The sequence below is a fragment of the Teleopsis dalmanni genome, chromosome X, assembly GCF_002237135.1.
Source record: "Teleopsis dalmanni isolate 2A chromosome X, ASM223713v2, whole genome shotgun sequence".
Classification (NCBI taxonomy): Eukaryota; Metazoa; Arthropoda; class Insecta; order Diptera; family Diopsidae; genus Teleopsis; species Teleopsis dalmanni.
In genome coordinates this window covers 22,239,393-22,311,481 of record NC_051848.1, presented here as the reverse complement: position 1 = coordinate 22,311,481, position 72,089 = coordinate 22,239,393, and positions in this window count along the sequence as shown.

Sequence of the window (72,089 nt, the reverse complement as noted above, 5' to 3'; positions counted from 1 at the left end):
ATAACTACACTGTTATTTAGACTCTATAACCTGTAATTATAACAAACATATAATTTAGTTTTTCCGCTATAATAAACATCATCCATTTTTTAAAAGTAAAGCTGGAATACTGTTAAGTACAGTGAAAATTTTCACAAATATTTTATTAAAGGCTGTTTTAGGTATGTGACTTTTCACACGATGGTTTTTGATGATTTCACCTATTCGGAAAAAAGAAGAAAATTTGATAGTCTTTATGCGTTCTGATATTATCATCATTATGTTTTTAAGTCCCAATAAGAATAATATTTTTTTCTGACTACTGTGAAGAGTTTCCTTTAATAATAATTAAAACTTTATAAAAATAATGAACTCGGTTTTAAATAAAAAAAAATCAAATACCAGATATTATAATTCAAATACAGAATGTACCCTGTATCAGTGTTATTATTTCAATCTATTTTAACCTTGAACCTGAACTAACCTCAAACCATTACTTTGTGTAGCACACAGAATTGCGTCCCCCAAACAAACAATCTACACAATCTACATATAAGTGTATCTATATATGTATATATATATATATAAATTTTGGATAAAAAATATATATCAGAGGTTCTGTTTTAAATATGTAAAATTTCGATTTAAAATATGTACGCGAAAAATGTGCTGCATATAAAAAACAATGATCTCACACGTTTCGGGATTTTAGTAGGAAAAAACTTAAGAATTAGCAAAAATTCTTAAATATTGCACATGCAGAATGTTTTATTTGGAATCGTACTACAGAATATATAATATGGATAATATAGTATTCCTACGATAATTTATGTGTCAACAGATGGCGTTGTTGGATTTACATTAAAATTGCGCCAAAAACATTTAATAAGTTTTTAGGATGAGCAGTAAAAAAAATTCAATGAATTTTATTATCATTATCGATTAAATAATTATACAAATTAAGAACTTAATTAAATTTAATAACTATATTACTTTATAATATATAAAAAAAAACTATTTATATTAGGGAGCAGTCTTTCAAAATTATTTGATTGTATGGCTAATCTACTAGAAGCATATAAGAAAATATATGATCGGTATATGCTATATATCAGTAAACATTTCTAGTCAATCATTCCAAAGTTTTATGTGCTTTGGTAACTAAATTTTTGCTGTGGATAAAAGTCAGAGAAAAAATAAAGGACCTCAACTTTTGTAATATATTCCAACTCAGAATGCAAACATGCTTCCTAGGTTTTTTTTTTAAATAATTTATCTAGAGTCTGTTCATTATGTTATTTCAAGAATTGAAGGCTCTGCTATACTATCCGGAAAGATATATTATTTTTGAGTTCTGTTACTGATATTTTAAAAACGTCATGTACCAGTTTAAAGTGATTGGTATGGTAGAATGTAGTAAATGATTTAAAACGAGAAAAATGTTTATATACTCGTATATATACAAAAAAAAGAATATTTATGTATAGCTGTAAGGCTCAACATCTATCAGTTGATTTATTTGTTAAATATATCAAAAAAACATTGTGAATGATAGCACCATAGAACTCATAGGTCATAGTATGTCTAGGTCAATGAATGAAAAAATGGACTTATTAGTACTAGACTATTACTCTGATGTTTTTCTGTGTATTCAATAAATCTTATAAGGAAACAATTGAAAGAGAGCTACAGTTCCAGTTCTAAATCTTTTTTACTTCAATTCAGCAAATATTGACTTCACTTTCCCTATTTTTCGTATGAAATTACATTTAAAGCCACTTGGCTATCGGGCAGTTCCTGATTAAAAGGATTGAACCATAATATTTGACTTATTGCTCTTAAATATATAACAGAGTAGGTGATATAATAAGTAGGTGAAAATGTTTCAATATTGCAGGCGTCTTTCTTGATCACCTCAGCATCTTTCAGGATATGATATATAAATACTATAATATAGTCAAGCTACTTGAAAGCCCAATTATGATTTAGGATTGCTGTACATCTTTAAATGAGCCATTCAACTTTCTCTCCTTCAGTTAACTGTTCACAAAGATATAAAAAACAATTGCAAATATCTTTCAGAATATCTGAAAGACCTGATAAAATATTCTGATTTCAAAAAGTCCTGCTTACTTTGGTGTTCCTTGTACAAATGCATGCTTCCTCTCTTGGTAGACAAACACTTAGATTGTGGGATCTAATCTTTAAAGCAAAATATAGAAAATAATTCGAAATTTCTAAAAAAGGACATCGAAAAAGGCTAAATCATAGGACTTCGCTAATCTTAGAGAATTAATTCATATATCATTTTTTTTGGTTTTTAAATTTAAAAAGGTGCCAGAAAGTCGTTTATTTTTTTTTAGACGTATGCTTAGGTGACCAGTTACTGGATCTGCTTGTAAGGACTTCATTTACGTTTATCTAAGCACTTACTATGAAATCTCAATAATTTTTGAATAATTTAGCTAAAATTATTTATAAATAAAAATACGAATTTAATTTAAATGCAAATTCTTATTATTTTCATACAATGTTTTCGATAGGCTTATACGATTATTTAGACACCACATGAGTTAAATATTTTGTGTTGTTATTAGTTCCACGCATTTTTCGCTTTTCCGACTTTTAGTTCCCACTATCTTCTCACATTAAATTTCGAATTTGACCTTATGCAGTCAATGTAGTCTTAACCTTTTTTATGTGTATATAAAACAAATTGTTTACCTATCTTTGAAACTAACATAGGCTGCCATGAAATTCGTCCTTTGTCCAGACTCGATTGAAGAACACACGTGCTGGTCATATGTACAAATATGCCGAAGACTATTATTTAATGCTGGGCATTTACAGTGAGGTGTGATTTTGCATCTTTAATGCAATAAGGATTTATGTTTATTTAAGCCATTTGGTCATATTTACCCAAATCAATCTTATTTAATTTAAGTTATATGTTATATAGTAAAAATATATCAAAAACAATGCCTCAATTATCTATCAATTATATTGGTGTAAAATTAAAATTTCTAATTTTATCTTATGAGAAATAAGATAAAATAGATAACTTAGATTGGAAACTATGCTTACTCTCCGAAAACAATAGATTAATCGAGCGATTATCATAAAATGATCATAAGATGACTCAAAACTGAAGCGATCTCGCCAAAGTTGTTCAAAAATCAAAGTCGTATGTACAGGTTTCTTCGTCTATTGATTGATTTAATGTTCATTATTGTGTTTATTCTACAAACAAATTATCATTTGTTTCATTATGTTATATATAATATATTTTTCACAATTTCTGCGTATACATCGCTTTATTGTGAAATGAGTATCACTTCTCCGATTAACTACAATCCGGTCCTACTGCGTACATTTCCAAACCATAAAACTTAGTTAAGTTTCCAAAGCATACTTGTGGCCATCTATAAAACGTTAGAGTGCTGATTGCTTATTTCGTAATTCGCATGGACATGTTATACGCGTGATATTTTGTACTCTATTGAATACCTATTGTTATTGTTGTAACCCGTTAAACCCAATAAACAGCAATTGGTCGTCGTGGTTGACAAGTGGCTTCGGGACGTAGACGCGGAACCTGAATACCTCTTCATTGATGATACTGACAATAGCACTACATTACAAAGCTTTCTAGCTTATTCGTAGCTAACATTAAATATATCTTAAATTAGTTTCAGATATGAATATTTATAAATGGTTCTGTAATATATGATATGAATTAATTGACCATAGAGAATTTCAGTAATGAATTATATTAATAGTAATAAGTAATTGCGGTTATGTAAAGAATTATATATATTTTTTTTGTGTTGAACCTGGAGGAAAAATCTTCTAAGGATACAAATGCGCCGTACCATTTACATGTCATGATTCATGCACAACTTAAAGAGTCATACATGGCTACGGAGTCAAAAGTCCACACATTCATAACTCAAAATTCGGAGTTAATGCTGAAGAAATACTGAGTTTTTTTTTATTGTAAGATTGTATCTTAGTTTTAAGATACAATTTCAATTTACACATATATAATATACAATATTTAATGTTAGTTTTTTTTTTGTTTGCTGAAAGTAACGACTTCTAAATCTGTCACTTTTAGTCCAAACAAATTATATACGGACTATAAACTAATTAAAAAATTCGAACATTATCTATGATCACTGATAATGAGAACTTACCAATACTTGGTACACCATTGTTATGGTCAACAAAAATGTAATAAATTAACTAAAATTTTTGTTGTTGTCTTTTCATTTTTATTTGAATGCTTCTAACTTTTATACATCTACATGGCTATTGTTATTATATTATATGGTATATGTATATATAAATTGCATATAATAATTTCATATAAGAAAGCATGTGTTAACTTTTTTTAGCAATTCTTTGGAGCAATGTCATCTTATATTAGCTGATCATACTTTTCTTATTTTATGAAAAGCAAACAAATAATTTGCTTAAGTCCATCAAATGCAAACTTGGACCAAGTGCTCATGCCAATAAAAGGAAAAACACCTTAAAGCATTTGTTGGGGAAAACATTTTTAATTCTGTTAAAAGTAACTGCTCAAAATTTGTTACGAATTCGTGAGAAAAAGTATACGCGCTGCTCTTAGGTATTGATAACAAAAACTTCAACTGTAAATGTTATATGATGCGGCGGGTACATGACTACCAGCCGCCACACTGTCAGTAGTAAGCACTACACCTCGAAGTCGTGACATCCCATCAAAAGTTTGTCATTAAAAATTTCGAGAATAATTTGTTTGCAGTATTTGTCGTAATCTGAGACTGTGAACCAAACCGTACTCATGCCATACCGACGTTCACCCTGTTAACTTGCTACCTTCGCATTCAACCTTCCTGCCTCGCTTTTTGTCCGTATGTCCGTATGCCCGTATGTCCGTATGTCTGTCTATTTGTCTCTAACTAGTCTTCTGCTTTGTTTCGTTCAACGGATCTGCATAATTTAGTCAAAGAAACAAAAAAGCAATACAAAAATAAAGTCAAATAAAAGAAATTAAAAAATATTACTATTATTATTATAATAATATTTTTAACAATTGTCTACTTTTTTCGAAAAAGTATATTTTTTTCCAATTTTTTATTGTTGAAAATCTTATCCGTGTTGGGATCATAACAATAACGTTTCACTGACTTCATTGTGAATAAGTTCATTTCTGCTGCGATGTTTTTGTCATGATTTTCTTTTTTTCTGCATCTTTTCTTTAAAATTGGAGGTTTCGACTTCCTAAAAGTATTAAAAATGAACAAAACGAAAAAGATATAAAACACTGAAATACTTAAAGGGAACAATGAGCTACTTGTTGCCTTTGTGCTTTTGTTGGCGTATCAACAAAGTCAACATGCTCAGGTTGTATGAATATTTTGAATAATAAACAAAAACAGTTCACTGAACTATTATGAGAAATATCGAATCATATTCGACGCATTTTTCTCTACAACAGAGAAATGCACAAGTGGTGCTAGCGATAATTTATGTACTTCAGGCCCCCCTTTCAGATGATCTCAGGATCATAAAAACAATTTTTATATTTAAAACTTTCATAACGCATGAATAATGATGAATATATATATATGTACAAATGGAGGTTTTCGATTTCTTTCGGGAAGGATTTTAGTCTCACAAATAATCCTAAACCCTATAGTGACCCCCTTTCCCCCTTATTGATGACGTACTTTCTAGCAATCTTTAATTAATATATATAAATATCCTGATTTCCACTTTATATCGTATTTAAGAGATAATAATTCAAGGGCATTCTGTATTCTGAAGATACATTCGGTCATAAAAATAAGCTATAATCACATACTTATTGAATTGATCTGATAATTTTATTAGAAACATTTTAGCTCATATGGTGAATCTACATGATGCGTCGGGAAAAAATATTTTGACCACAGATTTACCATAGTTGAAATCTGGTTTAGTCAACCAAATTATTTTTCTGAGTGTAGTAGACAAGTTTGCGAGTTCGACAAAACCCTTTATTTGGTAACCGATAAATTTAGATGAGTTTGGTCAGAAGCCTTTATAGTTGAACAATTTTGTTAATGTAACAAATTATAAAATGTGAGTACAGAAAAACTGACAACATATGAAATAATATTCAATATTCAACTTTTTTTCTTAAGTACTAAACAGGAGCAGATAAAGCCATTAATATTTTCTTTTCTCTTTCAAAGGCTATAGCCTATGCAGTTCTTATTAGATATAGCTGCCACATATATTAGACGTGTCAAACTATAAGACGTTGTCGGTTGATGATATCCAAAACGATTAAGGTAAAATAAACGAGTTTTAAACGCCATTCAAAAGTGTTTTACAGTAAACAACGGTAATGATTCTTTTTTAGAATCATTTGAAGACATATTTCTCAAAACAAGTCATTGATAATAATGACCTACAAGATTATCTAAAGAATTCCAAATAACATTAAAAATTTGGCAAGAAGACTTACTCCATTTAGTTCCGATATATAGAAATATAAGTGCATTTGGCTGGCTTAATGGAGCATGTTAATTTATGTTAAATTATTACCATACAATTTATTGATAATTTATTTAAAAAAAATTTCAAATAAAATATTAGCAAAATAAAAAAATATATGTAAGTAAATGTGTAGGAAATCGTGTATTGAAGTAAAAATCTATATCCGATGGAAATCTAATATCATTAAGTGACATATTGGGTTCTTATAACTGAGATTCACTACTATACAAACATAAAAATTAGAATACTTAGTTTATTTGTTAAACAAAGATTAATTTTATAATTCACAAACTATTACAGAATTTATTTTTGTTAAATAAATGAGGTGCTTGTAGGTCCAAATAAGTGTAAATAAGTTCAGTGTACTTGGAAGTAATCGATTTGTGGTCAAAGCTTTCAAACAACAAAGATAAATTCAACTGCTTGAAGTTATTGGATGATCAGGAAGAGAACTTAAATTTCTATTGTTATTAGATTCCGAAATGCATTGAGATCAAAATAGATCTATTCTGCAAACATTTTTAAATATTATTCTTAAGATATGTAAACTAGACTATGTAGTTGTGAATAACCTCCGGATTTCAAAGAAAGATGTAAATGAAGTTAATAGGAGATACCAACTTTTTTACATATAAATTAAAGTGAGTTAGCTTAAATGGTAAACATTATTGTAGTCTCATGATGGGAATAATATGTCACCCTAAATTATATGCAGAACCGCTGTGGTCTCATTTATAATAACAGTGCCATCTGTTGCTCCAAACCTAAGCTCAATTTTATCAAAAATTATTGTTAAAAGTATCGTACTAAAAATATATCAGAACCCTTTTTTATTTTTGGTCAGTTATTAAGTTACTGGGGTTATGTTGTAACATATATATGTTTTTGAATATTCTACATGTAGTATTTACAAACTCATTACACACCTCATAATACATCAATTTGTGGACTTATGACAAAATCTTTTGCGACATCCTACAATATGATGTTAATTGATATTATTTCTCTACAGATCTAGAGATTTATGCATAACACTCAGTGTTAACTAATTCAATTTATCTTGTAGGTATGGAGGTATGTTATGAATATATACTAACCTATTTATGTTAATGTTTTAATAACCAATGGTTAAAATAATCCTTTTGAATCCGATAATGCCGCATTTCAACATAATATCATCACACTCAAGTCAAACACCAACACTTTTTACTCAATCAAATAAACCAAATCGATTTTGGCGTTAATCGCAAAACTAATAAAATTCATCACTGCAATATTTGCATCAGAGCCGATTGAAACAATTTCATTTTCAGTTCTTATCACACACAAAATATCTTAAAACAATAAAATTAAATAATTCGTTTCATTTACTAAACGGCATAGAGTTGGCTTGAATTGTTTGCTTGAAAACTAGCCATGACCTCCTTCGTTTGGCCACAACGCAATCAATCGATCCGTCCAAACCATAGCGGTTGATATTCAAATTTGCTAATGAAGAAAACTCACAATTGATGGATTTGACCTCAAGCGAAATAGAAAATACAAATATAGAAAAATATGCCAAATGCAATAAAAAAAATATATTAAAAATTTAAATAAAATAAAATAAACTTGAAATAAAATACGGGCTTATAAAATTTAAACCAGGTACAAGAAATAGCTTAGGAGAGCCTTATCAGCACATCACAATGATACTTCAGCGAATTAAAGAAATGCAATTGTCTGCAAGACAAACGGAATGGAACGGCACATTTTCTGCACAGTTTCACGAGATCATCTGTTAAATGGAAGCAGCCTTAAGCCAGAAGCTCATTTAGTGTTTTATTACGATTATTACCATGAACTGACAGTGAATAATTCAAATCTTAGCCCAATTTTAAGCAAAATATGGGGGCAACTATGAATTTCAGAATTTTGCGCTTAATTTCACATGACTTTTTCTTCTTATCGAATGGCAATTATACATGCAAAGCACTTCGTATATATAAATGAAAATATTTATATATACATATATACATAGGTATGCTATATAGGTTATGCTGGCAGACCCAAAAGGCCATGCGTAGACCATTAAGGTCCATTGCGATACCAGATCAGAGTCTTATTTTAGCGATTGTATGCATCACTTAGGATGCACGTTTCATTAGCAAAATTTATTAGGATTTAAACAGAAACCTCAGGTATGTGCTCCAGTCCGGTAAAACTGACAACCCCTAGGTATTTTTGTCAAGTTCTCGAGAGAACCGGGCAGTTCCTATACATTTATATATATATATATATATAGTAAAACATACACACAAATGCAGGATATAAAAAAATAAGTAAATCAGAATCATACAAAAGTCTCTATTCACGCATTTTAACTCAAGTTTAGATTTTTTCAAACCAGCAGTAGACGTGGATATCCATAAAAGGACAACATAACAATATTAAAAACAAAACATGAAACCATATCTACATTTTTAAAATCGACATCACCAAAATAAAATTAATATTTTAATAAAAGTTGTTTCTGGTACCTGATACTTGCTGTCTCAAAAAACTATTTATGATTAATTAAATACGAGAAATATTTCCAAGCTCACTAAGGATGAGTATTTGGCAATACTGTATGGTCAGCTAAAAATTTAATTAATTGAAATAATATAAAAGAAATTTTATTGTTGTAGTTCACAAAATCTCTTTACTAAAAATTGTTTATGTAATTTCTTAGTGCTTGTCGATGAACAATGTTCTTGACATCACATATTGTCGCTATGACAATAAAAGTCGCTTAAGTTGATATACAATAGAATCCTAAATAAGGATTGCCAGTTGGCGTTGTTATTGATGTTGATTTAGTGGCCCATGCATAGCATTAGATTTAAGATTTTCTAACAAATTAGGAACTGATCCAATTGATTTTATAAAACCCAAGTCAATAGGGATGTCACGCATTCTAAAAATAATTTTATTGTTTTCGTAAATCCTAGTAGTAATCCACTAATAATAATAACAATAATACCCATGTACAGATCAATAAACTATAAAAAAACCTGCAAAACTACAATTAGAAAAGCAATATTGACACACAACCGGTTTTTGAATCATCAGGACCTTTTCTGATTTTATAAAACCCATGTTTATAGGGATGTCACGCATTCTAAAAATAATTTGTTTGTTTTAGTAAATCGAAGTAATAATTAATATTATTCTGTGAGCTATAAGTTTACTATATTTTATAAACCAATTAATGTTTGTATGCTTAAACTTAAATACGTTTTATTAGATTAATGACTGCAAGTGTAACACAAATGAACTCAATAAGATCAACTATTCTAATAATATTCAATACAATATTCTAGAACTATGCAATATGACTCATTTGACCAGATAATTTTGGTAAATAAGATCTTTCAGACCATGAACCATGTCCATAGTATGGTATTTTCAACCATTTCACATAATTTTAAAAATACCTTAATAATAATAGATAAATACATAAGTACATTCATCTTCCTCTTCTGTAATTTTATTTTTTTTACTGTTATTCTCTATTTGTATCAAATCTATTCAGTTCTCACTTTCTTTTAAAATTAGAAGATATCTAATAACTTCTTTCCTCATCGAGAATGTTGAAACAGAATAACTAAAAACTAGAAGAATTTGGCAAAGCTATTGGAACGCTCACACAGTAATATGTATAACTAATTCCAATTATAAATAATAAATATGATAAACTGATATTTGAAAAAAATTTATGAGATCCAGAAATTAATTGCTTATTGATTGATTGGGTTTAATTAAGTGCAACATATATCCGGCATTAATAAAATGCAATAACTTTCTTATATACTCTAAATGGGTTGTGAACTATAAAAAACGGGGTTTCATATAATCTGGATTTCATATTCATTTATTTAGTTAGTACATGTCATATATTTTAAAACAATAGAAACTTCGATCATTGAATTTCGCAGAAAATACATATATATGTACATAAATATATATGTTTGCATTAGCATCGTAAGCGCCGCACTCAACATATAACATACGACATCAACATAAACGCTTTTAATCCTTCAAGATATCTAACCAGTTACTTATATTTTATTGTATTAAAAACTGCGATGACATACTCCCGTAAAAAGTATTAAATTTTCAAAAAAGTCAAAATCGTAACTATTCTTTGATATGCATACACATATACATACATATATAAAGAAATTGATTTTAATGTATTGTATGGAATGTAATTCTCATTAACTTTTAAAGTTAAGTGCAATATAAGGACAAACAAAATGTGCGAATCATAGGCGCTATCGCCAGCTGTCTTTGAACAGTGTATACTTTTTTTATGTACTATTGGTTTTTGCTAATGTAGAGCAGCTGCACCTAAAATCCTGCTTTATTTCAAATATATAAATTGTATTAAACTTGAAAAAAAATGGAAATCATAACTTCGCATATGTATATGTAAAACTTGGTTTTAATGCATTGTATGAAATATAATTCTCATCAACTTTTAAATTTAAGTGCAATATAAGTATAAAGAAAATGTGTGAATCGTAGGCATTATCGCCAGCTGTCTTAGAACAGCGTACATTTGGTATGTACCTTAAGTTGGTAGTAATTTAGAGCCTTCGTATCTAATATAATGAATTCTGCTTAATTTCAAATTTATAAATTGTATTAAACTTTAAAAAAAAATGGAAATCGTAACTATTCAAAAATAACTATATGAAAAATTGATTTCAATGTGTTTAACACATTAGGCTTAACGTCAGCTGTCTATGAGACAGCTTGTATTTTGTATGTACGGGTATTCTAGGTCTTAGTTTAAAGATGTAATATCTGGGGAAGATACATTATCTGACCAACGTAAACATTTTTATTACTGACTGTTATCCGCACTGTTCCATATTTTTTTGTTGTATTAAATACTGGTAGGATATATTACTGTAAAAGTATTGCATTGCTGGAAAAATTATTGACTATACTGCTTCACAAGTATACTAGTTTATATCACAGAAAAAGTGTTTAATGAATTTAGCATTCATTTTTAAAATATTTATCGTATTGTAGTAATGAAAGTTTTTAAAAGAAGTATGGTCTATGTGGGGCTTAAAATTTGGTGCACAAACATTGGCAAAAAGCTTCTCCTCTTTGAAGTCTATTGTTAAATTTTACATGAATTCATGCGTTGCAATACCAGCATTTAATATATAGTGGCAAGTTCATGCTAAATTTATAAGCTAACCAATGGCATGTTTAGCTGGAGATTACTGGATAGATTCCACCTCCGACAAAATATAACCTACATGTAATGTACTGCAAAAAAAATTTTTTTCTTAACAATCGTGACTACGCCTCTGCTACTAAGAAAATGGACCATCATGAATCAAATGATACTTTTAAAATGCATACCTATTTAAATTAATAATTTTTTGAAAATTTTCATAATAATAAGTCGGCTATAAATTTTTAATCTTGGTATTAAATAAGAATAGTGTGATCCACTAAGAGTGCACAAAAATTAAAAAGAATGACTTTGAAGTACAACAAGCTAGAATAGCATCTACTAAAGCAATCTGTCTTACTTACAGTAAAGTTTTTTAATAAATGAAAACTTGAATTTTCTTATGCTTATATGCATACCAATAATTGACTTTCTAAGAAGATATGTATGTATATTCTATCCACATCGTTTTAATCCGTTCAACCATGGAACCCTAATATTGGACACTGCCTTATTTAATCTTTCGAAAAGTTTTAGCTGAATTGTGGTAAATATGATATTAGATATTCATATGTAGATACATTTAATTTCATGAGCTCTTGTTTTATTGCGAAATATCTAACACAAGTATTTTTAGTATACCGAATATCTATTACGAAATGTGTTCTTATCAATCGCTTATAAAGAAAATTTTATTGATTATTTTGTAAAAAAAAAGAACGAAACAGTGTACAAAAACCAAAACAAAAATAGGTTAAACCCTGGTACAGCTTCCCTACAATTCTGTTGGCCTGAACCGCTTGGCATGCTTATCACTTTTAAAAGATATGAGCAGAAATGCGCTACAAAGCGCTTATTATGAAATTGTCACATATTTATATATGTTGGCTTTATATCTGATAACTGATTCACATATACACTGTGTCGAAGTACTTTAAGTCTGAAATTAATCAACACCCAAGAATTTCTCACATGTGACCGCAAAACGTAAGAATTTGTGCTGCATGAACTTCAAAAGAATCTGTGATAAGCTTGTGAGGAATAGACTTGAATAAGAAAACATACAACTTCTCGTAAGAGTTTAATCAGTTTGGTATCTAATTTGATATATACTCCGTTTAATATCCATGAAAAAACATTTTATCTCAAAAAACAACATTTTCATGTAGTATTTGCATCATCACATTTACCATAAAGCATACATACATTTGATAGATACACGACACTCATATACCTATTTATTCTTATCAATTTCTTATAAAGAAAATTTCATTGATTATTTCAAGCAGCACAAAAAATTGCTTCAGTGGAAAGAAAAAAATCAATCGGGAATAACTAGGAGCCGCTTCCCTAGAATTATGCTTGCCTGTAACTTTGGGCATTCTTATCATATTCCAACTTCCTAAATAAAATGGAACCTAACTGTACTAAAAATTGGGACTAAATGCTCAGCTTGAAAGTTGCATGATATTCTTAATAAAAGCCCCCCAATTGCACTGATAAAATGTGTGACGTAAGCATAAGGTAACCTATACCCTACCGCAAGGAGAAATAGCAGAAGAATTTAATGGAATATTTTATAATACTTCTTTTATTCCTTGGACTCCTTTTTTGACCTAAATTTTCCGAAGCATAAATTGGAAAAGGCGAAAATGGAACAGGAAATGCGAAATATGAAAAGTGTGGTCAAGTTGTGAAAATTTTTGAGTTCCTGGTAGCAAAAGTCACATAGAAAAGTGATAACTGCAAAAATATACGTGCATATGCACGCCTACATGAGTAAAATTCGAATAAGCGTCACATGTGTGATAAGGGAAAATTGTGATGTATTTGAGGAAAATGCATACAGACTTTCCAGCACGTGCTTGAACCGGCTAGTATACCCCGCAACTTGTCCTATGTGGATTTTGTTTTGCTTCGTCGCAATTGGGTATTTTCAAATGGTACATCAATGGGTGGTCCCAATGCTGTACGAACATAATGTGACTCGCAGGATAATAAAAGCAGCGAATATATTTAATATTCTCGCCATTGTTGTAAATTCGTTGTTGATGCTTTGTTCAAAGTGGTACCTATTTTGGCGCCCACACTGCTACTCATACTGCTCGCCTGTTACATTTGAGAAGTAAAATCTACTCTCTGGATTGCCAGTGACATATAAATGTATATTAAGAATCACTCATAAAATATTACTTTCAAGGATTATCCTCACCTACTTCATAAGCAGATAACAATCTCAAACATTTTTTATATTGCAGAAGTGCTACTTAATGCTATTAACATTTAAATCCTTTGTACAAGGACTTAAAACATCTAATTACACACAAATCACATCCTTAACAATGAAACAAATAAATATGTTACAGTGGCGTATTCAAATATTGCAGGTTACGTTGAATCAGGGGCGACAAAAGTATTCACTCATTTGAATAAATATTGGATATGAGAATGTTTAAAACAAATGAATGTAGAAATAAGACAATAAAATTGTGCACTAAAATAAGAAATATAGAATGAAGTGAAATTTAAGTTAATAAAGTTAACCTTGAAGTTAAAAATAGTTTCCTACACTCTGTGCCTCTAAGTCTCCTTAAAATATGTCTATATAGAAACAAAATGTAAGCTGAAAAAAAAAACAAAAGATAGTCTGAGCACGGTTGCCACTTGAAAATTTTTTTCTGTACCAAAATTGGTTTAAAAAGGTACCATTTCTATAAAAAAAGGTCCAAAATTTTTTTGGACATTGTTGTTTTCTCGTTCTGTGTTTTTTATAGTGTTATAAATGAACAAAATATAAAATAGTGCAAAGTTGCATTTATAAAAAAAATTAATTGGAAATATCCACAATAAAATTGGGTCATCAAAAATGTACCAGTTCTTGAAAATGAGTACCAAACGAAAAAAAAAAAAAAAAAAAGTACCAATTTTGGTACTAAAGTACCATAAGTGGCAACCGTGAGTCTGAGGTTAAAGATAGTTTTCTTCGCTATGCGCCTATAAGTCTCCATAGGTTATAGATATAGAAATAAAATATAATTTAAATAATCATTAATAATACTAAAGAAGATATACTCGAAACAGCTGTATTGTCAGCCAAAAAATTAATTAATAAAAAATAATACAAAAAATTTTTGTTGTTGCAATTCACTACTGTTCGATAAAAACCTCTCTATTGAAGACAATAGTTTGTATAAAGAATATAGTTTCTTTTATCAAAATGGATGTTAAAAATCAATTTACCAAAGAAAATATATTATGTGGTTAATATGTTTATACTAGACTGTTCCGGTCTTTTTTTTTTTACGACTTAAAGTAAAAAAAAAAATTTTTTATTAATTTAACATTTCATTGGTTTTTGCGAAATTTTTATTTTATTTAATCCGTCTTTTATAAGACGGATTTTAGAAAATCCGTCCCTTACCGTTTAAATTTTGTATGCAAAGCCACACTTGACACCTTAACAATTTCACACATAAGCGTATGTAGTCCTTGTCATCCTTTTTTCGCCACTATTTGCACTTACTTTAATTCAGCGACAAATGATAATATTAACTTTTGGCGCCTTTCATTACCAGGCGCACAAATCCAACGATTAGCGTGTGTGGACCAAGCGGAATACCAAGAGAGCAACAATATAAATGCGGCATATAAATAATTTTAGTCAAAACTACAACAACAACAACAACAACAAAGGCAAAAATTGAAAACCGAATAAGTTCCACATTTTGAAAGTAGCATATCCTTTTCCCAGTAGTACAAGTATCAGTGCCAAAACGGCAAACCTATGCTTTGGGATACACAGGGGAAGTTGAAAATACTGTAACTGCGCAAAAAGATGTTTCAATTTTCTTATGTTCCATCATTTTAAACTGTTGCTCCATTTTGCTCGCCCACCCGTTTTGTGCATTTCTGTATCTGTTTTTCCAGTATCCTCCATAAATAACTCGGTATAGAGACGAAATTTTCTCTATCACGATTTGATAAACTGCTTACGTAGTTGTGTATGTATTCTGTGTATCCTTGGTATACTTGTATATCCTTGCTCTACATGCTTTTGATATACAGAAATAGGTTGTAAAAAGTTTGCCAACTTTATGGCTATTTAGAGTTGCCAGCTATTTTTTTCGAGTTCAACAGATATATCATACGATACATGACGTCACGTACATTTGAATACTTCAAGCCATATAATACGGGGGGTTGATATTTATAGCTAACAGTAGCAAACTGTGGTATCGTAATGAATTATGTACATAAATGGTAAAAATACTTCAGATAAATAGATTCTTACATATAAAGAGTAAATATTTTTGATATATAATATATATATATATATTTATATATATGATATATAAATGAAAGTTATTATTACTATGCTGAACATACTCAGTTCTATATTTAATCAAATTTATTGAACTTTATTTGTTTTATAAAATATATATAAGCTAGACATAATAACAGACATAACCGAAGCACATAACATAATAAGCCTAGACATAATATCTAGGACCACTTCAACGCTAACTGCAGTTCTTTCTGGGCACTGGTATATAGAAACTCATGCAGAAAAACTGCGTATTCCTTTTATTACTCACTGTAGAAGTTGCGGTAACTTATAGGAATAATAAGACAATTTTATATACTCTGAAAATATATAAAATACTTTTCGAATGTCCAGCTTTGGCCTCCAGAAGAAACGGATTTTTATGGAAGTACTTTTTTGACAATATGTCAGAGTGTTAATCGATAAGTATGAAATGTCTGTTAACTTGCCTAAATTCAAAGGGATTGACTTATTTTTTGTGGTATTAAAATGGCAAAAAATTGCTATTCATAAACAGAGGAAAGATATACGCAGAACCACATACTAGCTAAATTTTCCTGATTATTTTGTTGGTGAAATTTTAGCTGATGTGGTACTGAAGATATGAAAACCATATGGTATGGTTGAACCAACATAATGTGTCGAGTAAGAATATTTTGACCTTAGATGTAGTTAAACTATGGTTAAATCAACTAAAATATTTTTGGATATCAATGTATCTGCTGACCTATCACTACAACCAAGCAACATATTATGTCTTATATTATGACATCTATTATCTGTATATGAATAGCTAAGATTTCAATAATGTCATTTTCTTGGAAACGATGTATAATATATTTTAAAAAATAATTTCTTTGCAAAGCTTTCACAAGCAACAGACCCAATTTTTAAAAAGAACCTTAGAATTTCTATAGCTTATGACACTTTTGACTAAGAATATGTTCTACGAAATATTTCTATCTTTAAAACGTTATTTGTAAAAAAGTCTGTTAAGTTTGCAAAAAGAAATGATAATCCTTTATAATCCTTTATTTAATTGTACACTTAGTAGAGATATTCCAAACACAATTAGAAGAATTCTGTAGGTATCCTACCATAAAAGTTGCAACACCATCGATGATGGTATTAAAAAAATGTGAAGGACTGTTGAATATATTTACTTCTTCAAAGTAAATGATATAACAATCATATATATTCACATAAAAGTATTTTACTTGAGTTCTTGAGGTTGGCAACTCTTTAATGATGCAATATTTTGTTCACCTCCTCTTTTGTGCGCTGAAATATGTGTCATGAGTCACAGATATGTGCATTCTGAAAACTTTTCCGTATACATAAAATCATAGAACAGTTGCTATTTTTGCTGATATCCTAGACCAAAGGACGCTAACTATTCATGATTTCAGGGACATGTGCTGTGATAAATGATTTATTTCTGTATCTATCATCCATGCAATTTCATGCTTATCATTGTGTGATGCTTCGAAAGGCATTAAAAGCTCAATTTAAGGAAGAATTAAGGAATTAAATGAAATATTTTAATTAAAAAAAAATAAAATTAAAATTTTTTATTATTTATAAGAATTACTTTGTTACCATTGCATCGTATTTATACAAATATTAAAAAAAAAATATATATATATGCATAATAATAAAGTTATTAAAATTTATTATTATTAAAATAAAGTCTCATACATAGTTATTCCGGAGATAACTTTTCAAGTGGCCTTCGCATAGAGTACGCATAAGTGATATGTCACCTCAACAGTCATCTCTAGAACAATCTACAAAAATTTGGTTTGTAGTTTGCAACTAAAAACACTCGACAGAATTTATTTTGGCATTGTTTTTACAGTGTGCTAAATAACCTATGGCTAGAGCTAGAAGATTTTGTCAAGAATGAATAGCTCTTTTATTTGTATTCCATATAATATTTGTATTTAATTTTACAATTCCTTCTGTATGTAAATATGTAAAAAATTATATTATTATTAGCGTTATTTTCAAAATCATTATTAGATCCACTTTTTGCTCAAAAACTAAATCTAACCCTTATATCATTTAATTTTCTATAATTTATAAGTTTCTTTAGTATTTCTAAAGTCTTCTTCAAAAAATACTAATAAAGTTCTTCTCCATCAAATATATAACAAAATTGTATAGTTTTTATTATCTGCAGATTGTATTTTCTGGGAAAGAGATCGATCTGCTAAGCCCATAGCCCTCTATACGCCGCTGCCAATAATTGATTCAAGTTTGTAATAAAGTCATATTTCACATAGAAATGACAAATCAAGTAGTGCTTAGTAATAATAAAATTAGTCTTGGCGAATTTTTTTTTTAAATTTTTACATATTTATGCTTTTTTATAAATATTTAATATTATAGCATTTTATAAATTAAATCGCTATTCTGAAGCTAAACATATAGTACTCGTATGCTTAAAGGAATTTTTTCGCATGCTTCAATTTTGCAATAAATATTTTAGTGGGTGAGCTTATGGCTCGCTTTAATTATCACAGATAAGAAAGTTAGTAGTGCTAATGTTGATATATAAATATATATATACTTTGTATATTTTTTCTTAATTTCCACAATGTTTTCCTCTTAATTGACCTTCAATGTATCGTATATTTAATTTATTCATTCACCCAATTTACTGCCAAATGTTTGAATGTAATTTTGCAATTACACCCGAATTAAAGCACAGCCACAAGACACCACACAATATCAGAAACAATAAAACATTTACCGAAATTTTAATCGCGTTCTCGTAATCAAAACATATTTTTGCTTTACCAAGTTTAGTGGGTCTTTCGCGGGCTCAGCGATTGAGAGTAGAAATCATAACCACACCAACTACTGGCAGTGATAATGTGGCGTGGCTGGTGTGGAGTTTAGATATGGTGGCCATGATGGCAATGGCGCTGGCGTTGGCACTGGTACTGGTACTGGTACTGCAACTGGATCCAATGCTTAGACTGATGGTAGTACTGGTCTTGGTCTTGTTGCTTGCTGCTTGGTGCTTGAGTACGCTGCGCATATGTGTGCAATTTTAATAATTTTTCTCAATAAAAAATTTAAATCAAATATACAATATATAAGGAAAAAAAATTTATGCATAATTTGTTACTTTTTTCTTTAACAAATTTATTATAAATTATTTTTTATTTAAATTTATTCTTTTTATACATAGTAAGATATGCTGCAGTAAAAAGTTCCTTATACAATATATTAGTAAAATATTTATAAAATATTAACGATTTTTATTTCATATAATATTTTGATCTGTAATGTATCTGTAACTGACCAAGAGGAAAACGCCTTGAATGAATAGAAATTATTGAGTGCTAATCACAATTTTAACATCGCAGCAGAATTGAGAAAAAAATCATGAAAAAAATTATTGCACTAGTTATTGTTTTGATATTGATAGGGGGACGGGATATGGTAGTTAAAAATAGTTCTAAAGCCATAGCAGTGCATGAGCACGAGAACAACAGCAACTGTAGTCGCCTTTAAGTTATAGAAAAGGTTAAAGGTTCCCATGGTATACGTAAGTCGAGTATCTGCAGCAGCGCAAGTATGAATTTCCATAGAGCAGCAACCGCAACTGCTGCTATGGCATCTGCAGTTGCTGATAAAGTGGCAATAATAGTGCAAGCACTAAACAGTGAACATATCAAGGTTGAGCTAGTTATGTCCAGAATTGGGTGTAGTTGACGCTGTTATAGTAGTTGCCACATATTTTGTATCGGCAACACCTTTATATTAGTTATGCTATTGTAAGAGAATTGTGCTGGCTGCTGTTGTTGTGGTAGCAACGTTTTACTAATTTTACTCCTTTTTTATGCAGAAAATTATTTATATCTTTTTTTATTATTTTATTTTGGTGCTATGCACGTTTCCTTAATTTTGCTAACGTGATAATAAAGTGCAAATAATACACCTCAATGATATGTCTAAACAACAGACGGACTTCTAAGCATATAATCTCTGCGATATACTCTGCTGCATTATGTTGAAGCGGGTGGTTGACGTCGTAATCCGTACAGCTACTAATGTAACCAAGTAATGTGTACATGCAGACAGACAGACAGACAGACAGACAGACGGACAAATCGACATACAAGCTAGCAACTGGACAGACAAATAGACAATTTAAACTTTATTCCGACAATTGTGTAAAAGATCGCATTGAGGTGATATCGGTAGTGGCGGTATGATATGCCTCTTGCTGCATTATTATCTTGATGAAAATGCACCTGACTCTTGTGGTATTTGCACGAATTGTATGTACTCGTATAATTTCATTTGTTGTTGTTATTGTTGTAGCAGTTATTTTCGTTTAGTTTTTATTATTACTATTTTGCCATTGAACCAAATTTTCAACAGTGTTACCAACAACTTTGGAAAGAACAGGAAATTTTAAAAAGAACATAAAATGATTTTTCGTTAAAAGCTCATTTAAAAAAACAGATTCTTTACAAGGTAAATTTTTTAGATACTTACTTCTCAAATTGATTCTTAACCCCGGTTTTGACAAAAAAAAATTAAATTCTTTATATAAGCTATTGCTTTCAATACGAACAGTAGTGAACTACAACAACAAAAATTCATTTTATATTATTTTAATTAATTGAATATTTGGCTGACCATACAGCTGTTTCGAGAATTGCGAAATACCCATCATCAGTGGTCTTGAAATTATTTCTTATACCATATTTAACTATTCATCAATAATTTTTTGAGAGTGCAAGTACTAAGAATTGAACTTGTGTTTTGCCTCTTTATAAATATCGCCAACGTATATCCAAATTTATTTGACTTCTTCCTAAGTCAAATATAATTCATATTACACAATATAAATCATACAATCAGGATTGTGTCTACTGCTATCTCTCATAAGTCTTTTTTAAAAACAAAAATATTCAGATTATTATTAAAGGGCGGAATGCTTCAAAAATTTTAGGCAACGATTATTTTATTTCATGGTTTATTTTAAACAACACAAATATATAGTTTGTAATTGATTTAGATCAATTACTGCCGATGATAATCATATATAACATAATTCTATAGGGCTAAGTATATACCTTTTTGTTTTAGCGTTTTCTTCGGCGACTAGCCTTCATCGTGTCTGGCTATTGTCCTTAGCGCTACAACGTGGGCATGTGTTGATAACCATGTGAGTGGTTATGGAGCCATGACAGTGACAAAGCTTCGGTTAGCAGATAACTGAAGGTTTGGACACTAAATTATACAAATTCATGTTTGGTATTGGCTGATGTTTACTTCTTCACTTCAGCTTTCAACTATTGCACTTTCTGAGCTTTCTGTAATGTTATCGTATCGTCTGCATAACTCCAAATATTCATCCATCAGATTATCTTTAATAATATTCTATTTAATCTTTAATATAATTATTCTTTGCTATTATCTTTCTCATTCCTGTTAGTAGGTAAAATGTCTTTAATCTTCGTCAGATATCGTATGACATATTGTTAACAATTATTCATTGCTATTATCTTTCTCATTCCTGTTAATATGTAAAATGTCTTTAATCTTCCTCAGATATCGTATGACATATTGTTAAGTCTCTTATTACAAGATTGATGTCTACCAAATATTGCTCCATCAGATTATCTTTAATAATATTCTATTTAATATTTAATATAATTATTCATTGCTATTATCTTTCTCATTCCTGTTAATATGTAAAATGTCTTTAATCTTCCTCAGATATCGTATGACATATTGTTAAGTCTCTTATTACAAGATTGATGTCTACCAAATATTGCTCCATCAGATTATCTTTAATAATATTCTATTTAATATTTAATATAATTATTCATTGCTATTGTCTTTCTCATTCCAGTTAGTTGGTAAAAAGTCCTTAATCTTCCTCAGATATCGTATGATATATTGTTAAATCTCTTGTCACAAGATTGTCCGATATCTTCATTCCTCCAGAGTTAGATTCTAAGATATTGTTAAATCTTTTCATATATAAGTCTTCATGGTGATTTTGTGAAATCTTAAATTCTATATGATGGCAACTCTGGTAATTATTTTGCACATACAACTTCTTACAAGTCTTTATAATCAATGGAAGTGCTCTTCTATTTTTTTTTAAATATTTGCACTTTTGGTCGATTTTGTTTTATTTAATTTTGCAACAAGCTAAAGTGGTGTAATTTGGCTGTTGGCTGCGATTTACAACTGATGCAGCAAGCAAAATGCACTTTTGTTGCAACAGCAACATTTGTTGCATATAACAAAACTGTTACATTGTTTTGCAGCCAATTTGGTTGTTCTTTACTGACTTTTTGAATTCTTTTTCTATTTTTCTGTGTTTGTGGCAATTACTACTCAAACAATTTTTACCTTTAGCCTCAAGTTCAAATTCAGTTAGAAAATAAAATTACACAAAAATTATAAAAACTGATTAGAATCCCGAATAACTCCAACAACAAACATAATTGCAATAAAATGTTGCTTTTCGCATTGAGTATTTCCCATGCCACATGGTCTGTCCGAATTCTGCGGTGCTGCCGACAATTGATTGTTGCTTATAACCTGTTGCATCAAGAATCAGTCAACTGGTTTTCTGATTCTGCTCACTGTTCCATATCACACCTACCTTGTTATGGCCATAATCATGCACTTGAGTTTGCCGGGTTTGCTTGATAAGATCTCATTTCCAAAGAGGACATGAAACTTGGATTAAAATACTTTAAGCTTTCCCTACTTGTTCCTTTTTGCAGATGCGGTTTTCTAGTTTATTGCCATTATTACACTTGTAACAAGTAGCAAAATTACAATATAAGCCTAATGTACTCTTAAATGCTGTAATAAATTGATAAATATCAAATAGACAATAGAGACTTTTAAATATTTACTTTGATAGCTTAAACTAAAACTATCAGTGGAGCAACATCCCACCCATTTCGCTTGCCAGAAGTGTTACAAGATGTTAGGAAAACATACAGCCAATTCTCTATTAATAACTCGAAACTCAGAATATTAAATTAATATTATAATATTATATTATATATTATCATCAGAACAGTCTTAATATGTAACCCAACCTTTACTGTTCCAAAACATCAAAGATAAACTGCTTAAACGTAGTTTACTGCTTAATATTTACTATTAATTTCTATATACTTTACTATATAGTATATTACTGTATAGAACGTTATTTTTTTTTGTGGTGAGGAGATGGAATGTTTTATTCACCATATCCCTAATATTAATAAATATTTTACGGATTAAAAGACCCCTCTGCGAAAATACTTATTTCCCCTCGAGACTTCTTTCGCTATACATCAAAGAGGGTCTCTTTTATGTTGGCATTTCAAGCCATGCTCTTGTGATTTCGACCTGTGTCTAGACCTCAACTTTTTTACCGGATTTTTTTTGGTGTTTGCACTATTTATTAGCCTTTGAGAACTTGAACCACATATGAATATAAACCACATTCGTCAGTTCTCTGTGTTCGGTCTTATTTTTTTCACTATATTTTCGGAATGAATTGATCCAATCTGGACTTTTATCTCTTTTCTAAATGTAAATTATCTATCACAGTAAAATAAGGTGTGCTCTACGGCGCCACAGTCTCCATCGCCATAAATGCAGTCGGACAGATTCTTACCGTCTGGCGCACACTCCGTTCTCCGGCATCACACAGATAACATAAATATTTCGATTAGTTTCGAAATTAATGATCTCAATTGAGTAGCAGAAATTTTTTCATTTAAACTTAAATATATGATGCAGAATCTTTACAATATTTAATACATTCGTAAATCTTTCAGCTGTTCAAAAAGCTTCTAGTTGTACGAAAATATCCTAGTTGTTCGAAAGTCTTCGATCTGTGTGAGAACCTTCTAACTACTTAAAAATCTCCGATCTGTTCGAAAATCTCTAAGCTTTTCAATAATCTTCGAGCTGTTCGAAAATTCTATAATTGTACAAAAACCTTCTAGCTATTCAGAGACCTTAGAGATGTACGAAAACATTCCAGCTATTCAAAGATATAAAAATATTCCAGCTCTTTAAAAATCTATGATCTGTTCAAAAATTTTCGATCTATTCGAAAATCTTCAAACTATTTGAAAATTTCGAATCTGACGTTTTATTTATGATAAAATCAGTTAATACAATATATGATATTAAATAAATAGAATGATTAGTATTAAATGATTTCTTAAGTGGTTGGAGTAAGATTTTTTAGATACAATGATATCTGCGTAAATGAAATATATAAGGCAAGACTCGTAACATCTGTATGACCAGTCAAAAATTTAATTAATAAAAAATAATAAAAAATCTTGTTGTTGCAATTCACTACTGTTCGATATAAACCTCTCTATTGAATACAATACTTTATATTAACAAAGTTAACCAAGCAATTGAAAAAAAGCAACTTCATAAAAAAAATCTACAATTCAAAAGAAAAAAATTGTAACTAAAATCGAGTAATAAATATTTATTTTTTATTTTTGCTGAAGTATCAAACATATTACAATATGTCTGATAGTGACCTGATGAGTATTCCTGGAGAACGTACTTTCGCCGAAAAAGTTGATATCTTGAAAATTTATCTTGATGTAAGCATAATTGCTCAAGACTTTAAGTTCTCGATTTTTGCCGCTGCTGCGTTTAATCCCGACTTTGAGTTTTTTCTTCATCCATTACCGACAGACTTCATATATATCAACTATGATGACGATTCTTTTAATGAGGATGAACTCTTTGATATAGAAGGTCTTAAGAAGGTTATTAAGAAGGTACCAAAGTTGCGTGTATTACAAGAATACATTAAGAGTAAACAGTACAATTTATTAGATCCACAAGTAGTAAACTTGCTGTTTTGGGTTCTGGTTTTAAACGATATTGGGGACATATTTGAGGTACCTGTGGAGAACTTCCTGAAGTGCATGAAAGTTTCAATAGGAAATAGAAATATGGAAAAACCGCAATATGTGCTGAGAGTTGTGACTGATCATGAACGTTTTGCTAATATCGATCCCAATAATAATTTTATGTCTTGTTTTGGTTTTTATGGGCTTAACATTCACAATTGTTACAATGTTCTCTCTGTTGGCTTCAATTCAACAGTGAAATCGCCGGTTGCACTAAAAAATTACTCAGACCCCAATATGTGCCGGTGGGGATTTGGTTGGAAGAAATCTGAATGTGGATATTTATTGCAATGTGTAGGAGTTGTTTTTTACATTCCCAATTTAACATTTACTAGACGTATAACATTTGGGAATGGTTACTATACTGAAGTGTTTGATAAGAACTCAACGTTTTTGACATATTTGATGCTGTATAATCGAAGTTCTACAATTACTGGATGTATTTATACGTATTTGGTATGGTCAGCTGAGAATCCAGGTTCAAGTTTTTTAAACACTGTGGCGACATTGATGTCGTTAGCTGTAACTGTTAAAGTCATACACTCTGTAATCAAAAAAAATGGTAAGCAATTCTTAGTCAATGGGGCTAAAACAATATTGAATTTCCTTACTTATATCTCTGACTCAATTCCTGAACGGTATAAATTTGCTTTCGCTTAATTGAAAGAAGTAAAAATCGTTACTATTGTTGTTATTTATTATAATAAAGAGTATATATCATGTATTATAATTATTAGTGTCTTAATAATTAGTTTATATATAAAAACTGCTAATAAACTTAAACAGATCTTACTACTTCAAGAATTTATCAAAATAAATAATGTATACGGTAATATACTTAACAAAGAATGCTATGGGTTAAGCATAACATTGGAATCAGGATAACGTACTCATTTTGGGATGTAACGAAGCGGTGGTTACTTATTGAAGGGAAAATAATCATTAATTAATCGACATTGTTAAGATGTCAACATATCCAAAACAAAAGTTTGGATAGTTGTTAGAAAATGTTAATCCATTAAATATTTTGGACAGCTTATAACCAACCATTACAAGACTTTGGGAATTAATACTAAATATATGTACTAATAATAAACTGTAATAAATATTTTATATTTATGTATTTTATCGGTAAAAGACTGAAAAAAAAGAAAATAATTATATTCTATGAATATAATTACAGATCATATGAGTAGATCATATGAGTAGAATATAAAATATTTAATTCTCGCTTGAAGATGACTTATCCGATGATTTCATACACGAGCTCAGAAAGTTATGCACGTTCCGTAGTAGAAGCAGAAAAGTCTTTCGTAACATATCTCTGATATTAATAGCGTATACGATCGTGATCAGGAAATAATACAAAGCTTCCTATTAAGACTCTGGCAATTATATCTTATAAGGCAAGGTACTAAAAATACTTTACGTTTGAGTTTCGGGTATCGTATACTATATAGATATGTTTGATACGATTTTTCGTATTTAGTAATTTGGGTTCAGAATTTTATAGAGTACTCAAAAGGTTATAGTATTACTATATACCGAAGGGTGTCATAAACCGGTATGGATAATATTACTGTTATTCTGAACACATTTCTAGTCCGCTAGTTATGAATTTGAAATAGGCAATTAATTAGTTTTGGAAAAGGATTTTATATTATGTTGAGGCTAGTTGAGTCAGTGTACCAGAGCACTTTTACTCTCTATTAACTGCGAGGTTTCTTCAAGACCCCCCTTTGCGCCTTGACTAGATTATTGTTTATCACTTCATCAGACTAAGCATGACCCCGAGGATCCTGTAACCATTCTGAGATTTGATAACACGGTGTTGGTAAGTCTGTCAGATTTCGCAAATAATTTCAGGGCTCTATCCTTTATATATTTTTTGATGGGATCAATCTTGATGTCCCTGAGGATGTCATTCGTCCTAATGTACCATGGAACTTTGAAAAGTCTTCTCAGAGCCTGGCTTTGTGAAATTTCTAGCTGGAGAATAGTAGTGTTTGAAGCTCTGCTAAACGCTACACAACCATATAGAAGTGACGGACGAGTTATTTGGTTATATATCAGTTTCCTGTTCTTAGCATTGAGGTTTTCATTTCTAAATAGCGGTTGGAGGTAATGAATAATTTTGGATTCGATAATTAATTTTTGAAGTTTTTAATTTCATGTTGTATTGCTTTTATGGCAATATCATGAAGAAGTACCGGCAAATTCTCAAAGAATGATTCATTTACAAAATACCAATTGTGCTGTGGTATTCTCTTTCTCGTAAGAATTTTTCATGCCATAATTTCATAGTAAAACAAAAATTCTTTTGTACATCAAATAAATGAAAAGATAGGTCTAAAAAACAACCTATGTTTTTTTACTTCAATAAGTATTTCCTGAAATAGGAGCACTTGCATTGAGCCTCACTATTTACCACTTGAAATCGTAAAGCAATAGTTTATTATAACATAAAAAGTCACTTTCAAAAACATTTCCTCAACACGTATCGTCCATAGACTGTTAGACTGATGGTCGGTCAGTAGTGGGGACGTAACTAACAAACAACATAGTGCATAACATATTAGCGACAACCACAAATCTGCACATGCTGACGATAGCAGCAGCCATGTAAATCAGGTGGCAATACTACTAAAAATAGCTGAACCACTACCCAATGCAGTGTCGTTGCAGTGATGCCAAACCAACAGCTGTGGATTGGGTGCTCTTTTTAGGTGCGAATGTAGCTTCAAAGCAATTAAACCTGTGCCAAAACGTAAAAAGTATCAATTTGAATTTGTAAAACGAAAATGCCTATTCCATTTTGCTGCACTATATCGACCTCTCGATATACGCAAAAACGCACAAACGCACATACGCTCACACCGCAAATACACTCGCATCTGTGCTATTTGATCTGCTAGCTTTTTTTTAATCGTACTGGAGCAGTTGCTGATGCTGTTACTGATGCTGTTACTGGTGCTACTAATGTTGCTGAAGTGCATTGCTAACTTTTTTACACTCCTAATGTAAATGTTGTTGTTGTATAAAATCGATTATTGAAACATTAATCGATCGTAATGTTTATCAATTTGGCTTCATTTTACCTACCACCGTTGTACTCATACGATAATTTATACCTCATCAGTTTTGTTATTTTTATCTCAAACATGTGGCCAAGTAAAGCTTGGCTCTTTTTGGATCTTTTTGGATCTTTTTGGCTTGTTTGTCTTAATTGTGTGCTGATAGTCTTGCAGATACATTTTTTGTTGTTGTTTTAGTCGATGATCTTATGCGTTGATTTTATGACTTCTCGATAATTGAAGTTTTATGTTTAGAAAATAACTACAATAGTTTTATTTATTTTGCTGTACATCCTCAACTTTTGCACATATATAAAAAATGGTTTGGTTATTGTTTTTTTCATATGTTTATAATTTCCTATGGAATAAGTAAATAAGCAATTAAAAAATAAGTAAAGTACAAACACGGACTTGTACTCGATCTCCATATTATCTGCAGATTAAGTTGGAATAAAAATTGTATATCTTAAATGAATATCAATCAGTTTTTTGTATGATATGAGTAACACTTTATGTCAAGGCGCTTTCACGGACAAGACATATTACCCTTACTTTGTTTGTGCCAACCTATACAGATTAGTCCAACCAAAGCCTTCGGAACGTGACTTCATTATTGTAATATATTCACCACATACTCATTTGATGTTACCCTTAAGAACTTAATAAACATCGATCCTTTAATACAAAAGGTAACACATGAAATTGTAACCTATAGCAAACTAAGATCCATTAATTATACTATGTGAATGATTACCTGTCTTAAGAGGTACCTGTCACGCCAGAAAAAAATCAACAATATTTTATATAATTTACTGAATTTAAACGTGATAGTACGAGTGTTTTCCTGATCGTCCGAAGAGGTCACAACTCAAAAAAAAAACTTTAAAAAATCCACGATATTCTGTTGGAGTTGAATGATCCAAAAATCAAAATGCGTGAGACAGCAGAGATGACAAACATATCATATGAACATGTATCGAATATTTTACATAAATATTTGTATGTGAAAAATCTTTCGGCAAACCTGAGGTAAACAGCCAGCCCGGGGTAGAGAGAATGGGTTGAGTCCGGTGATAGTGCTCCCAAACGACCATAAGCTCAACAATCGGCTGGAAAAGTTTTAGCTTCCGTATTTTGGGATTCAAGTGGAATAATTTTCGTAGAATATTTAAAAAAAAGGAAAATCAATAAAATCAGTTTAATATGCAACATATTATTGAATCGATTGTATGAGGAAATCAAAAAAAAAAGACCACATTTATCGCAGTAAAAAAATGTGTTTTAGAATGATAACGCACCCGCTCACACGTCAATGAAAACCATGGGCAAATTAAATGAATTATAGTACGAATTGCTTCCTCATCCAACATATTCTCCAGATTAGGGTCCCAGTGATTGTTACCTGTTTCTAAACTTAAAAAGATGGCTCCAAGGAAAGAGATTTGCATCAAATGATGAAGTGGAATGGGAAACTGAGGTACATTTTGGAGGACTTGATAAATCAAATTATTTCAAAGGTATCCAAATTTTGAAATATCGTTGGACTCGCTGTGTCGAGCAAAAAAGAGGACTATATTTAAGCACAAAATATAATTTTCCAAATAAATGCATTCTTATTACCTAGATCGGGTATTTACACCTGAAATGTGAACCAACAAAAGCTCTCCTAGAACTTTCACAGAACGTTCTGACGCATAAAAGCTCTATAGCATGCATAAATTAACTTATGACAAAGGAAACGACCAAATTCTGTTTAATTAGTATAAATTGATTTAGTTGTAGTGGGAAAATGGTGTTAATTTTGAAATTGTTTTAACTATTATTTTAAGGGAAAAGATTTAATTAGTAATAGTACTAGCGATTTAGTAACCTTCAAGGGTTAATTAATGATAAGTGAAAAGCTTTAATTAAGGAAATACGTTCATGATGATGATTACTTAAACCGTGGCAGAATAGTACTCGGTATTTAGAAAAATTCAAGTGGTAATTAATGATAAGGGAAAAGCTTCAATTAGGGGAATAAGTTCATGATGATGAGTGCTACCGTGGCAGAATAGTACTCGCGATTTAGAAACGTTCTAAGCACCTGATTCTCAACTGAAACTTCTGTGATAGAACATAGAAATTTTACTGCTTTAAGATAGCAGTAAAGCATAACAAATGATGTTATGAAAAAGATATTATTTTCAATTTTGAAGTGTTAAATATCTACAGTCATTATTAGCTTTTATGATTTTACTACATTGTAATAAATGAAAACAAATTTACCATATATTTAATATAGTTATTATTAGCGCATGCTCATATTAATTATGCAATTTTCTAACTAAATAACTCAATCCATAGCAATTAAAATAAATTAAATTGATTTCGCAAAAATCAATTAAAGTCAAGCTAAACAAATATGAACAACAACAAAAACAAGCACAAATGTCTTTATGCCGTGCAAGTGTAAAACGCCCGGGAGGTCTGATCTCTCTGCGAATGACATAAAATGTGACCCAAACTAATAATGTCGTTATTCATATTAACAATAAAAGAAATGAACAAGCCATAAACAATTACAACAATTACAACAATTACAACAAAAGCAACAATCACAACAAATAACAACAAATAACAAGAGCAATAACACGAAATTCATATAAAAATTGCACATGAAAAACAAATGACAACAATTGTCATAACTTCAACCATTGAAATAATTCAATATTCTCATTCATTGATAATTGCAACAAAAACTAATAAAACTAATAAAAAAAAACAAAAAGTTTTAAATAAATCAAAAAAAAAAAATGAAAAAAAAAGATTTAAATTTAACAGAATTATCCGCGGTTCATTTGAAACTGGCTTTTAGCTGATTAAGATTCAGTATCTTAAATGACGGCCCTGGTGTCCCAATCGCACTGCTAACAGTCATAAGGCAACATTTTTGGCGCCGAGTCAATGCGAACACTTGAGAAATGCAGTTCAATCTGAGCATTTAAATAAACGATATATATCAGCAATATATGCGCATATTATAGATACAAATTAGTCAAATATCGAACAGGAACGCCTGTGCGCAGCACTTGAACTGCTGGAACCACGATTTGGCACTGTTTCTGTTGTCCAAAGTTCACTAAAGACTGATTACCTCTATGAGGCTATGAGTCATGTGAGTCAAAAACAAGACAAACCAAACAGAAACCAACCAAAGAGCCATAAGAGCCACAAGAGCCGGCGCAGAACTCTTTAAGTTATTTCAGTCTAAATTCTGACACCTACACCCTGGCAGCACTACGAGCACTATGGGCGTCTTGTATGCTTTTGTATAACGAGACGTGCACACATAAATTTTATAATGAAATTATTTAAATTCGTTTTATTAATTTACATGCTGTAAAGTGCAGAAACTATGCATTATCCGCAATATGCAAAATAAATGCATTTGTTTCTCTAAATACTTAACTGTGCAACATACAGAAAGAAGTTAGGCAAGCTTATCTCAATAACACTTCACAGCTCTATGACTCCGATCTTAGAATGTGCGATCTTAGAAACTAACAATTAACCCTATAAGCAAAGTGACTGGTTATTTCTTTAATTAAATGACAAAGAGTGAACCACGAGCTATACAAGCTTTATCACGACATTGATATAATTCAGGTCATGACGCTACCTGGGTCATGTCATGAGAATAAATGAAGAAGCTCCAGCGAAAAAGTTATGTGAAGCGGTAGTTGAAGAAAAAAGGCGTAAAGGTAGACCTTGTCTCAAGTTAAGAGAGCACTAACCGGCCTTGACACACGAAACTGAAAAAGATGCAGACGTAGTTAAAGCGCCTGGAGAGACATGCTGCACTAGGCCGAAACACGGTAACGGGTTGTTATGGTCAAATAAGTAAGTAAGTAAGGATAATAAAGATAATATCTTAAAGTACAGATGATACACAATATGCAATATAATCAGAACAGAACATGATTATAGCAATGTCAGGATTGTACACTGAGAGGACATTTGTGCGAGGAATTATTTATGAGAAAATAAACCATGTTTCTTTATAGAAGCTATTGTTTTAATAGGGAGGTGGTTTTAGTAGAGAGGTAACAATTAAAAATAACTATAATTAATTCAATTAGTCTACAACTGGTTTATGGTTTCGTCTGTAAGTCAACAAAACTTCAAGTTAGAACATATAAGTCAAGTACGGCTTTGAGTTAGTTGGCTAATGAACACTGTCTTTGAGCTTCAAATTTAGTAGAGTAAGAGTTCAACTCTTAGTACTTGCAGTCTAAAGAGAAAATTGTATTGCAGTCTAAAGGATAAATCTATCCTCTAAATTCATTGGATTGAATACAATTAAGTTAATGCGTAGCCCATAAACCTATTCCCTATATAAAACTGAGCATTCACTAGTAAGAATAACAATAAAAGCTAGGTTAGGTTACTGTTGGAGTGACGGTGTAATATGCCAAAACCTACTGGACAACAAATAAAGACCCATTTTGATGCCACGGATAAAACGTTGTTCGAACGTCGGACCAAGCAGTCCGACAACCTTCAAGTGAATCTGAGAAGTCTATATACTTGGCTATATCTCTAATTTTGAAGGATGAAAGCACTGTCAAGACGGTAGAGAAAATGTGCTACTGGGCAAAGATTCTATTCTACTGAAGCTTAAGATAAAACACAATTTCCATCTTCATATATTCACAACCACGGCATCGTATCTTCCACATTTAAATCTTTAATTTTACATTAAACAAAATGTGACCATGTGGCTATGGCAATCTGAAGGATAGTTTTGTCCAAGGCTTTGATTTCATAAATGATCTCAATCCGTCAACAAACGAATGATACTCAATGCGAACTTATGAAATCTTTATTTATTCATGACGAATTCCTCTCATGAGCTAATCAATACTTTAGTGTTTTTAAGTACTGACCTTGACCTTATTTACGCATACTCTATTCCAAGAAGTTAAATGGATTTACATCTGGAAAGCATGAAGGTCACTACCTTTACTGATTTTTAGTCAATACTGTATACTCTATTTCAAGAACTCAAATAGATTTCCAACTGGTAAACACGAAGGTCACGAATACGGAACGTTTTTGTCTCAGTGTTTGGTATAAACATTTACTGGCGTTTGGAAGCACCTTTCTATAACGGAATAGAATCTTATTGTTCAAACGTCTATTCTCGCTCACCAGAATGTTCGATTGCCCACAATTCCAGACTACATAAATTATTACAAAAAAATTACTTATGGCAAATAAATAGCGTAAGCATTGACATGATCCAAAAGCAGTAAGGATAGACGTCCAGGTTTTTCTACTGCCTTTTCTTAAGTAGGTTTTTCTCTATTTTATATAGGCTTTTCTATGTTTTAGGTTGAAGTTTTTTATTTCAGGTAAACTTTTCTTTGCAACCCAGAATCTCAGTAATTATTGAAAAATCATACACGTACAACATCTTCCTTTCTTTGGTGAAAGTATTACGTTCCCAACTTATTGCATTTGAAGTGAAGCACCCTGTATTATTGCGTTTATATTTTTACATCGTCTTCTAAAATTCTGTACCACACCGGATTCAATGATATGTACTGCTGCCTGAAAATGTATAGAAAAAATTTATAGTGGAATGTTTAGATTTAGGGCTTATAGGCGACGACTACAGTTTGACTATTTTGTAAGTTCACATCTGGAATTTTGAAGTTCCTTGTGTATGAAGAAAAGTTACCTTTAGGTAAAGTATCCGAAAAATTAAAGTCAGCGTTATTGCAAATGCTGACGTATTAAATTAAACGTATTAAATTATACGTACCTGCATAAGAGAAAATGGTTAAAAGTCGGAGAGCACGATTCATTGGTTACCACCTAGTTATACGGTGTGTGGAAATATAAATTACAGAAGTGCTTCAATGAGTTATTATTTACTAACTATTATTTATTAAAATTCTTATGTTTTTAAATGTCCTCATAACTATAAGCAATATTAATATTGCTCGGAGAAGTTTTTATATCGGGGGACAGGATCTCAAGTTGCTACTTAACGAATAGTTGTTTACGATGAAGTGCCAAAATATAAAAATTTAGGAATACTTAACCTATAGTAGCAAAGCGAGAGAGAGCATATATATTAACATAGCATGTAGGTATATTAATAATTAATAATTGAACAAAAATTATTATTAAAAATATGTTTGAATATCCGTGACTTATACACAGGTTTCTCACTCACTGAACATGGAAACCAAAATTGTAGCTTATCTCGTTCGTATGAGTAATTTGTAATCCAATTAGCTTGAGTTGCAACCAATACTCTGGACTGCAAGCTCTAAGCAGTGCACCATGGTGAGGTGTGGTGCGGATTTTTCTAATATTAAATTTTCATATTTATAGAATTCTTATTGCACATTAACACATTAAATGGAATATAAATTTAAGCTTGTGCGAGCTGCAGAACTTGTCAATGAATTCCGATTTTTTGCACCTTCTTAATCGCATTTGTAATTGCATTTAATGACTATTTTTGCAATTCGTCTCGATTTTCTGCAAAACGTATTTATTAATTGAATAAATTAAAAGCTTTACAATTAATAAATTTATTTACTCAGACGTAATGACATATTAATTTGTAATGAATGAAACTAATCCTCTTAATTTGATTCATAGACTTTATTCATATATACAGTTTTTTTTTTTCATTTAACATCGGATCAACTATTATAAAGGCTCTTTATATTGTATTTTGCAGAAAAAAATGAATATTAAGAGTGGGTATTATTACTAGATAACGTTAAAATTGCTTAAAGTTAAAGAGTTTCCATACCAAACTGCAAGAAGAAAATTTTGAAAAAAGCGATCCATTATTACAATATATCATGATCCTAAGTTATCTTGCTTACTTGAAAGAAATCAATCTTTATTGATCCTAAAGGAAAGAAAAGATACGGAGAATAGTGTCTATGTGACTACCTGATCAAATTGATCTCCCACATTTCTTAAATAAAAATAATTCCTAATATTTCTTACAACGAGTTCGGGATTATTGGCATCGTATAGAAACATCTGACCAAAACTGATGCTTGGAAAAATAATTCTGTTGAAAAGCATTATAAGCATTCTGCATAATTTGAATTCTATAAAAAAGTTTATTTTAAAATATTCCAATCTATTTTCATAAAGAAATATCACAATATTATTTTTTCTTCTGACAATATTATTTTTTGTACAACCAGATAATACTAAAAGCACTTAAAAACCACACGTTTAATCAAAAGCCAAGGTTAATATGCCGCAGTAATCTTAACAAAAAGACACAAAGGATCAAAGTGAACAGAGTATGGGCGCCAGAATATGGGTGGAGTGATGTCAATGCAGAAGTAGATGGACAAGTTATATAAATAATCAATGAGACCCATATCCATCCGTGACTTTGAGACAATAGTTCCAATTGATCAGAATGTAGGTGCCAAAATATGTGTAGCGTTGTGTCAATACGGAAGTGTATAAACAAGCTAAATAAAAAATACCTTTATAAACCCTATTCCTATCCGTGATTTTTGAGTAATAGTCCCAATTGACATGATAGCTAAATGAATGATTTATTATTGTTAAAAAAAAAAATTTAAAAAAAAACAATTATTTATTTTATAATAATTTTAATTGAATTAATATTTCGATTATAGTCTAATAAAGTTAAAGTTAAAATATTTAACTTCTATAAAAATTTAACCAATTAAAAAACACTATATTAAAAATCTTTTATTCATAAAAAAATAAATAGTTCAATTAATAATAGATTATTCAATTTACTCCTTTTAAGATCCCATAGCTGTTGAGCAGTAGATCATTCTGAACTTACATCATTGTTAAATTCATTATGGAACAAATCAACTCTTTTTTATCTGGGAAACATGGGTAAATACATGTATACGTGCGAGTTCCTATTCCTACAGATTGAGAAAGACACTGTGACTTAACTTACTATTAAGAACTTATAGTTCTTATATTAATAACTTATCATTCTTATATTAAGAATGATATATTCTTATATTATATTAATCATTATTATATTAAGAACTTATCATTCATATATTTAGAACTTATTGTTTTTATATTAAGAACTCATAGTTCTTATTTTAAGAACTTATTCTTATATTAACAACTATCATTCTTATATTAAGAACTTATCATTCTTATATTAAGAACTTATAGTTATAGAGTTCTTATATTAAGAACTTATAGTTCTTCTATTAAGTTCCATTATAGTTCTTAAATTAAGAACTTATAATTCTTATATTAAGAAGTTATAGTTATTATATTAAGAACTCCTCATTCATATATTAGGAACTTATGGTTCTTATATGAAAAACTAATAGTTATATAGTTCTTAAATTAAGAACTTATAGTTCTTATATTAAGAACTAATAGTTCTTAAATTAAGAACTTATAATTCTTATATTAAGAACTTATAGTTCTTATATTAAGGACTTTTAGTTCTTATATTAAGAACATATCATTCGTCTATTAAGAACTTATAGTTCTTACTCAAGTGAGATTAACTTCCCTTGAACTAGAGAGAAACGAAACAATTTCTCTCCAGCTCAAGGGGGGTGAAAATTTTTAAGTAGAGATTTTTTTGAGATTAATTTTTGAAAGAAGTCAATGAAGAACACTATAAGTTCTTCATTGACTTCTTTCTACCTTCTGAACTGTTTTTTCCAAGGAGTTTCTAACATTTGTCGTTACCACTGTTAACTACTAACGCCAACCAAAAGTTCTAAAGTCAATTGCTTAGTTTAACTCATAACAAGACAAAAACGTTGTTTTCATTATTCTTTTTTTTCTAATTATAAATTTTATTTATTTTTTTTTTGTATTAAAAAAAAAACTTTTTACTTAAAACATTAAAAATTACAAAATTTGTTGCTGATTTGCTGTTCTGCCAAATTGCAGTTGTCAACTAATGATCCGGCGCAAGAGTGGCGCAGAACCAATCCCAAAGCTTTTCGCAACAAGTGTCGACTAAGATTTTCTGTTATTATTTTTTATTTGAATTAAATGCAAATGTGTATGGTAACTTATATAAAAAAATATATATAAAATATAAAAAATATTTAACTGAATATGTAAAAATGTCAATTCGTTCCCTTCAATTCAAAATTCAATTTGACAAAAGCGGCTTAAGGTTAACCCAAAATCGAAGCGCATTCGAGTTGCAACAAAGCGGCAAGAATAAAAAAAAATAAATAAATATTTAAAAAAATTATTAACAATAACAACAACAATAAAAAATAAAAAATAAAATATTGTAAAATTGTAAAATTGCAAAATTGCAAAATTGATTTCCGTTGCATATAAAATCCGAACAGCCTAATGCATTGTTTACCCCATAAAAGCGTTGCGGTAGCCCTTTTTACACCTTCATTAGTCTCCCGAAACAATAATTGTGGTGAGCCCAGAGGAGCGCAGACACCAAACCAAACCTCAAATTTTGTATTCTTCGAATATTTTTTATTTTTATTTTTCATTTTTCATTTTTATTTTATTTTTATTTTTATTTTTAATTTGGTTGACGACGTCTTGCAAAATAAAATTGCCAACACTTGCCTTTGCAGCAATTTATTTGTCTTTACGAGTTTTGCAATTTATCGCTGCCTCATGAACTCGGTGCTTATTGCACGCCCTTTCCGATGATACCACGAAATGATCACTGCGATCGCATCTCGAATTTTGTCAACCTCAGCGTAGCGTTTTATTGCCAAAATATAGTTTTTTGCCTTTCGGTACGTATAACTGTCGCAGTACATAACCCACAAAATCAGAAGATTTGTAAGTTTTAAAGGTTGCCATCCATGTTATTATAACCTGTACTTGAACTTCTCTGAAGTACAGATAATTTTGATTAATAAAACTGCAAGACAACAGGCAGATGTGTTGACTTATATTTAGAAGGTTGCCTGCCAATAAGTCCAAAATATTTATGAAGTACAATTTATACTTAAATGCAGTGAAGATTTAAGATAGAAGAGAAGAGATTGTCCGTATATCACTTAATAAGTTCGTAGGACAAAAAATAAAGCAATGAATAAAGTTTTATTTATTATTTATAAAATAATAGAGTATGAATGCACCCCGATCTAAAAGATCTATTGTGCGCTTAAACGCACAACTAAAACAATTCTAGACTATTTATAAATCCCGACCAATATTCCGTTAGGTATATTCCAAGGTAGTCGAGTCTACTTCTTGCCAACGCTGGGCAGTTGCATAGAACGTATTCTGATATTTCCTTCTCCTCATAACAGACTCTACAGGAATGACTTTCTACCGCACCTATGTTCTTCATGTGGTACTTGAGTCTACAGTGTCCTGTAAGAAGTTCAGTGTAGATTTTAAAATCGTTTCTGTTAAGGTAAAGAATAGCGTCAACTTTGATGTGTTCAGGATCAATAAATCTTCTGGACTGCCGCATGCCTATTTGAGCTCTCCAGTGTTCAAGTAAATTTCGCTTCTCCCGTTCACATATTATTTGTGAAGCTATTTGTTACCCCGCAAAAGAGCTCTAGACCAATGAAAGGAGACATGTACTATTCTTTGTTGGGGAGCCTGTTATTTTATTGCCCTAATGCCTTTCATGTCCCTTAAAATATGTACTTTGTTGTTTTTGTTGTGATTTGAGTTAGTGCTATTGCGCACTTTTACTCTTTTGTGGCTGAGGGGTTTATCCCTGCCCCACACTAAGCTTTATTAATATTAGCTATATTAGAATTTTTATCATTTATTTACCTTCTTATTGATAACGGACCCTAGATCAGCATATCTTTCTGAGCTTCCTGAGATGGACTTAAGGTTTGTTAGGGCGGGGTTGAGCAACGTATCAAGTTTTGTGAATAATTTTAGGGCTCTGTCCTTGATATATTTTTTATACTGAGCCGATTCCTAGATCTCTCTGCATGTCTGTTGTTCTAATATACCAAGGCATCTTTATAAGTCTTCTTAAAGCCAGATTTTGTGCTACCTGTAATTGCTTTATGGCAGTATTTGAGGCTTTGCTGTAAGTTAGACATCCTTATAGTAGTAATATGTACTTTATTATACTTTTGAGTTAACCACTTCGTACACTGTTTTATATATATCATTTAACCTTACCTAACACACTATTAGAAGCTGCGCATAGCCATCAAAATTGTTAGCCATACAGTAATCAAGGTAATCAACTCTTGTCAAGCAACATCAAAACTCCTACTACTAACTAACACACTCAGACCGCTCTTTGTTGAAATCTGACATACTGAAGCTGTATCTTAGTAGTGGAAAGAAAGTCTGATAATCAAAATTACTAAAAAGAGTGATAAGAATCACAGCCACAATTGGCGAGGGATCTCGCTTATCCCTGTCGCTTGCAAAATATTCAACAAAATTTTAGGCCTAATAACATAGATCAGGCGTTGATCACATCAACAGCCTGCACCTTATTGTAGAGCAGTGTAATGAATTAAACACCCCGCTGTTTCTTGTGTTCATCGATTTCGAAAAAGCCTTCAACTCTATGAAACGAAGTGTCATATGGTCCACGCTTGAAAGCGTAGGTGTGCAGTACAGCGAGTCAAGTGCTAGAGTGCTACATTGCGGCAGCATTAGTGACAGACCTTTAAAACGGTCTGTCGCAGACCGGAGTTAAGAAATGTTAAATAGTCTATGTTCCCGATGACATACGGCTTATATGGTATATAGTAATTAGTAATTAAAAATAATGAAGTATTTACTCTCTAATTGCTGGGAATTTACTCTCTAATTACACTTTAAGGTACTATTGAAGAAGCTAGACACTTGCTAACACTACTTCTCAAGCATAAACTGATGAAGTACCACTAAATAAATCTTATATTCATTGAAGGCACATATGAGACTCAATCACGAAGATATGTAGGTTCGATTTATTGCAAAAATTGAATTCAGTGGAAAACATTGAATCTCTGTTCTATATGTGGTAACTATTAATTAAAATGATGATAGATTATAATAATAACAAATAATAACAAAGTGTCTTAGCATATAAAATCATTCAGTCAAATAGTCACTTACTTCTTGTCCATTACTTCGGCCAATCTCTTTAGCATTTTCATTCCTCGATATCTGAGGTCGACGTGATGACGTGACGACGTGACGACGTGACGATCTCACGCATTTGACAAAAACAACTTGTTGGAGTTTGGCTTTAATTGAGTTTAATAAATAATGGAAATTATGCAGGAACCGAGCAACACGCACGCAGAGGACACGGAATACGCAAATTTTAATTGAATTCTAATTTCGAATTAAAATAAAATAAATCAAATCAAAACAAAATCAAAACAGTTTTGTTTTTCTTCGGCTGAGAAGTTCATTGAATTTTTCAAAGTGCCTGCCTCGTCGCATTAGGCATGCGTAAAAATATTTGTAATTACCATCGACGTGTACCATAACGTGTTCTCCTTATGGGCTTTTTCCTCATACACTTTGGAATTCCAGCAAGAGCAATGACACTTTCCGAGTGAATTCAAAATTTCCGCGTTCACCTTGAAAAAGCGCGAAATATTTTAAAGTTTAAAAAGTAGAAAGCATAAAACACTAAAATTAAAATAAAAAAAAAATTAAAATAAAAAAAAGGATTTCAAGAACAAAAACTCACTGAACTGCGCAAGTTTTCTATTTTCAGCTTCAATTTTTTGCAATAAAAGTCTTTTATTGCATGCGATAAGTTTTGTAGCTGAGAGAATTTCTGAATGCGACAGATGACGAAATGATAAAACTTCAATAACCGCTGTCTTTAGGTTTGTGTCTATGGTTATCCAAAGTAATTGAAAGTCATTGCAGAAACTGCAAAACAGACTGTACACATTTTCTTAAGAGCTAGAAAAACGCTACAAAGCCTGCAAAATGGTCAGAACAAAACATATGAGCATGTCAAAAGTTTGAAAGTCATTGTATTTACTGCACAATAGTCTGTGTAATTCCATTAAGAGCTAGACAAACGCTACAAAGCCTGCAAAATGGTCAGAACAAAACATATGACCATGTCAAAAGTTTGAAAGTCATTGCACTAACTGCACAACAGTCCCTGCAGATTCCATTAAGAGCTTAAAAATCGCTGCAACGCCTGCAAAATAGTGCCTACAAAATATATGTGCATATCAAAAGTTTAAATATTATTGTAGTCTGTACAACAACCATAGAATTCAATATAACTGTCTTTACAAATACGTGCTTAACGACTGTATTATTATGAAGTCCTTAAAATTCATTTGTATTTTATGGAATGTTACGGTCTTTGACTTGTACGTTGAGTGTTTGAATGTGACTGCAGTGGCTACGAAATAGCCTACGCACATTGCATGTGGTTTGAAAGTCAGTCTGTCATTTTTATGAGGTGGTCTTAGTGGGGTAAAGGTTAAAAATGCTATAAATTAAAACGAGAATAATTTAAAATTATGTAAATATATTATATTAAAAATTATAATTCTTACTTTTTCAAAAAAGACAAAAAAGAATACTTCATATCGAAAACGATAAAATAATTTTTATTTACACAATAAGATATTATTATTTGCATATACTTTATATTCTGCTTTACCATCCAAAAATTGGTTATAAGATGTTATAGATGTTTGCAGAATAATGAATTCTTTATAAATATATAGATAAATGAAGGCTTTCGGAATTTTTTTCATTCCGGTTTTCGTTTCGGTTCAAAAAAAAAAATTTTATCGGTTCCGATTTTCGTTCCTGCAAAAATATCGGTTTTTTACGGTTTTTGGTTCGGTTCCGGCTCGAAATCCTAATCGAACCGGTTTTCGTTCCGGTTCAAAAAAAAAATAGTATCGGTTCCGATTTTCGTTCCTGCAAAAATATCGGTTTTTTACGGTTTTTGGTTCGGTTCCAGTTCGAAATCCCAATCGAACCGGTTTTCGTTCCGGTTCAAAAAAAAAAAAAAATAGTATCGGTTCCGATTTTCGCTCCTGCAAAAATATCGGTTTTTGGTTCGGTTCCGGTTCGAAATCCTAATCGAATCGGAATTACTTTCCATTCGCTTTACTAATTCATTTATTCATAATTGATTCATAATTTAAGTTTTGTATTGCATAAACTTAATTATGATATTATAATTACATTATTGCTAAACCAATATTAACCAATATTAACCAATATTAAGAAATAATGTATTTGTTCTAATTTCAAATGGTGCTAAAGAATTAAGAAATCAATAGATTTGTATATAAACGATTGAATGAAAAGTTTCAATTTAATTGTCATACTTAATATATTTTTATAGACGCCTTCTTTTTTTAAAGCTCTATTTGTTCATACGTTAAGGTAAAGTAGATTAGGTTAGGGAGGCGGCCTTGTGTCTGAAGTCCACTTGAACTAAAATAATGACCCGTTGTGATATCACGGATAAGTATTGTTCATACTAATCAATGATTCTCCAATTTAAGTGAAAGTGAACTAGCTTCACAAGTCTATAAACTTGGTCAAGTCCTCAATTTTGCAGTATGACAACTCTGTGAGGTCGATGAGATAAGGGTCAATGCTAGACGCCAATGATACTAGCCAATGATAGACGCTCACACCTAAGGTTTTGTACAGTTTTCTTATTACCCGCAGAGCCCCAGTTATGACAATTGTCATTACAGGCTAATCTGATAGCTAATCTGATAGCTGGTCTTTCTATTATGCTATGACTCTTTAGCAATGTTATTGTAGTGCTGAGTAGGTTGTTAAGGCAAATATGGCTCCTTAAATTTTTCCGTAATTAGTACAACCTTGTTCGTAAGCTTGCCACCTGTTACTATATCGACATATCCTACAGAAACAGATACTGAGATCAAAAATAATTTATTACAACTTATGACCAACTAACAATTAGTGATTCAATATTGGTGACATTTTATATTTGTATACGAATATATAATAATAATGTCATATTTTTGTTGCCTTATGAGATAGTTAGGTGATCCAATGTTGAACACACTCGTGAGGAGCTATGTAAAGTCCCCGTTCTTGCATGTACTTTTTACGGGAAAACTCGATTTGAAGGTACAAGAAGACAAGTTGTACATATAGTTGTTAGATTAATTTCGAGTGGAGCTTCAACACCTCACCCCTTTTGCCTTGGCTAGGTGCTTCAATATACCATAAAGTGTAACTGGGGGTCTGTCTAACAAAGAAATATGCGATGTTTAATCAAAATCCGACAATGAAGTAGAAGGACTATACGGCAATAAAGTACATATGAAACAAGACTGATCTGTTTGGGTTCCTGATTATTTACCAGGAATTTAATTTTAAGCATACATAATTATATAAACATAAAAATATTATATATATTTATTTTTTTACATAATTTTGTTGCATTATTTTTAATCCATATTACTTTTAATTTATTTAACACATTTTTCTTTAACTCTCTTTGGCTTTGGGGTGCATAAGAACTGACCTTTAAAGTACATTTTAAGCGTAAACCACGCTTGAAGCCTCTTTGACGCTGCAATCACAAACTGCACTGCATCTACAAATCTACTAAAAAGACGAGAATAATATAAATGACTGCAGAAGGGCATAAATAACGAATATTTCATGTACCATCCAAGCCTTGTAGGTAGAGAATTGTCCTCAGTCTTCTTGAGCGTTCTCGTTTTTTTGAAATACTCGTACTTAGATAGTCCAAAACCGGTTTCTTCAAGTTTGCTTTTGGGTATTTGAATTTAGGTATGAGAATATTAAACTAATATTACTTGGATTTTATCGATGATGTCCAGCCAGTAGGACTTACAGACAGCCAGCAATAGAACTGAAGCAACAAACAAACTCATGTTACGTCATTGTGCTGGTATATCTATATGAGGTATGGATGAATGGAAGAATGGGGTGGAATGCAAAAGAACAAAGTGGAATGTTTGCGTGCGATGAGGTATTAAAAACAAGGACTTCAAAGCCTGAGTGCAATTTGCATGTTTTGTCTAAATGAGTTATATAGTATGTGTATTCTAGTAAATAATACCTATACATATATATATGTATAGTACAATTATTTAATTATTTTAATAATATTAATAAAGTTCATAAGATGATTTTGATTCTATCTTTTATATTAAATTAGCTTTTTTTAGAAAGAGAAATTATTAAATAGTATTGATTTTTACTCGTTCTACAAAAACACGATAAAGAGGTAGGAATGTGGAATGATGTTATAAAACAATAGATCTGAAAGACATCAATGGAATTATTTTATCTGAATAAATTAAAGTAGTTATTTGTTTGAAATTAAAAATTTTTTAGAAAGATGTTTTTCGAACATAAGTTAACTACAACAACAAAAAATCATTTTATATTATTTTAATTAATTGAATATATGGCTGACCATACAACTGTTTCGAGTATTGCCAAATACCCATCATCAGTGGTCTCGTAAATAATTTTTTGAGATTACAAATTAGAAGGGTTGAACTCGTGCCCTGCCAAATTTGAAGCTTAGAGTTAGCGCTGCTTAACCATTTTTTATATTATTTACAATACATTATCTATTCCACGAAATGGTACAGTAGTCATGGTAATGTGTATGCATATAAAAAAATATTTGAAAAGACTAATGAATTGTTTCTACTAAGAATTCAAAAAAGTTTCTAATTATATTTCGTATGTGAACAATACAAATACAATATATAAATATGTATACATATATAATATTATATGTCTACATAAAATAATATGTGCGTATACATACCTACATAGTAAGCATTCATCCGACTAGTTTGACTTCACTTCGTCATGATTGCAGCGCAAAGTAAGTTAAGCTTTTATATCAAAATACCTCAAATATTTAAATAAATATTTCAATGTCTATATACATACGTACATATATCTATATTAAAAGCAATAACAATACAAATATTTTAATATATTATAAATATATGTATGTTGTTATATATAAATATATTGAAAACAATACAGAGCGGTAGCACTTGAAAGCTTCAATTGTTCCGGTTGTATCTATAGTACATATCTGTAGATTCATTTGTATCTAAATGTATGTATGTATGTATGTATGTATATCTATAGATGTACATACAAATGCAGATCAGTGATGTACACCCAGTAACTTTGCGTTAATTATTTGTTTTTGTAGTGTGACTTGTTGATATCTGACTGCCGCTACTGCGTGCTCGCCTATGCGTACTCTTAAGACTTGGTGAGCATAGGCTTTTGTATTCTTCTGGTTGTATTCTTCTGGTCAAATTAAAGGAACTTTTTATTTGCACACAAACAGTGTTTGAAAACACATGTCAACTTTAAAGTATCCAGTCTTCTCCAGTCAGTTGCACTACCTAGACGGTTGAAAAGGAAAGCAATAGCAGACCTAGAAGACAGCGAGTAGCAAAATAGCTTCATTTTCACCTTAAATATTCCAATCAAATTGCTTATTAGTACCCCTTATTTATTTTTTGTACTGTGCAATATTTAAACGATTTGTATCTATACCTTAAGAATTGTTAATAAAATATAAAAAAATTTGGACTCAATTATCATTCATTATAATGTTACTAAAGTTGCCAAAAGGAGATGAACTATACTAATTATTATTTTCATTATAACTCATTTATTATTATTGTTTAATCAAATATCGGGACTTTTGTAGATGGCACGGTAATAATAGTTATAGATCCAAACAATAATGTGTCTACCACCAAACTCCTACCACAAACCGCCATTGAAGAAGTTGAACGATGGACTATTAAATGGAAACTGATAATAAATAGTTCAAAATCTAACCACGTCGACGTTACAAACAAAAGAGAAACTCAAATTCCATTGTTTCTAAACAGCGTAAAAATTCCAATGACTAATTCTGCAAAATATCTCGGTATGAACCTAGATGCCAAACTGAGATAGAAGGTACACGTCAAGAAAAGACTAACTGAGCTGAATATTAGATCCAAAAAATTAACTTGACTTATTCGAAGGAGATCCAAAGTATCTCCAAACAAATTTGTGATATACAAATAAGTCTTCAAACCTATATGGCTCTATGACGTCAACATTTGGGATTATGCAAAATATCATATAATTGATATGATGCAAAAGTTTCAAAACAAAGCACTCAGGGATGAAGTTAAAGTTCCGTTGAATGTGCGAAATGCGGACCTACATCGTGACTTTGAAATACCTATTGTCGGGCGAGAAATACAGAAGGCTACCAATACATATTATGATAGCACTATTCTGGCGTTACTCTGCGATGTTACCACTAGACGGTTAAATCGTTTCAAACCAAAGGACCTCATGAGAGGTTTCAACCAGCATAGGTTGGCCTAGCTCAGATCTGTATGCTCACTTTAGAGTGGTAACATTACCTGTAATATTAAATTAAAAGAACATCTTGTTAGTCAATGTGACTAGTTGTTATTTATTTAAACTTTGCTCTTTGTTTAAATATAATAAAAAAAAAAAATAATAAATAAATGTGACTCCTTTTTTATTAAAGTTTAACCAAACATAAAAAAGAATAAGTTATACTGAATATTTCTAGTACTGTGGCTTAATAAGAATCTATTAGAAGGCATATTTTACGCCTTCTAAAGTAGAATGTAAATTATCAAAAATAAATAAAATAATACCGCAAAACTCATATCAAACTATATAATTTATTATTACCATAAATTTAAACATTTTTAAAAAAATAAGACAAAACGAATTTAAAAAAATTTTAGGTTTACATATTTAAAAATAATAATTCTCATTTACTTGATATATATATTTGCTTAAATAAATAATATATCACCGACGTTAATTATTTTTTAAGTGTAATATGAAATTGAAAACTACTTGATTCATTCATATTCTATAAATTCATATCCTTAGTCATTACAGATTTTTTATTATAGTTAATTATAATTAATTACAATTAATTAATTGATTTTTCATCTCAAAACACTACTGTTTTGCAACAAAAAAGGAAGATAAATATTTTGTAACGAAAATAAATTACATATTACGAAAATTTACATATTAAAAAAATATAATTCTTATTCACTTCATATTTACGTTAACTAAAATTTTTTAATTTTTTTTTCTTTTTTTTTTATTATTTTTTTTATTAATTTTATTATTATTTTATTATATATTATTATATTTTATTATTTTTAAATGTACATATATAACTTTAAGCTTAGAAACCAGAATTCAGATTGTTATGATTATAAAATGACTTTAGTTCCATTTTGAATATCATCAAATACTATTTATTGAGTATTTAAAGTCCTCAAGGTGCTTTGAAGATATAACATATTGTAATGAAAATAATATATAGAGAATTAGTTAAATTTGTTAAAAATGTTTTTTTTACGCTAATTCAACCTTAAAAAATAAAAGCCTGGCACTTGCAGTCCAAACAAATTATATACAGACTTTAAACTAATTAAAAAATTCAAATATTTCCTAAGACCACTGATAATGAGTACTTAGCAATATTCGAAACAGCGTTGTATGGTCAACTAAATTTCAATAAATTAACTAAAATTTTTGTTGTTGTTTTTTCATTTCTATACCAATCCTTCGAACTTTTAAATAGTTTCTTTTTGTCATAAGACGCGTCACTTTCGACAAAATAAAATTAACACTGAAATTATATAAACTAGATATAAATATAGTATCTAGTTTTATGTCGAGAAGTATACAACAAGGCATTTATATAATCAATTAATTACCACAGATTCGGTATTTGATTCAGTACCAGCAGGTGGAAAACGTGATAGAGGACGTCCACATCTTCGGTGGAAGGACCAGGTGACCAACGATCACTAACGCTCGGTACTACCAACTAGCGTCAGAAAGCAACTAATCGGGCTGACTGGCGGAGGCTACTCGACGCGGCCAAGGACGACCCACGTCTGTAATGGCCAACCAAGTAAGTAAGTAAGTAATTACCACAGAAGACTCAAAGATGAGAACTCTTAGTTTTACTTATACAGTTAAGCCAAGTAAACCTTTCAGGCAGAAAAGAATTTGTGTGGAATTTTAAGACTTGTTTAAAACAGAAATAGGTTGAATGGAATATAACATAATTATAAAATAGAAGCCCACAGGTTCAAAAGAATAAGGTAACTATGTTATATGATACTGAAAGATTTTGGAATAATAACTCCTCGACAAGAATCATAGACAAATGTTGACGAAACTCTGTGTTGGAATGCTAAAAAAAAAATATAACATGTCTAAAATCTCTAATCGTTTTATAAAGAAAAATATATAAATAGCTCGCTAACCCAGGCGATCTTGCATATACATACATATGTATATATGTTTGTATGTATGCTTAAAATAATTAACGACAGAACAAAGGGAAATTTTTTTAAAAAAATTAATTAAAAATTGTGGTTAGCTTATTATAAAAACTAACCATAGATAGATATAAACTATCAATATGGTTTGTATAAAATTTCTACATACGAACAGCTATACGGTCTTCTGTTGCCTTTCTCATGAGTCACGTACATATTTCAAAAATAAAATTAAGATAGAACCAGAGACAAGCATGCACATGTTCATAACTGAAAAAAGAATTAATAATCAAAGTTAAATGAATTAGAACGACGTGGTATGTACCTTATCTATATAATCTAATCAAATATTGTTTAATAATGTTAACGTAACGTAGATTTACTACAAGGTTTATAACAAAATAGTTCTTTTTTTGTTTTCGCAGCTAAGCTTATAAAAAACAGATCAATATTTTTATCTCATTTTTCAGTTATTAAAAACTGTAGCAGAATTAACATATATACATATATGTATGTATGTATGCTTATATATTTTTTTTTTGTTTATTTAAGCTATTCGAGCTAAGGATGTGGAATCTTCAAAAGATATTGATAGCGCGTGCTTTCAGTATGCACGATTCGCAACCAAGACTTACTCTTTGGCTTGGTATTTGCGCCTTCATACTAAACCTCATCCTAACACCATGCCTCTTCTAACCATACATTCCTCCGGAATCACATTTTAGCATTACTTCGGAGGGTGGTGATTCAACGATTACTACCACATATTTCTGCAGTTCTAGCTCTCTCTGCTACCCTTTGTCTTTATATGATTTCTGTTGCAAATACACATACCAGGTTCCAGTTTTCTATTGACATCAACATCAGGTGAATAATGTTATCAGGTGTGACCTGTTCTCTGGTTACTCTTGCCAAGGAGCTGCGATGGTTCTCATATCTCGGATTTTAGAAGAACACATGTTCCACGGTTTATTTATATATAAATATATATATACATGGTATATATAATATGTACATGTATTTTTAAACAAAAAAGTCGACCTAATATATAACAATACTGCCACCAGTACAGTGGTTTGGAGAAGAGTTTGGACATCATACAAACTATATTTTACTTAAGATTAGTCATTATTTTACGCACATATGTATATGTATGTACGTACATATGTAGGTATATTATTTAATACTGAATTCACACGAGAGTTTTGATTATAATTTTAGCTGTCAAAAATTTAAATCTGACATGAAAAAGTAAAATAATTGAGTCACACGACGCATCATTTTAATTTGATTGTCAGATTTATCACATAACCACACTTTTTAACTACTTTCTCGAAATATACTTTGCACATATGATATATATAACACTTTATATATACAAATTATGAATAATTTTATTCATTCCTCAAAACTAGACATACCTACTATGCCAGAATCTATAGTAGGGATTAAAAACATACTCATATTCATAAATTAATTCAAGGAACAAACTGTAACCTTATAATAACTACTTGAGATGACAACTAACTACACAATATATGCTTTTAATTAAGTCTCTAATTAAGTGTTCTAAATTATTTCATGGAACCATCTTGTTTTTATTGAGATATTCTATTTTTATTCCTTCTGTTAAAATTTTTTTATTGTATATAAAATACATTATATATTTTATATTTATTGTATATAAAATCTTCAGTAACACACAAAAAGAAAAACATTATAGTAACTTAGAAACAGAAATAGAAAAATTAACCCTAGAAATAAAAGTTAATATCCTTAAAAAAACCAAACCAACCAAAAATTAAAAACTAAATTACAAAAATAGATCTATTTTATATATTACTTCTAATAATACTACTTAACTCCTCTGACAGTAATTTTATAACTCAAAATACACAGTATACTCACAGCGGTATTAGTCTATATGTACTTGTAGTTCCGTTACTGTCTAACTTGTTAATGGCTGCCTTACCACATACAGTTGTAACGCAGAATATGTAAGTTCCACGATATTTATGAAGTCAGGAAGTTATCTTCTGTTTTTCCTATATAAAACTCATTCTATGGTGCATAGTATGAGCTCTCTAGGTATTCAATGTATGAATTAGAACTGATGAAATAATCATCAGTACGGATGTGAAGTCGCATAATTATTTTTGAAACCTACTAATCAATCCTATTTATGTTTTGTGGTCTGTTAGATTACATGTATATAACATTTCTGAACTATTATTCTTTGAGTTAGGGACTTCACTACCTGATTCATACTGCCTTTTACATCGTCAGCCATTGGTGTGATTCGAGAACTTCTATGCTTTAGTATATGTTTCTCGCATGCTATGTTGCTTGATAGTATATAGTCTATGTTATTAGATCAATTGGATGGGTGTTTATTTTTTTTAATTTAAATATGGTTAGTTTTCTACGCTTTTAATCACCTCGTTAATTTTTGTTTTTTTTTTTAAGGTAGCTTCTCTTTTTCATGTTTTCTTTTTTCTTTGTAGGTTGCTCTGCTAATAGTTTGTTTCTGTTTACTAAAAAGAGTTCTAACTATCTGATATACTGAAATACTATAACATTTGTGCAGGATTCGTTTGATGTTGCTTTTGCACTAATAATAATACTCTTCGAAAAGAGTATTCTTTTACGGGCACATTCTCTCATTAGTTTCTGTTTCGACTATCGCAATAGTCTCATCTCAAGTTGTTGTCTCTGTGTATTATATAGTTGCCTTCTGATCCTATAGTTATTTCCACTAGAGAGTAACTAACTCTGACTAAGGTTAACGCAAGAATTCACCAGTATATATGTGCAGAACTAGTTCAGTATTAGACAGGGCTGTTTCTTGATTTCACACCACTTACTGAATGCTAAGAAACAACAATTCTGTGTTATAACGATTTGGTTGCATGCCTTCCATTTTTGCTAGATTTCTCTAAGCTCATTTAGAAATATTTCTAGGTTAGGTTAGGTTACTGGGGCCGTCCAAAGACTCACTTAGACCATGAGGTCCATTTGATACCCTAAGAATTTGACACCTGTCCCTATAACCACTTGGTATTGGCTACAAAGCCATTGACACGAGCTATGGAAATAGAATCTAGCTCTCTTAATGAATAGAAAAAGTGCGACCCTAAGTTTCTAACTTCAACTAAAAAATAACATCAATCGTTCATTCTACTATAACTAAATCATTATTGTGCTTAGCCCTACTGTCAGTATTTAAAGAAATAAAGATTCGATTTTACAGTTGCGACTTTAATACCAAAGATGACTTAAATATGACTTAAGCTAGCAAAATTAATGATTTAAGCATGACTTAAATCAGTGTTGACGATTGAGTAACGACTGTGAAATCCATCTTAACTGTTCTTTGGTGGAATTCAATAATCCACAATCCATAGTTATAAAATCTAAGCAGTAAACTAAAGGCATATAATTTTTTTGACGCTTGTTTGTGCGACAGTCCTTCACTGGTTTTACAGTTGTATCATATAGACACTTCGCCGATATGTCTCCCTGTCTTTACAGTTAATATCGTTGAATGTAACTTTTTTCTTAGCTTCCTTTTTTTTAGTATCTCAAGTATTTGAATCAGAGAAGTAAATTCTTAAAGTTAACTAAGTATAAGTAGAATTGGACTGCTAGGTCCTTCGCTCTGAGAATCGAAGTAGTAAAACAGCTGTTTGTATAGAAATAATAACAGTGATAGTAAAACTGTGATTATATATTTTTTTTCCATTCGTTATCTTTTCGAAATTCTATTTAATTTGTTTCTATAAATCTCGAGCACTCACTCAAAACTATTATCTGTTCAGTCAATCCCTCGTCGATGCGACAGTTGTTAGAAACAGTCAATGTAAGTACTTCTGAATTATTTGCATATGTGGACAGATACATATGTAAACAAACGAAAGGGGACTGGAGAGGTTTAAGCTGTGTATATATGTATATGTATATTCGTTATGAATGAATGATAAATGTTTAAATAACGTAAATTAACTGAAAGCACCCTAAACTAAATTTCCGGCTACGAACCTACAGTACATATACATGGATACATGTTTATATTTTAATTTATATATGTGTATATATACATATTATTATATGTAGAAAAAAAAATTGATATCCATATAGTCTCCATAACAAAATTTTTTTATATTATTATTTTTATTATTATTTTATTATTTTTATATCATATTTTTTTTTATATATTTTATTAATAGTTTTATTAAAAAATTTATTATTTACTTAGTTATTTTTATTAATTTCTTTATTAATATTTTTTTATTATTATAAATTTATTTCAAATTTATTTACTTTAATACGTAAATATAATTTGAAAATTCTCTATATATTATATATTGATATATAATATGTATGTATGCCTGGGACATAAAGTCAACTTTCTTTTCTGGACTATGAATTTTTTTGTCTGTACTCTTATCTTAAAATGTACGCAATTAGTATTCTAGCGCTAGTGTCTTATCAATTATGCTAACACCAAAAGCTATCATACCAAATTTTTGAAGGCTTTACCGAATTATTCAAATAACTTCACATTTGAAAACTTTCTTGGAATCAAGAAAGAAAATTTGTGAATTATTTTCCACTTTTCCAGACCGATAAAAATTTTCACTTTCCGACAGACAGCAACCGTCCAACCGTCCAATTGTCCAAACAAGTCTAGTAAGACGCTGAAGATTTAGTAGTCATCAATTAAAAAATCATAAATAAATGCAATGGGTTGTGGGGACTGTGGCGATAAATGTGGCGGGGTGGAGCAGTGTTATTTTAGCGTTCTTTTCACATTATTTTCAGTTTGTTGCTGTTGCTTGTTCTTACTTGCCAAAGCACGAAAACATGACGCAAATGTTGGAAGAAAAGTTTATTTTCGTTGAATTAACAAAATGGGTGACCATTGAGCGAAATCGTACTAAAATAATATTAAAAATATTGTATTTTATAAATAAAATATAAATATTATGATTTTCTTTATATATAGCACATATATTAGATAGTAAAAAATTAAAATAAATATTTTTGAAACTGTAAACATTTGTTGTATGATGTGATCTCTTATATTATTATAAATATATTATATACTAAATTTATAAATTTTTTTTTATTATATATATAATATATATTTTATTTTATTATTAAACTTTCAAATAATTAACCCTTAGCATTCACTGGGATACATCATATGGACAATTAAAACTATTTATTATTTAGTTGTCATTAAAACAATTTATTTAATTAAAAATAATATAGTGAATATAAGTAAATGTTAATCGTTATATTAAAAACAATACATTTTTTATTATAATATGCATATATTATATGAAAAAACTTTAAAATATAGTTAAGAGAAATATATAATCCACTGAATATACGGGAAGAAAAAATAAAAAAGTAATTAAGTAATCTTAGCATTCACTGGGATACTTCATATAGATAATTTAAACGCTTTATTCTTTAATTATTATTAAAACAATTAATTTTAGTTTAATTAAATCAATTAATGTCTTTAAATAAATTAAAAATTAATTAGAAATAAGTTAGTAAATAGTAATAATTATAATAAACTTGACACATTTTTTATGATAATATTTATATGTTCTATGAGAAAACTTTTAAAGATAAGTAAAAAAGAAATATAATCTATTGAATATATGAGAAAAGTAAAATAAGTATTTTAAATAACCCTTAGTATTCACTGGGGCACTTCATATAGATAATTTAAACGCTTTATTCTTTAATTATCATTAAAACAATTAATTTTAGTTTAATGAAATCAATTAATGTCTTTAAATTAATTAAAAATGAATTACAAATAAATTAGTAAATGGTTTTAATTTTATTATAATTTTTTATTATTTTTTATTATAATATTCATATATTCTATAGGGAAACTTCAAAAGATAGTAAAGAAAAAAATGTAGTCCACCGTTCATAGTTCATTTAATCAATTTTTACTTTAGTTTTCAGTGAAAAACTAAATAAATTTAAAACAATTTAGTGAATATTAGTATTGGTAATATTAAACTCAACACATTTTTTATTATAATATTCAACACAATAGAAGAAGATGACAAAAATGATTTCAATTATCTTATCTCATTGTTTGATTTAAATTTATAATATTTTTAAAATTTAAATTTTTAAAATATTTTTATAATTATTAATAATTAATAAGGTGTTTCAGATATATCTGCGGTAATGAAGTTTTATCTTCTGCATCCTTGAAAGCAAATCAAAAGTCATTTATTTTTGTATTTAATTTGTTGGTTTCTTTTAAACTTGATAGGTTTTGACCATCCGATTTTTGCCGTCTCCGTAGTTTTACGCACGATACCTTTTTATAAATGCACGGTTTGTATCCGATGCGGGTTACATTTTTTTCTCATTAACATAACGTATTAACGTATTAGACTACGATTAGTTTTTTTTTTATTAACATATTAGACTACGATTAGATTAGTTGAAACAAAATGACACATGAGAAACTGCTTACGATTTTATTATACAATCGAAATATAATGCATTTCATACATAAACATTATGTTTTTAGAATCTTTATAAAATGAATGAATCAAATTGAAAACATTTTTACACATACAGAGTATGAATGTAGTTGAAATTATTTAAAAAAGACTCAAAAAATTATTTATTAATCGAAATAAATTAACCTGTGTAAACACTTGACTCAATTCCCAAAAAATTTTCGAAAGCTGACTTAAGCATGACCTCTAACTCCTTTGCGAATTTTTGTCTACAGCCACATTTTACTCGAAAAGCCTTATTGAAGCTATGATTGTAGCTTCGGGAATAGAAGAAGTAACATGGTTTTTTGATTTTTTTGTCAACAACACATAAAACATTGAAAAAATTTACACCTAATACATATAGACAAAGAATCAATTTTTTTATATCTATTATAATGACATAGTCGATTGGTAATCCTGATTTCATTCAAGATTTACTCTCGATCTGTCGAATTTTGTTGCCCAATTTTAAGAGCAATCTAAAATTTGTGTTCTTCTTTTAGCAGGCATTTATATTTTTTAAAATACTGCTCAGGAGTAGGTCACTGGATCGAGAACTACTCTCCTCTTCTGACATTAGGAGGTTCACAACGGCTGACATTCTGGTTTCCATTCGGAACTCTAAATGTCTTCTATTCGGTTAGGGTATGTTCCAGCACTAAAGATCAACCATGGTCGCAGTGCTATGCTCTGTTGGGAGCTAGTATCCTGTTTATTTCTATTCTACGTTGAATGAAACCACACTTTATTTTTCAAATCATACAAATCAGCTATTAATTTCAGGGTAATATTACTAACCTTGCAATATAACTAGAGTGTTATAAAATAATCTCCTGTGCTATAATTTTCGCCCGAGATTCACCAATCGGAAATGAAAATTCCACAAAAAGTGCATTAAAAAGGCATATCGGTGGAAACAACTACACCAGATTTACCAATCGAAACCGGTATAAATATATATTGCTTACTGTGTACACTGATTGTATAATATTTATTCATTTAATATAATAAAATCTATTGAAACTAATATTAATTTTTTTAATAATTTTATATTTATTAAATTTCTTGAGCTAATACTCTCTTTACTCTACTATTACTCGAAGTAAGTTTTTGGCTAATGTAAATTATATATATATGACAAAAAATACAGGACGCCACTGATTTATAAAAGGTAACATAGTTTATAACAAAGTTAAATTGTAAGTTATAAATATATGTATGTTTAGATAAACGGCTAATTTTGAATTAGCCGTTTATTTTACATTTAGTTAAATTTATTTTGATAAATTATATAATATTAGATAAATTAATTATATAATAATTAATTAAATACATTAGAATAACATTTATTTTGAAATTCTGGCGAAAATGTCCCATTACCTCTCCCACACTTTAAGTTATAGTTATTATTATGTTGAAGCTGTTTTGAGCTAGTGCATTTAAGCACATATACTCTTTTTTAACTCGAGGTTTCTCATATACATATATTTTATAAATCTTGTATTTCTGAAGTATTATACGTATATCATGTGATATATGGTAATATATAATATATGTAATATACGGAACCAAATAAGTACTCCATATAGAATATATCAGAACTAAGAGTTAGGCACAGAAACATGAAATAAAAGAATAGCTCAATTAATAATGCGCTCAAAATTAAATGAAAACAGCTAAAGAAAAAATGTGGTGAAAAAATGATATACAAATTTATAGACCATATAACTAGCAGTAACTGCTTTCAACGGAATAATTTAATTAAACTAATTTAAATATATAAGCCAAGCAGCACAAAATGAGATAAAAATTAGGAAGTAAGAGTAGATAGGCCATACGCTTAGACAACCGAGAGATTGAATAGCGAGGCAAGCATTGGTTTGGATTTCACAAGGCAGAAGAAGACTTGTTAAGCCAGCGAAAACGTGGAGAAGAACGACATCTAGAGAGAAGCACGAAATGGAGTCACATTTAGAAGAATTATTAAGGCCCTATACCCCACTAGGGGGAAATGAACAATAGTAGTAGTAAATAGTGGTGAATACATAAACCATCAAACATTTATTTTGCAAGTATTTAATGCAGAAGAAATTGAAAATATGTATCATTTCCTGGGAAAATGACCTATACTGCAAGAATATGGAGTTTAATTAAATCAAAATTAATCAAATAACAAATTTTTTAAGAGCAAGTCGTAATTGATATATGGAATAGTTTTAAAATTAATGAAAGTGAGAATCTAGTACTACTTCTCAAAAACTTTAACTATTTTTATATTAAAACAGTTAGAAAACAGTTTTAAAAATTGGACATTCCTCAGATTGAATTAAACTGAAATTTTTATAATTCTACATAACCCTCTTCGTCAATATGCTGCTCATATTCGAACTTCTACGATTTCTTCAAGTGACTCAGTAAGCAGCACAATATATTCATATTCACCGAAAATTAAAATGTTAATAGAAATATGGTAAATAGGCATTAATAACGACATTAAATAAATATGTGCAAAATGATTTAAATCTTTTTTTATGTTTACGCCTCACATTTATCAGATCTCTATTAAAGACAATTGTAACTAGAGAGTGAAAAAAGGCAAGTAATTATAAAGTATTAACAATTTAACAATTATAAATTTAAAAAATGAAATTTTAATACATTATTTTTACATTACATTGTTTCTAAAATATTTCAATGTGACTTGTTGTCATATTTTCTATTTACTCTTATCAAGTATATGTGAATTTGACCAACTTCCATACAAGTTTGACACATTAAAACTCATTTATCAAATTAAAGGGAATTAATAATAAAATTTATTATTAATTATGCTGCTTTCTCATAATTATGTCAAACATTTTTCTTTAGAAAATACAAATAATTGTTACACTATTACCGAGTTAATGGCGATAAAGCGTAAATAAACATACAATAGTATATTCTATACATTATTTTCCGTAAAATTTTATCGTAGTAAATAATTCTTATAATATTATAGTAATTAACCTTAAATTATGAAAAGGAAATTATATATAAATAATAATATAACTTTTATACACCACAAGTTTCAAAAGCCTTATTAAAGAAAATTATATGAAATACTAATTACGTGGCGCAGTCTTAAGTAAAAAAGGTGCTAGATACAGCAATTTTCAATTTGAGCATATGTGAGTCATATACCAAAAATTGCTGTACACAGGTATTTAGTATTTATTTTTTTTTTGTGCATAAAACTTTTTTTTTGTATATTCGCAGAAACGTACATTAATTTTTGTATGAAATAAAATTATAAAAAAATTTGAATTAGTCAACATAAACTTATTAAATTTATATTAAAAGTTTCATCTAACAATTTTTATTTCACAAGATATGCATGTTTATATGTATATAAGTAACTTAACTAAGAAAAGTATTAAAGTTTTATTCTTTTTAAAGCTAAGATTTAATTTGTTTAATCAATATAAAACGTCTATACTTTTTTTACTAATAAAAGTAAAACTTCATATTATCATTTTTATACACAAGTGCGTTCCACCATCAAATTTTCGAGTAAATGAGAGCATCCGAGAGAACGTAACATCCCTGTCGAAATTTGAAAATGCTTCTAAAACTTTACTCCTACATTTTATTTCAATTAAAATTTGTGTTGATGTGTGAATCAGGTGTTTTGATTTGAATTTAAATTTTTGTGTTGTTTATTTGCGCGGCACTGGTGTTCTTACTAAACTTTTCACAAAGCTGTTCTATGAAAATCTGTGTAAAGAGCGTAATTTGGCAGTTTATTTGTGTTACGCTCTCAGTTTGTGCTTTACTTATGTTATACTTGAGTTTTATTATGAGTAACTCGTGGAACAAACCTACTATGAGTAGCTTATGCAACAGACCTACTATGAGTAGGTCGTGAAACAGACCTACTATGAGTAGCTCGTGGAACAGACCTACTATGAGTAGCTCGTGGAACAGACCTAAGACATTGCTAGTGTCAAGTTACCAACGTTCGTGGAACAAACCTACTATGAGTAGCTTATGGAACAGACCTACTATGAGAAGCTCGTGGAACAGACCTACTATGAGTAGCTCGTGGAACAGACCTAAGACATTGCTAGTGCCAAGTTAACAACGTTGCTGTGGAAGCTGGACTGTTATTTATGAATAAATTTTAAAACATGATTTATTTGTTAAGGTTTTTCATACCTATTTAATATTTGAATTGAAATATTAAAATGTTATTTATTTTTTCTATTTCTTGAACAAATTTTCTATACTATAGAAGTTACTGAATTTATAAACTTTACTTTGACCTTAAATTTCACAAAATTGTACTACTCTAGTTTTGTGTTCTTTATAGCCTTAATTAATTCTGTATTAGAAGTATTTTTAAATAAATCAATATTTGTTTTTTTTTTGTATGATTTGAGCAAAACGTATCAAAGACCTATTGTTTATATACCAAACGAAAGACTTTTCAAATTTCTATAAATAATATACATTTTTAAACTGCTTGTTCAGTTTATTTCATTTTTTTAAAAAATAATAAATTTTTCAATATTTATTTAAAAATAATAACCCAAATTTCCATAATAAATTTCCAGCTGATTGCTCATCAATGTATTAAAAAATGTACCAATTGTCAAAATAAAAATTCCGACTAACAAAATGTCGGAATAAAATAAAATAAAACCATTGTAAAACTTGAAAACGTAGTATTATAATACACGAAGTAAAAGCTTATATTATTTAATATTGAAAAATTGTTATAAATTTATGTCAATGATTTTTAATTTTTTTGTCAAATTGAATAACGAAAAATTATGTATTTAGCAGGTTTTATTTATTATTTTAAAAGTAAAAATATACTCATCCCTTTCTGTTGTGATACAATATTAACTACATTTACAATTTAAAAACAGAAAATAAATTAATGCATATTAGTATTAAAAAAATTACTAGTTTTTTATATTCTTTTTTCACAAACAAAATCATACATTTTATCGTTAAAACAAGACAATTTGACAACAGAAAATAAATTAATACATAATATTTTTATATAATTACTACAGGTTCTTAAATTCTGTTTTCGCAAACAAAAATCATACATTTTATCGTAATAGCAACATAATTTAAAGCAATTAAAAAATAGGAAATAAATAAATATATATAATATTGTTAAAATTATTACTACAGTTTTTTAAATTCTTATTCGTCAACAAAATTATACTTTTTATCGTTACAGCAAAACAATTTAAAAACAGAAAATAAATTAATTTATAACATTATTAAATAAATACTACACTTTCTTAAATTCTTTTTTCGCAAACAAAATCATACATTTTATCGTAGTAGCAACATAATTGAAAGCAATTAAAAAATAAGAAATAAATAAATATATATAATATTGTTAAAATTATTACTACAGTTTTTTAAATTCTTATTCGTCAACAAAATTATACTTTTTATCGTTACAGCAAAACAATTTAAAAACAGAAAATAAATTAATTTATAACATTATTAAATAAATACTACACTTTCTTAAATTCTTTTTTCGCAAACCAAAATCATACATTTTATCGTAGTAGCAACATAATTTAAAACAATAAAAAAATTGGATATGAATTTATATATAATATAAATAAAAATATTACAGTTTCTCAAATTTTTTTTTCGCAAACAAAATCATACATTTTATCGTTGCCGCAAAAAAAAAAATTAAAAACAGAAAATAAATTACTACATAAAAACATTATTAAAAAAGTTAGTACACTTTTTGAAACTCTTTTTTCGCGAATGAAAATCATACATTTTATTGTAGGTAGCAACACTGTTTTACGTTTACAAAGAAGAAAATAAAGAGATAAAGAATATTAATGTAGAGTACGAGTGTATGAATTTGTCGGAAAAGAGAGAGAGCAGAAGACAATTTACAATCGACGTCTTTTAGGTGTGCGGATGAATAGAGTGGAAACTTAGTGATAAAAAAAATTTGTAAAATATTTTATCCTTTTGAATAAAATCAGATACGTTTATTTTTTGTTTTTGGTTTCAAGCAATACTAAAAATGCAATAAAAGCAATTGTGATGTAGAATAAAATCGAAAATAAATGCAAAGGTGTATAAAACTAATACTAGAAAACGAAATTGAATAAACACCAAAATCAAAAAGAGGAACAAAATTATACGTGAATTGTGAAGCTGGCAAAGTTTAAATAAAATCAAATATTCAATAAGAAAGAATCCGTGTTGACTGAAAGAGTGCAACATTCGTATAAAAATCAAAACACAATATTTAATAAAAAATTTAAAATTAATACAAAAAAAAATTAAAAAAATCGGCGTTTATGGTGTTTAGTTTAAAAAGTGAAACGTCAAATATTGAAGCCAAACGCAAAGGTTTCAAAAATAAACGCCAACAAAAAAAATATGTTTCAGCGATTAAATAATAAAATCAAAAAAAAGTTTTTTATTAAATTAAAACATGAACAGTAAAAATTATATGAAAATACTAGTAGAGTCCAAATAGCAAGGATAACGTAGCCTTCGGTTAAGTGCATGCTCGTCCATTTGCGGATTTTTCAGGAGCAAGGCACCAGTTGCGAATTCGTAGTCGCAGCTGCAAAGCGGGCACACACGTGCCACTTATTAACCGAATTTTTTTCAAATCCTGGTTTTAAATAACTCATTTTTAATTTTGAAAAATTAAAACTTTCTAAAATAAATAAAGAAATATGAAATAATATATTAAATGCGAAAAAATTTATTACAATAACTTGTATATACATTGTAAATAAAATGTTAATGGACCAAGGAATATTTTACGTTCGATTTATGTTTTAGTGAGTAAGGTAATTAAATTGTTGAAATAATTATTAAAACTCAAATCATTGTTTTTAAATCATTTACAATATTTTTCTTCTCATAAACATTTTTTCATTAATATATAATAGAGTAGTTTCATTATAAATATGTTCTTAGAAGTCAATTTAAAAGCGATCAGATTTGTTTCCAACATGTATGTTTCCATTTTGTTTATGTATGCCTTTAAATCTTTCTAAATATTATTTCAAATATTATTTCAAAATTTTGCATTATTGCAATTTAACTACTTCAGAGGAATTATTTTCAACACTAAAGATATAATATATATCATTGTTATTGTTATTTTTATTATAAGAAGATATACCAACACGAGCTTAAGATCTATGATAGCACCTTCATAAATTTAGAATAACACTATCAGTCCTACTTAATTGTGTTTGAACAAAATATGTATATGAGATGACAAAAAATACCAACACTCCTGGTTACCTAGGACTTATCATTTAGTTAGTATTTAATGTTAATGGTTTATAGGTTAAGCGAAGGTCTTTATGCACTGTGACCAGCTTGATCTATTCTGCACCCCTTTGTATTTAGACATTTACCATCGAACCAGTTTCAGTTTCTGAGAGACTTATTAAAGGTCTTCATCCTTTAGTTAATATGCACCTAAAATTTTGTGTCTTCTGTGATCTAGTGCATCAGATGTTCCATAGATTCTTCCTCATTACACATTGATGAGAATCTGCAAATACTTGTGTCGGATATTCCTATTTTGTGTATACAGGAATGTCTTGATGCCCAAGTACATCAAGCCCTCAAATAATTTAATTAGTAAATATAGTATATAAATATATTACAACAATATAGTATATAGTGAAATGATAATTGTTGAGCATTTAAAATAAACATCATAAGATTATCATAACGTAACTCAAGATGTACACTAAATAACTATGTAAAATAATTGTCGAAAATGAGGTTATATGTCGATATAATTGTCGAAAATGAGGTTATATGTCGGTAGATATATAATAATAATGAAGTAAAATTTCTGTTTATTTTTGAATATATATATTGATTTTAAACAATGTAAATACGGTAATGGTATAGCACTATTTTATACCTTCAGAAAAATGAGACTCCTAGTTCAGATTCAATTGTAATATATATAGTTATATAGTAAATGTGATAGCACATCATAACATAATTCAATCAATATTGAATTTGATTTACAAAGTCAATTATTATGAAAGGAACCAATTTTTTGAATAGAAACTATTTGTTAATAGATTTGAGCAATTGCTCTGGAAAGAGATAGTGCATTCTCGAAATAAAACAAAAAATTTTTCTTTTACGTGTGCTATTTTTTTTTTTAATTTCATATTCAAAACCTTCGCAAATTATTGTCCTGTTATTATTATTATTATTATTGACATGTTCAAAAATATATATTTAAGAACTTAGTCTAGTCACAAAAAATATCCGATTATTTCTATCACCTCTTAGTTCACTGAAAGATTTGTCCGACTATCTGTTTATTGTTCTTCTCCATGTAGTCTTTGGTCGACAGCGACTTCTTCTTTCTTGTGAATTCCATTTCCGAGTGACATGAAGGGTTTGTGCATAGTATGGCCTAAAAACCCATATTTGTTTTTTACGATTTATTTATTGGCTTTTATTCTGTTATAACCTGCAGTCACTCGTTGTCGATTTTCAATATACTCAGTTGTAATTAGGGACAAATTCACCAAAACTTGTACATGGAAAACAACTGTTAAAAAAATAGAAAATCTTTTATCAGAGACATGTTCTAGACTTAAGGTTTTAAACATTACTAGGTTATAATAAAACATATACAGGAATTGTTGAAAAAGTTATTTAATGCAGTTATCGTCAACTTATCATCTATAATCATGTGTTACTGACTTATTAGGCAACCCACATCCAGATACTATGTTCAAAACTCTGTTTTAATATCTACTCAATAAAAATTTAAGTAGTATATTTATATTTATATACTAGTAGTTTTATATGTAGTATATGTATTTAATTTATGTTATAATTTAATTCCCATTATTTTATGAAGTGCAATTTATATAAATAAATTTTAGAATAATTCTCTCTCTCTCTCTCTCTCTCTTTGAAAAATGATAAAATTTTGGTGTAAAGTTGAATTTTATAAAAATTTATTTTTGTAATTAATTTTTATTTTTATATAATTATACCATTATATAACTTAATATTATTTTCAATTTAACCCTACTTCTTTCATTCACTGAAGTATACTTGTCGTAATGTGTTACCTTACACTACATAGAAATTTCGCGATTACTCTCGGACGATTACTTTGGAAACTTCGTTCGGAAGTCTCCTTAGTTGTACCCTCATTTGGTATAGATTAAACTTGACTAGTTCGAAATTGTTTTATTTATATACATTAGCAATTGTATGCGCCTTAGTCATATATATAGTACAGGGCTGTCCAAAGTACGGTCCGCGGGCCACATGCGGCTAGTGTTTGTGCGGCCTGCGATATGTTTTTAATCTAAGCACATTTTCTTTTGGTCAACTGGTAAAACTACATTATTTTATTTCATATTTTTATGGTATACCAAATAAATGAATTTAAATTGATAAATTAATAAAACTAAATATAACGTTATAGCCGTATTTTTATTTTTGTCGAAAACAACTATGAACGTAAGTATTTGTTTCTGTGACCCTCCAATCTGTACAGTTATTTGTATTGGCCCGCGATCGCATCTGGTCTGTACAACCCTGATATAGAAGATACCATCTGATGCTGAATAAATGCAAAAAAATGCAACTACTTTCTATGACGTATGAGTATTAAATAGTAAATGTGATTAGGTATTGATATATGAAAAATTTAAATTTTGGTAAAAGGCTATAACATGAATCAAATTTTAGTATATTTGAAGGAGTCAAAACTGATGTTATTTGTATGAACCATTTTTGAAATATTGGAGATTTTCTGTGTTAAAGATTTTTTAAGACCTTTAGTGTTTCAAAATACCTCATTCTAGTTTCTTACTAATACTGATTTAATTCTTTTAAAGTGATTAGTACAGTTAGATATTTTATCTGTTACTTACAACTTTTTTTTTTTTTCGTTTTCCAGAGAAGAGGCTTAATAATGCCTAACGCATCGTCACTATATCGTCACAATAGTAATATGTCCGGTTTGTTCGTATCAAAATAATCCCCCTCATGTACAGAACCGTTTCTATCCTGCAACTTTATCGGGAATACTTCAGAATAGAGTCCTTATGTTAGTTTTTTAAAAAAATTTTGTTTTTCTTTGTTAGCCTGTGCCCAGGTCTAGTTTAAGTTTATTTGTTTATCTCTTTTTTAAAATTGACCATTTTCTAGATCACATTTTTTCCGTTTAAGTATGATCGTAACAAACTATTTTCGTATAATAGGATCACCAAAGATCACTTTACATAGAGGAACTAATTACGGCCAGTGAATGCTATTATGACACCACCTACGATTCTTTCAAACCAGATTTTTATTTTCATATTTAAAAAAATTGTTACAGTCTATGACTATATGTTTCGTGTTCAATTTAAAGGACGTCACCCAAAAAGATTTTAACTCATACTTAAACGAAGTATGTAATTTGGTTTATATTAGAATATGTGGAATATTGCTTATAATAGTGGATAATTAGTATCAAGTTTTAAATAAGTGGTTTATATATTCAAAACTTTTAATTTTAACCCCTTTGAGCGGATATCCGTCTCAAAGGTACAAAAATTGGCTAACCATGAATGCTGTAATTATATGATCAATACTATTACGTTTATGAAACGAGTGACATGTGTACTTGCCGAGAATAAATATGGAGTTTTGTGCTCTAAGTGTTCTGTTAAATGTTGTCCACGTTGGTTATAGATAAGAGTTTGCGCTATGTCATTTTTTTTGGTAATTAAAATCATTGCACACAACCTCAATATAAAATTTAGGTTTAATCAATATTATATTTCTTTTTTGGTTTATTTATGACGAAGTTCTCACAGACTAAGAGTAAATCTTCTTGACATTCATAATATATATTGTAAATATGTCTAGCATTGCAATAATAAAATTTTGTGATAATAATAATAGATTGTAATTATTAGATTGGTTTTGGATTGAAGCAGTATTACAAAAACAGTTTAAAATATTGTGTATGCTTATACAACTGGAACTGTCACAACAAAAATATAGGCATATGTGTCAACTGAAATACGAGGTTAGGTTACAGAGAAAAGAAGATTGAGGAGAATATGTTTACAAACCAGGCACACAGAGAGCTAATGCTTATATAATATAACGAAAAAAAAAACAAAAAAAACATCATTTAGAGATAAAAAAAATTAGCCCTCGGGAAACGAAATTCACAGTTTATTGTATGTAGAATATACGATCCTATTAAAGCCTTAATTACTAAGAGATATAGATTGGACAAAGTTATTGCAGTTGCTATCAGTGTTGATTTAATAGCATCTTTCGAACTATATAACTTAAGTGATCGTGTAGAAGTTTAAAAGATAATCCTAATTTTGATTTATTCATGCTAACTGAAGCTTTTAATTAAACGAGTTAGCAGAGAATAAAATCTAGTCGAAATAAAAAAAAAAAAATAAGATCAAAAATTGTTTTGAATTGTGAGGTTTCCCTACGCAATATGCCTGGTTACTGTAGATTTCTTCCTTTCTGATTTTTAAAATGCATTTTGTATTGAGTGGTTGAAAAGGTGAAAAGGTTTAAAAAATGAAATCAATACATACACAAATTCTTTCTTCCTTTTTTTTTTCCATGTGTTTTCCCGTATTACTTTCCATGTACACATATACTATCTAATCTCAGAGTAATCACTAACCACATGGGGCGGTACGCAGATCTTAGATCACTCATTGAATAATCACGAAGTTTATCAGGAATACTCAAATTAGTCAGTGAGATCGACGGGACTCTGCAGAATCCCCCCAGCTATCATAGAGTAAAAGTGCTCAGGTGCACTGACTCAACTAGCCTCAACATAATAATAAATAAAGGGATAGTATACTGCGACATAAGAGATCTATTGTGTCTGTTATTCGGATTAGAGTGCAGATCTTAGATCACTCATTGAATAATCACGAAGATTATCAGGAATACTCAAATTAGTCAGTGAGATCGACGGGACTCTACAGAATCCCCCCAGCTATCATAGAGTAAAAGTGCTCAGGTGCACTGACTCAACTAGCCTCAACATAATAATGAATAAAGGGATAGTATGCTCCAACCTTAAAGATCTATTGTGTCTGTTATTCGGATTAGAGTGTTTCTCCAAGTCCGATTTCTTTAATGAAAGACAGTATACGGCCTATCTTTCCTAGTATTGAGTCCCTATGTTCCATGAAATACCCTCCTATGTGTTTTTAATGCTTGTGCATCGGTGCCGGGCACTCTCCTAGCACATGCAATGCGGTTTCTTACTCATATCTACAGTACCATATCTGCAGTCTGAGTTGGCTTGGATTTCTAACTTTGTTAGGTGATTATTCAATCTACAGTGATCGATTAGTAATCCCATAATTATACTTAAGTTATTCTTTGTATTTCAATTGCGTTAATAGAATGAAGGGTTTTACTTTATAAAGTATAGGAATTCAATAATAATAAAGTAGAACAATTTAAATGCGATGTGACTTTTTCAATGTATGGTTTAATTATTTTAGCGAATGTTGATGAGAACATTTTGTAGATATTTATCTAATATTCGCTTTTAATATTATTGCACAGTTGCATTTATAAACTTAACATAAATTTAATTAAATTATTTAATGCTTAAGAGCATTGTTTATGTGATACCCGTATAACCATATTTTTTAAATGTATTAGAAGGATAGTATTGTTGATAAAGTTGTGAGTCATCGTATAAGCTTCAAATCGTTTCACCTTATGAAAGCTATGTAAAACACAATTCCCAATAACGGAATAATTAATTTCATGAATTTGATTAATACTTTATCGATTAGCGAGAAATTTAAATAAATTTGGTCCGTCATGCACTACTGCTTACTTCATGTCGCAACGAATTTCAATTTCACAAGTCATATACGATTTTATTTACTCTTTTACTTATGGCATTTCTTTTTGAGCATTAGTAGATCCACATTAAATTTATTCAATTTCCATGTAATTATATAAAAAAAAGAACAATAAATTATATTTATAAGTTGAATTTATAAATTCATATGATTTTAATTATTTTCAAGATCACATATAGTTTCTTAACAAATTCCTTCCTATTTTTATTTTATTTTATTCTAATAATGAATCCAAGATTTATATAAAGAAAAATTAAATTAAAAAAATATTTTTGTTATGCAGTTGTTATGTTAGTTTAATTAAAAATTAAATATTATTAATACTAATATTTAGAAATTTATTTTATTCACCCGCAAGTCTCTGTTTGTACACCAATTTCAGCAGAAGAATTCAAACGATTCACTTTTTCTTTAATAAATATCCAAAATTTATAATAAATATCTAAATGTACTAACGAATTATTAAGATCTTGTAGTGGCATATTAACCATGACCACACACAATACGTTGTGTGCGGTATTTAATGTGTCATGCCAACCCAAAACTCTCAAATATCAAGCATGACCGAAAAACCTAATTGTCAAATATAAAATAATTTATGAGTCAGAAATTTGACTCGTCTATTTTGTCATTTCCTTATGACAAAATATTTATATGCATATTTAATTGTTTCAATATGCAATTTGACAATTTGGATAGTGGCATGCTAAACACATGAATTTGTGTTAAGTTTTTCACAGATCATATTGCAAGCGATTATGCATGCAATATGATTTGTCCTCAATACAGTTGGTTACCAGATGTGTGCAACTGTGAAATAGATATGAATAAATGACCAATAAGTAAATAAATAATATTTGTAAATTATTATGTACGTCTAATTTGGGTTAACCAATTAGACGTAAGTAAATGTAAGTAAATGTAAGTATCAACCAATAGAATCGATACATAAGATTCTATTGGAAATTAGTTGTAAGAATTGATGTTAGAGTTAAGAAATAAAATTTAATAAAAACAGTCTCTTAAGAACACTCAAAACGACAAGTCTTTGATTTTTAAAGTATTTCTATAAGATGTAACAATAAACTAATTACATGGCGATCCTGCTAAATCGGAAGGACTAAATTTTAAAGTGAAAATATTATTAATAAAAAATTAACAATTTATGCTAAATCGGAAGGACTAAATTTTAAATCGATGTGTTATTAATAAAAAATTAACAATTTATGCTAAATCGGAAGAACTAAATTTTAAAACGAAAATATTATTAATAAAAAAATGAACAATTTATACTAAATCGGAAGGACTAAATTTTAAAACGAAAATATTATTCATAAAATATGAACAATTTATAGAATGATAAGTGCAAGTAATTATATAAGTGTAGTAACAATAAAATGCAACTGTGAAAATACAAAATTAATTGTGTGGTAAAAATGTAAAACAAATATAAATTATAAAATAAAAACAATTTATTGAACGATAAGTGCAAGTAACATAATTTAACTTTAAAAATGTGCGAATTTAACTGTTTTGTGTGTGGACAAACCTATAAGTCAAAAGGTTTGTTATTAAAACACCAACATAAACATAAGGATCTTATAAATTATGTTAACCAACTTTTTAAATCTGTGCGCGGTTATACAAAACAAAAATAAAAAACTCATGAACATTAATAAACATTAATAGAGTATGTGCACAAATAACAAAAACAACAGTTTCTTGAATTCAATTTCGTGGCATATAAGACGTCTTCATCAGTAACAACGACATATTCATCTGATTCAAGAAGAAAACTTCTCAATTTATAAATACAGCAAATTTCATCATCAACGACTCAACGATGGGATGGTTCTCCAGTGATGAATACAACACGAAGAACAACGTCCAACAGAAGACAGAGGTGACCAACAACAATCTACAGAACAATGCAGCTACAAGCACCGGAAATATAGAGGTAGTAATTATAACTTTATTTATAGTATTTATTATTTTATTAGTAGCATATAAAATAAACAAGTACATAAAAAAATATGTACATAAACGTGTACACACGGCGTTAAATTCTAATAACGTTTAAACACTAGCATGTTATTATATTTAAACAAATTATAATATTATTATATATATATATTTCTTTTTATTCTTATTGTTACATTTAAATAATCATGACATAACTATAATATTATATATATAAAAAAAAAAAAAAACAAAAAAATAAATAATGAATTATATCTATGAATTATATCTCATACAAAATATACAAAAAAAAAAATATGTATAAAAATTTTTTTTTCTATTGAATTTGTTGAATTTGAATTGTGTTGAATTTCATTTTCTTGTCCGATCTCGTTACTAATTTTGATCTCGTTTTGAATTTTGATAATTTTATGGAAAACTTTGCTACATACATAGGGGAAGTTCAGGATATTCTTAAAAACGCAAAAAAGGCTAGTATCAGAGGATATACTAAGCCCACGATAGCCATTAAACTAAATAGGTTAGATGACCTTAAAAGGCTTATAGAAGCAACATATATAACCAAAAATTTTGAGGAATTTTTAGCTCTAAAAGAAGTTTTTTTAGAAAAATATACTCAAACAAGAAAATATCTCTTGAATATGACATCAACTGAACAGACACCTGACGCTATAACCATAAATAACCACACAACAAGTGGTAATCAAAATAACAACGGCACACAAATAGCAAATATGGCGTCGTATGACTCTGTAATAGAAAGTGTAGAAAAACTCCTACCCGTTTTTACAGGAAAGCAAGAAGAATTAAGTTCTTTCTTGCGACGATTAAATTTGTATAGCAAGAAGATTAGAGACGAAGACAAACAGGAGTTCTTAGAGCACATTGTAGATTGCAAACTCAATCACAATGTGAAGATAAGAGTTTCGCCAGTAGGTTTTCCAACTTCAATGGAAACATTAGTAGAGAAACTCAAGTCAATTTACATACCGAAAGACACAGTTCCAATTCTCTTACAAAAAATAAGTGAAATTAGGCAAGGCCACAACCAGTCGATCACGGAATATAGTGATAAAATGGCCAAACTATTGTCAGACCTAAATACGGCGTCTCTATTAAAGAGAAATTATAGCCAACCTCGCCACAAGCTGAAGGGATGCTAGCAACTAACGAAGAGAATGCATTACTGGCATACAAAAAGGGCCTTAATGCAACATATTCGCAAGCTGTACAGATGTCACAGCCCAAAACTTTCCAGGAAGCGAGAGAAATCGCTGAAAGTTTACTTTTCACTGAACAGAACCAAAGAATGCTATACTACCGTGGTAACACGCCAAATGGCAATAGACCAAATGGCAATAGACCAAATGGCAATAGACTTAGTGGCAACTGGTCCAATAATTATAACAATTATAATAATAATAATAACAATCGAAATAACCGGTACCATAACGGAAATAACCGATATAACAATAGAAATACATATAATAATAGTGGTCAAAGAAATCACAACAATCAAAGTAACAACAACTCAAATAGGAATCAAAATAATTCTCTTAACAGTAACAACAGGAATGTCCAAATAAATCGAGGTAACAACAATAACAACTGGAGACAAATCAACAATAGAAACAATAACAGAAACGGAAACGGAAGGAACATTCGCTTAATAGCAGCACAGGAAAACTGCAACACACCAGAGGGAAACCAGTAGAATTCACCTCTGGTAAAATAAAAAAATATATCTACTCATTCAACCCACATGCATCGAACTATGTAAAAGTTCATTGCCATGACACTAACAACTATATAAAATTATTAATCGACACAGGAGCAGATGTGTCACTAATAAAAAACAAGTTTAATCTAAATTATAATTCGAATAAAACATGTATATTATCTGGTATCACAAACAACTATATAAATTCCATAGGCATCACGACTCTTCATATAATGTTTGAAAATATAAATTTAAAGCATGAATTTTCGGTGGTGGAAGAGGATTTTCCAATTGAGGTAGATGGCATCATCGGTAGAGATTTCCTAACCATTTTTAAATGTAATATTGATTATTACACTTTTTCGTTAACAGTTACCCACAATGAACAACAGATAACTATTCCCATATCATATAAACCAATTGTTCTACAAGCAAGAACAGAACATATATTACCTATAGACATGTATTTCGATGATGATACATTGTTGATTTCTCAAGAAATTGACAAAGGTGTTTTCATTGCAAATACAATACTACCAGCAAGAGGAAACTG